The 69,005-nt window shown below is 57.2% G+C and overlaps 2 protein-coding genes across 9 annotated transcripts; both read right to left on the bottom strand.

Moving 5' to 3' along the window:
• Window positions 1-12,307: 12,307 nt before the first annotated feature.
• On the bottom strand, window positions 12,308-28,235 carry NPEPL1 (aminopeptidase like 1). Its single transcript, XM_028524608.2, has 12 exons — window positions 27,785-28,235; window positions 27,025-27,210; window positions 26,373-26,543; window positions 24,137-24,226; window positions 23,594-23,675; window positions 21,765-21,907; window positions 16,247-16,324; window positions 15,296-15,396; window positions 14,556-14,679; window positions 14,112-14,288; window positions 13,593-13,703; window positions 12,308-13,067 (listed from the first exon to the last, which is right to left on the bottom strand). Exons 1-12 carry the CDS (start codon window positions 27,932-27,934, stop codon window positions 12,909-12,911), a joined length of 1,572 nt encoding a protein of 523 aa, XP_028380409.1. The 5' UTR covers window positions 27,935-28,235; the 3' UTR covers window positions 12,308-12,908.
• Window positions 28,236-38,029: 9,794 nt separating this feature from the next.
• Window positions 38,030-60,609, bottom strand: STX16 (syntaxin 16). 8 transcript variants are annotated; one of them, XM_028524609.2, is made up of 9 exons: window positions 59,664-60,609; window positions 50,974-50,985; window positions 44,541-44,648; window positions 43,982-44,122; window positions 43,052-43,217; window positions 42,180-42,271; window positions 41,595-41,738; window positions 40,393-40,473; window positions 38,030-38,677 (listed from the first exon to the last, which is right to left on the bottom strand). In XM_028524609.2, the coding sequence occupies exons 1-9, from the start codon at window positions 59,793-59,795 to the stop codon at window positions 38,573-38,575; spliced, it is 981 nt and encodes a 326-aa protein (XP_028380410.1). In that variant the 5' UTR covers window positions 59,796-60,609; the 3' UTR covers window positions 38,030-38,572. The 8 variants fall into 8 exon arrangements, with proteins under 8 accessions (XP_028380410.1, XP_035865883.1, XP_028380413.1 ...); XM_036009990.1 differs by having other exon boundaries at window positions 44,530-44,648; window positions 59,715-60,609; XM_028524612.2 differs by having other exon boundaries at window positions 59,715-60,606.
• Window positions 60,610-69,005: the final 8,396 nt, after the last annotated feature.

Here is a 69,005-nt window from a genome sequence, read left to right as displayed (position 1 = left end):
TACACAACCATGCCATCTGTGAATAAAGATAACTTTATTCCTCCTTGCCAATACTATTTCTTTTTCATGCTGTATTACATTTGTTAGGAATTCCAGTAAGGTGTTGAATGGAAGTAGTGAGTAGATATCTTTACCCTGTTACTGATCTTAGGAGAAAATTTTTCAGTCTTTCTCCATTGAGCATGATGCTAACTGTAGTGTTTTGTTTTTTTTAAAAATATAGATGCCATTTACAAGATTAAGGAATCTTAATCTTGTACATGGTTGGCTGAAAATTTTTATCATAAACAGATGTTGGATTTGTCAAGTACTTCCCCCTCATCTATTGAAATATGATTTTTCTTCCTTAGTCTGTCAAAATGATGAATGACATTGATTTCTCTTTCAATGTTCACCCTGTCTTGTATTCGATGATAAACCCCATTTGGTAAAGATGTCTTTCCTTTACTTTGCTGGATTCGATTTACTAATATTTGGTAGAGGAGTTTGTGTTTATAATCATGAGGTACACTGATTGTTTCTTTTCTTTTCTTCAAATGCTTTGGGTTTGATATTTGGGTAATGTTGGCCTCATAAAATGAATTGCAAAGTATTCTCATCTTTTCTACTTCTGCAAGAGTTTGGGTAGAATTGGCATCATTACTTCATTAAATACTTGGTAGAACTGCCTTTAAAATAATCTGGGACTACAGTTTTCCTTGTGGAAGATTTTTTAAAGAATTCAATTTTAATAGTATACTCAGGTTATTGCTCTCTTCTTCAGTTTTGCTTTTTTTTTTTCAATTAATCTGTAAGTTTATCTCAATTGTTGAATTTGTCACATAGATTACCTTTATTTTCCTTTTAATATCTGTAACATCTATAGTGATATCCCATTTCTCATTTCTTTTCAAAAAAATTTTAGCCGGGCTGGTGTAGCTCAGTGGATTGAGAGCAGGCTGTGAACCAAAGGGTTGCTGGTTCAATTCCCAATCAGGAGACATACCTGGGTTGCAAGCCAGGTCCCCAGTGCGGCCCACATGAAAGGCAACCACACATTAATGTTTCTCTCCCTCTCTTTCTTCCTACCTTCCCCTCTCTTTAAAAATAAATAAAATATTTTAAAATTTTTACTTACTGATTTTAGAGAGAGGGAGGAGGAAGGGAAGGAAAGGAGGGAGAGTGAGAGCTTCATTGGTTGTTTTTGGTATGTGCCCTGACCAGGGATTGAACCTGCAACCTTGAGGTATCAGGATGATCCTCTAACCAACGAGCTACCTAATGAGGGCCTCCAGCTTTCATTTTTGACATTTATAATCTTTAACCTTTTTTAATTTTGGTCAGTCTGCCTGAAGAGCTATCAAATACATTGATCTTTACAAATAACTAACTTTTGGTTCACCTATTTTCTATTTGTTTTCAATTACACTAATTTCTGTTCTTATCTTTATTATTTCTTTCCTTCTGCTTCTTTGAGTTTTTCTTTAGTTTCTGAAGTGGAATGCTATATTATTTATTTGATACTTTGTTCCATAGATTAGAAGTGTGTTAATTTCAAAATATTTGAGGATTTTCCATCTTTCTGTTATTGATTTCTACTTTAAGTCCATTATGGTCCGAGAATATCCCTTATATAATTTCAATTCTTTTAAGGTTTTAATTTTTATTGTCCCAGAATATGATTTATTTTGGTGAATGTTCCCCTTGCACTTGGATAAGTATTTTGTTACTGTTGGCTAGAGTGGTCAATAACTAGGTCTAGTTGATAGTGTTGTTCAGGTCCTCTACAACTTTACTGATTTTTCGTCTACTTATTATTGTTGATTATCGAGAGAGAAGTGATGACGTCCCCAAATATAACTATGGATTTCTCAATTTTTTTTAGTTCAATCAGATTTTGTCTTGTGTCATTTGGTACTCCATCACGGGGGGCATCCATATTCAGTATTATTGTCTTCTTAGTGAATTAATGCTTTTACCATTACGTAATGTCCCAATTTATACCTGGCCATTTTCTTTGTTCTGAAGTCTTCTTTATCTGATATTAACATAGCCACTTCTACCTTACTTTCACTAGTATTAACCTGGTATATCTTTTTCAATCCTTTTAATTTTAATCTATCAATATGAGGAGAAAACATTTTTGTAAAAGGCCAGTAAGTTAAATATTTTAGACTCTGTGACCACATATTTCTCTCCTTTTCTTCATAACCCTTAGAAAAATACAGAAAAACATTCTTTAAAACAGGTCATGGGCTGGATTTGTCCTGTGGGCCAGTTCATTGGTCCCTATGCAATTTTATTTAGGGTGCATTTCTTACAGACAGCATCTAATTGGGTCATCTTTTTTTCCCCACTCTAATGTGGTAATATTTGTTTTTAATTGTTGTTTTTAGACCTTTCAGATTTATTGCAGTTATTGCTATAGTTAAATTTAGGTCTACCATTTTATTATTTTCCTATCATTCTCATTTTCTTCTTTCCATTTTTTTGCCTTCTTTGAATTGTTTGAACTTCTTTTTAGTATTCTAGTTACTTTGTCTATTGGCTTTTTGGCTGTATCTCTGTGTTACTTTTTAATTGTTGCTTTAGGGCTATACAAACCAAACTTTTCACTATCTATTTGGAATCAATATTTTACCACTGCATGTAAAAATAGAAGTCTTATAATCATATAATCATTTTTATCTTCTCTATGTGCCCTCCTATTAAAGTCTCCATATGTATTACATCTATACAAATCAAATCTGATGATGTTATGTTTGCTTTTTAAAGTGATACATATTTTAAAGTACTTTAAAATATTCTGTTATTTTTGCCCAGGTATGTACCTTTTCTGTTGTTCCTCCTTTATTTCTGATGGTCTGAGTTTATTCTGGTATCATTTTCCTTTTGTCTGGAGAACATTTGTTCATATTTCTTTTATAGCAGTTCTGCTGGTGATGAGTCATTTTAATTTTTTTCTTCTGAGTATGTCTTTATTTTGCCTTCATTCTTGAAAAATATTGTTTCTGTATTTAGAATTCTGAGTTGACATTTCATTGCATATTTCTGAAGATGTTGTTTTGTTTCCCTGCCTTTTGATCACCATTGTTTCTGATGAAAAATCTTCAGTCATTGTTCTCCTTCAAGTAAGGCATAATTTTTCTCTGGCTGCTTTCAATATTTTTCTTTATCTTTGGTTTTCAGTAATTTGATTCTGATGTGTCTGGGTGTGGTTTTCTTGAGTTTATCTTGTCTAGAGTTCTCTGTGTCTCTTAAACCTGTAAATTAATGTCTTTTGATATATTTGGGAAGGCTTAGCCATCATCCTTTCAAAAAATTGTTTTGGATTCTGGTGGAAATTACAAATGCTCGGGCTGTTAAAAACAAGTAAGTTCTGGAGATCTATGAAACATAACACCTATAATTAACAATATGGTAGTGCACACTTTCAAAAAAAACTTGCTAAGAGAATGGACCTTAGATTAAGTGCTCTTACCACAAAAAGAGAAAAACAAAGCCAACAAAGCCGGGGCAGGAGGCAACTTTTGGCGGCGATGAATAAGGTTATGGCACTGACAGTGACCGCAGCGGTATGGGTGTCCACTGAGCTCCAAACGCATCAACCATCTACAATTCACTACAATTTGTAGATTATAACTCAATAATTTAATGCACTAAATATCTAGAGCTGTTTTGTATGTCAATCATACCTCAATAAAGTGGTTAAATTTTTTTCTGCACAAATCTCCTCCTCCTCTCCTAGGGATGTCAATGATAAGGGTATTAGACCTTTTGATAATATCTAACAAGTCCCTGAAGTGCTCATTTTTTAAGTCCTTTTCTTCCCTGAATTCTCCAGAGTAGACAACTTCTGTTGTCTATTGGCGCCAGCGCCCCTTGATCAATTTTCAAGCTTATTGACACTTTCCTTCATCATCACTCAATGAAATTTTTCTATCAGATATTTTCTTTCTTGGTTCTACATTTTTTGCTTTCTAAATAAACTTTTTCTTTTATAAATTGTAGTTACAGGAAGGTTGCAAATATAGTTGAGTGTTTTTAAATACCCTCACCCAGTTTTCCTTAATGTTAACATCTTACATTATCACATAACATGGTATGTCTGCCAAGACTAAGATGGCAACACTGATCCCTACTATTAATTAAACTCTAGACTTTGTTCCAGCCTCACCAGTTTATACACTAATGTCTTTTTTTTTTCCACTAAGATTCAATCCAGGATACTACAACTCATTTAGTGACTATTACAGTTTGTTTCTTTGCCAAAACTTTTCAGGATTGCTCAGCTTTACTTCACAAAGGGTAACTAGAAGAGCTGCTTTTTAGGTGTTTGATACTTCCAGTGTGGGGGTCATCTCCAGGCTGTCGTCTTCTGATTGCCTTTTCCTGGAGATTTGGTCAGATTTTTCTGGTTCTTGGTATGCCAGGTAATGCTGGATTGTTATCCTAGACATTGTCATTGATTTTATTTTGTGAGGAGTCTGGATCTTGTTTTAAAATGCTACAGAGAATGTTGATTTTCTCCTTTTCCCCTTTCCTCCTCCCCCTCCCCTTCTCTCGCCCTCCTCCTTCTGCTTTAGCGGGCAGTGTGCCAGGTGAGGATCACACTACAAGTCCTTTCTCTCCTTCCACGGGCAGTGGTTTCTCTGTCTCCTCGGCCTTCCAAGCCGTGGCCGAGCTGTTTCCACAGGCCCAGCGCACTTCCTGTTCAGAGGCTGGTGTGGAGCTGAGTGGCAGTGGTCAATAAGGTGGCCCAACCCACCAAGTCTTTCTGTGCCCCTGCTTACGGGAACAGGGCCCACCCTGTGCCCAAGGAGTGCTCACTGTGCCCTCTGCTCCGAGGGCAGGCTTTCCTCGCACGGGTCATTTGCTTGAGTGCATGTGTTCAGCGCGTCTCAGCTGAAGACTCAGTGACCCCACTGCCTAGATTTCTTTCTCTCCGGGCAGCTCTCCTGGTTCTTGTTTTCTGTCCTGCAAACCCCGGCTGCCTGGGGCGTCCTGAATCCTCAGCTCAGCTCAGGAAGACCTCTGGGCTCTGAGTGGCTTCCTCCTTCCCGCACTGCAGCCTGGGAACCTCTCCAGGCAGTCAGCTCTCACACTTGGGGGGTGCCCCGCATCTGCCTCCTTTCTCTCACCGGGCCACTCTCTTGTGCTGCCTGTTTGCAGTGTCTGGAAACTGCTGCCTTCTGTATATTTACCTGCTTTTTAACTTGTTTAAGCCAACAGGGTAAATCCAGTGGGGTCTCTCCAAGTCACTGTGGCTGGAAATGCAGGTCAGACAGAGATTTAAGTGGTTGTTAAACAGACTTGGCTTCTCTCCCTGCAGAACATCCCCTCCCACCCCCATCGCTATGGTTTTCGCCTGCTCAGGCCCCTACGCTTTATTCTATCACACTCGTGCCAGTGAGACATGGCTTTCTGTTGGCACACTGGCTGCCCGCTGCTAGGGACTAGTCTGCATTCTCAGGGAAAAGTCATGTAAATGTGGGTCCCTCCCACACGCCTCCCTCCTCTCTGATTCCTTACCGTTTGTCACTCTCCAATACCCTCACATGGCTGTTTCCGTGTTTGTTACAAGTTTATACTTGACATCCATAGGTTTCCCCGTGACTGCTGGCCCCGTCCTGCCTCTTACAGCCTCTAGCGAGGCGGACAGTTGTGTGTTTTGTGCTTTGTTCCCTATCTGGCCCACGAAGCACCCGAACCCTAAGACGAGCAGGTCACTGGGTCAAGGTCACCTGGCCAGGAACTGGCAGAGCTCCGTGCGGGCAGGACTGCAAAGCCATGTCTCACCCTGGCACCGTGGGAGACAGAAATGTGGATTCTGCTACCCCAGAAGTGGAACTTGGCTTTGGGGGTCAGACGCCCACGACTCGTAGCCCCTCAGATGTTTGCTCTCGGCGGCCCCCAGAGCCGCGGGCCTTCCCTGGAACTTGAACGCTGCCCAGCTACAGCCAAGTGTAAAGGGGGTCCCCCCCCCCCCCCCGGGGCGGGGGCGGGCAGCGGGTAACTAACTGCAGTCAGAGGGCTCTGTTGACGCGGCGGATTCAACCTGCTTCTCGTCTGCGCAAAACCCCTCCTCGGCCCCCACTGCTCTCAGAATAAAAACTCAGCCCCCCGAGCACCGCCCACCACCCTCACCCCACCCCACCCCCCACCGCCACATCCCTTTCTCCCCGCCGGCCACGCCGGCCTCCTCTTCCGCTCGCTGGCTTGGCTTCACCCCCTGTCCCGCCCTGGGGCCGTGCGCTCGCCGCTCCCTCTGCCCGGAGTGGCTTCTTCCGTCTTCCGCACCGGTTACGGGTCCCCCATGCCTGCGATCTGGGCTCCGACGTCCCTCACTTCCCGGAGAACAGCGGCCCCCAGCTGGCCCGCTCCCCTGCTGCGCCCCCTCGGCCGGGGCCGCGGCGTGCGCGCTCTCCGTTCGCACACGGCGCGTGTCCTTACCGTGGAGGCAACGGCCTTCGTCCACGGGCGGACACGGCGTCGTCCACGGGCCCAAGCCGGCTGGCGGGGCCGCGCTAAGGCCCGCTGCAGGGGAGGGCGGCACGGCAGGGCCCCGGGAACCTTCTGGAGACGGCCGCGGCGCCGCCGCCGGACAGGAGACAGGGCGGGGCGTCGAGGCGGGCGGCGGGCCGCGGCCCCCGAGGACACCGGGCCCCGTGGGCGCCAGCCCCTTCCCTCCGGGTTGTTGAAGGAGAAACGGGGGCTCAAGGCTCAGAACGTGCCCCGGGTGTGACGACGCGCCGGGCGCCGACGGAGGCCTGTCGCCTGTCCCTCCCCGCACTGCCGCTGAGGGACCCCGCTAAGCCACAGGCGCCTACCTCGGCCTCTTCCCAGCAGCCTCAGCACGCAACCGGAAGCGGAAGCGGAAGGACATCCAGCCCCACCGCCGGCACCGCCCCTTCCGCTGCGAAAAGCGCCCCCTGGCGCCAGCGCCCCTGGTGAAGCACGTGCGTGGCCCGGCGACGGCTGGCCGGCTGGAGGGGGATCGGCGAGGGACGGGGCGCAGGCCGAGACCTTAACCTTCGGATGGCAGGTTGCCCTTCGCCTCCCTCTTCCGGCTCTGGGGCTGAGCTGCCTGGGACTGGAAACGGCGGGCGCACAGCTTTCCCTAGTGGTGGCCCGTGGCAGCTGGGCTGGGTGGGGACATCCTGGGGCGCGGGCGGGGACCGGGAGGGCAGCTGGCCCCCCACATGGCGGCCCACCTGTGTTCGTTTCTCAGCATCTGCCTTGGCTTTCCCTCCGCCCTTCAGACATGGACCTGGTGGAGCCTGTGGAAGCTTGTGCGAAGCACACGGTGTAGCACACAGACGCGGTCACGTGGGACCAGCTGGTCCCCAGGCTCGTGCGCGCCGGGAGAGAGCCGTGTAGGTGCCCCTCCTTGCTTGGGTGACCAGGTGCTGCTGGTGCAGACTGGCGCTCTGGTGTGTGGGCGAAGGAGTGTGTTTCCCCCTTTAGGTGGCACTTGCATAGGTACACTGTGTCTCCCAGTAAGGGGACTTGCTAAGTCGCCTCAGTCCTTGCAGCCACAAAACCGGCAGTTGGGGTTTGAACCCAGTTCTGCCGCCCCAAACCTGTGAGCAGCACACTCAGCTCCTCCACCTCTCCTGTCACAGGAGGCCGGAGGGGGCGGGGCCCATCCACTTTACTAGCGAGGAAACTGGGGGGCCCAGAGCCCAGGGCCATGCACAGAGCTCCCTGGGGCACTGAGCCGAGAGTGAGCCCCCGTGGAGCTGGCCACAACTTCCTGTCTGGCCATCCGTGGCTCTGTGTGTCCATTGACCCACCTCCCTCCTCTGCAGGTGTCGGGCTGCAAACGTCATGCAGAGAGAACACAGGTTGCCTGGGTTTGATGCGCCTCCCACCCCCGAAACACAGGGACACGAGCACAAACCAGCTTCTGCACCTCCTGGTTGGCAAGAAGATAATTTGCCTTGCACAAGGCAAATCACTTACGAAATGTCAGCCGTTCTAATGGTCGCTAATAACCATCCCCGTGGTTGGTACAAGAAAGTGAGATCAGCCTGGGGGGCCCTCATAGGGAACCGGTCTGCCTGGCAATGGCAAGTGTAGCCCAGCCCTGTCGGACAACCAGCAGGGGTGAGTCGGCACATGGGAGTCAAACCCATGGGTCCACTTTCCCCGTGGGAAACCAGGCCTGCATTGTACCTGGGCTGCTTTGAGGCTTGCTTTTGCTAAAACTCCCTCACCCTGAATTGAAGCAGCAAATGTTTACTGCGTATCTTTAAAATGACTTCCTAAAGGCTATGCTAATTCTCCCAAGGATGAAGTGTAACCAAACCAATCACTCTTATCGTTCCCTTGCATTTGCAACATTTTTTCCTTGTTAATTTGTAAGAAGTAATCACTAACATCCTTTCCTTGGTTATCTGTAAAAGGTAATCACCTAAAGCAAACACGAGCATAATGAATGAGAACCTTCTGTGATGGATGCTATTAGGAAGCAATGAAAGCCTGGCCAGGTGCTCTCCCACTCAGAGAGTGGCCGTGCCGTCCGTTTTTCTCCACAGGACTTCTGTAGTCCGTGTGAATTTGTTCGTCGCATCCACAGCACCGCGGACACCACTGGACGGAGTCTGCATCAGGCCCTTCCAGCACATGGGCCTCATTCAGAGCAGCCCCCTTGGGTGCCGGGGGCACGGTCCACCTCCAGCCTCCCCCAGGGTGGCTCCGGTTCCCCCTTTGGGGCTGCTGGAACCCACCTCTGTCAGAAGCTGACTTCTACCTGCCGCCATCTGGGAAGGTGTTCCCCAGTAGGGATTAACTTTCCAGGGATCACATCCAGGTGGTGGTTAATAAATATTGGAAGAGGAAGCTAGCTAGCTGTAGGCCATCACCACACCAGGCCAAGCATGCTTGTGATTGCTACAGAAAGCCACCTGACTCCTGGGTGGAAAAGGAAGAGAGAGTCCCAGGCGTTAAGAAGAGCTCTGTAGTTATGCGTCACCGGAAGCTTCCGGAATGGATTTAAGGGTGGGGGAGGGGATGCCAGCAGCAGGGAGTTTCTCACCACCCACAGGACTCCACAGCCCCAGCTGGAGGGCCCCTTTGGGTGCTAACTGTGCTAAACTCGAATGTGAACTGGGACTCAGAGCTTTTTAATTTGGGGGTTTTGTTTTTTTTGTTTTTTGTTGTTGTTGTTTTCTTGACTGAAGAACGCTCCCTGGACCCATCCCCCAAGCTCTCGGGACCACAGCCGAGACCGAAGTGAAAATAGCCCGGCAGGTGGAAGCTGGTGAGGACCCTTCCCACCCCTTGAGGGAGCACTGGCCTTCTGGATACCCCTCCCCGACACCCCCGGCCCCGGCCCCGAGACGGTGCCACAGGGAAGACACGGTGCTTCCTGGGCCATCAGCGCGGGGGACAGGCCTGCGTTTTGGAAGCCTGGCCGGCCGCCGGAGGGTGTGGCTTCCCCCCCCCCACCAGGTCCCCTCCTGCAGGACCCCCACCCAGGCCGGCGTGTGCTCGGTGAGCTGAGCCTGGCTGTGGTGCAGGGCCGAGCCGCCACTCCTGTGATGACGCATCTCGAGTGTGCGTGGGGCCTGGTACTTTTCCAAGGGCTTTTAAATGCATTATCTTGTTGGAGGCTCATTTGAGGCAAGGACTCGAAGCAGACTGGAAAACAGCTCATGTACTGACTCCTGAATGGGGAGGAAGCTGAATGCAGGGTATGTTTTTGCTGAATCTCAAACCAAAACAACCTTTTGTTACAGAACAAACAAATAAACAAAAATGCCGAACATCAATTCCCCCGGGAACAGTCTGAACGGAGGCTCCGGGCAGAGCGCCGCACAGCAAATTCATCCTCGACAAACACGCCGGGGGAGGGGGCTGCTGGGGTCACCGATGTGCTCCCGAGGGGCCAGGGAGTGACCATGAGAAGCCTCCCTCCCATTTACAGGGTAGTGGGGGGCACATCTCAGCCACCAGGGTGGCTGCCCGCCCCCAGGGCCCAGTGGCCTCCTCCTTTCCCTGAGAGCCAGGTGACAACCGTTTCCCTAAGCATGTGCCCAAGACATGACCACGTGGGGGGACCCTGTGTCTTCCCAGGCCCGCAGACCCTCCCAGGGACCTGACGCAGGCTCTCCCCTGGTATTGCCACCCCTGCTCACACAGACCTCACCTTTGGGGATGGGGCTCTCATCTCAGTGCTGGGGACCGGAGTTGCGGTCGCTCTCCCAGGGCACTGCGGACTGTCACCCTGGTTCCCACAGCCCACGCCCACAGGCTGCAGGACGGGGACAGCCGGCCTTCTTCTGAAAATGTCACAGTCCTGCTCCTGCAGCTGAGGCTCACTGACGTGCCTGCCACCAGCCAGCCCCGCGGCCCAGGGGCGGGTCCTCCGGGGCGATGGCTGGGCTGTGATGACGAAGTCAGCCCCCGAGCCTGGGCTTCCCGGCAGGACACAGGTCGGGCTCTCCCAGCTGTGGGCCCTTCTGAGCCTTCAGGCCCCTGCTCCCCCCTGCTCCCCAAAACTGCCCTGGGAGGGGAGCGCGGGCTCTGAAAACACGGGTAGTTTACCCCGTTCTGCAGGCTGCCAGCGCCGGCGTGCATGTGGGCTCCGCTCGGTAACTCAAAGGCTAGCGGGGTCCCCCGTCCTCTCTTCCCGAGCCCGGGGGGAGCCCACGTGCTCCAGCACAAAGCTGGGGATTCTTTCCACCCTGGTACCGCCTTCCCCAAAGAGCCGTTTTCCCTTCTCTCGCCCCTCGTTCCTGACTGCCGGGTACTGCGCTCTGCTGCTGGCTGCCCTCCAACCGCAGGTGGGTGCCGGGGTCCCAGACCCCCCCACAGGACATTGTGCAGGCCCGGGTGGCCGGCGTTCGCTCCCCTCCCCCACCTGGCTGAATGCAGGGCTGCGGCCTCCTCTCTCGGGACGGGGGTGCTGACACCCACCTGCCTCCCCCGTTACGTGGGGCTCTGCCTGGCGGCGGTGACGGTTGTGGCCAAGGCCCCCGGGAGCGCTCCCTCAGTGTGGCCCCCCCTCCGTCCAGTGTGACAGGCTTCACGACATGGACGGCGCGGTCAGGTTCTGCACAGATGTCTCCCCGTGTGGCCCACTGGAAACCACGATCAAGTGGGTCGGCCTGTGCCCACCTGCCCCCCACTGGCGGCCGCCCCCGACCCAGTTGCCGGGGCTCCAGTGGGGCCACGGGAAGCAGTCGTCTCGTCCTCAAGGCCTCTGGCCAACAGCCCCCTCACCCCCTGCCTGCAGTCCCCCTGGTGACGGGCACGCAGGCCAGGCCCTGAGTCTGCAGCTGGTCCCCAGCTGGGTCCCTGGCCCCAAGGACGCCCTTGTGCCCTCACAAGGGAGGCTCAGCTCTGCCCTGCTCCTTGCCCCTGCATCCGACAGCCCCCTGGCGGGGGGAGCGGGCAGTGCTGGCTGCCTGGAGAAGGAGCTAGACCCCCTCAGCGACCTCTGTCTCCTTCGGGCCCTCTCAGAGGGGTGCTGGTGAGAGCTGCTTATTGCGAGGCCATTAAGCAAGCTAATGACCCATGAAGGCTCCCGGCCTTTCCGGCCACCCCGGCCGTGTCTCCCCTGCGCTCACGGAGCCCGCTACCCACCGACCGCCTTGTGACCGCTATTATCGTCACTTAACATGTTGGGTCGCAGTTTTCCCAGCCGGGGCCCAGGTCTCGGAGCCGCTGCTTGCCTTTTCCGGCTGAGCCTGTGGCCGCGCACGCAGCGGGCAGTTAATAAATATTTATTTGGGATCAAGCCCAGAAGGAGTCACCTTGATTTCCAAGGCGGGGGAAGGAACTTAAGAGTCTGGGGACACTTGGGCAGGGGCGAGGTCGTCGGTGGGCCAGGGAGGGCGCAGCTGGTGACGTGCATCCCGCAGCCCTGTTCTCACCCCTCTGCCCAGCGGAGGGGGTCCAGAGGTCCGGGCAGCCGCCCCCGAGCCAGGTGGGGCCCGAGCGGCTGGCCTCCTCCTGGCCCAGGCGGCTGCTGTGACGGAGCACCGGAGGCGACAGCGGCCCTGCCTGTGCTCTCAGCCAAACTCCGGAGGAGCTGGCTCCCGGGTCCCCCGGGCCCCCTCACCTGGGCCCAGGTGGGAGGTCTCCCTGGATCCCGGCCAGGCCTGGCCCTTCCGCCCCAGGGTTGGGCCCTTCTGTGCGAAGGACCGAGGCCGGCCCAGCACAACGCCCGGCTTCCCGGTGCGCTGGGGGCTGGGACAGCCTTCCCCGCAGACCTGGGCTCTCCAACCCGAGGGTATCATTTGGGAGGAGGTGGCAGCAGCCCTCAGGGTGGATTTCCGACACCGGGCGGGGGAGAGAGAGAGACAGAGGCGAAGGTGCATGAGGGGCAGCCACATTTAATTCGACCACCGGGGGCCTGGAAGGGGCCGGAGCAGAGACTCCTTCTGCTCTGAAACGTCGATTCCCCGAAGCAAGTCACCTCCATCCTTTGGAAGGGGTCGGCTGCCCGGACACCGCAGCAGCCCCGGCCGGAAGCGTGGGCCCGGGCTCCCTGCGATACGGGCGCCACCTGCGAGGAGGCCTGGGGCTGGAAACAGGGCCACGAGTGCCTGTCTCGGGCACCAAGTGGATGCAGGACACGTGAGGGCCACCAGGCCAAAGGCACTGGGGCTGCCCGTGTGTCCCGGGGCCCAAGGTCACGCAGAGGCCCCGGGGGGGCGGGGAGCACAGTTCGCAGCAGCTGGCGGGATGCCTGCGGGCCGCCGGAACAGAAATGGCCCCCCAAGCTTCCCGCCCTTCCCCCAGGGCCCCGAGACCCCTACGCTGCCTTGGAAGACAGAAGGAGCCATTTCCATCGCCACGACCACTATACACAAAAACAAACCAGAGCCCCTCTTATGGTGTTACTTCCAATTGCTTCAAGTTAACGAGTGCAGAGTGAGGCAGAGCCGTCCGTCGCTGGGCCGGGAGGGCGGGCGGCCTCACACGAGTCTGCGCCGCTTGGAGTCCCTCTCCACGTCCCCCTCCTCGGCGTCCGCCTCGCAGCCGAGTGGGGACACCAGGTTCAGCAGAGGGTCCTCGGAGGCTCGCCCGAAGAGCGCCAGCAGCAGGGCCACCCCGAAGCCGGTGGCGCGCTCGCCCTGCGGGCAAAGGGCAGGTGGGCGTCCCATGCTGGCAGGGCCAGACCCAGACCCGCCCGGCCTCCGGAGCCCGCCTCTATGGGGGGGGGGGGGTGTTCCAGACCGGGGCGAGACGTCCACCTCCCTGCCTTCCCCCACAGACCCCTCGGCTGTCCCGCCGCACTCAGGGCGGAGGAGTGCGAGAGGGTGAGGCCCCGGCGCCCGGGCCCCTTGCGGAGGATGGACTGGCTGGGGAGGGGCCGCGCGCAGCGGCCACTCGGTTCCCAGAGGCGAGGAGATCAGAGGTGGGAGGGACCGCAGCGGGCAGGGAGGCTGGGCCGCGAGCGGTGTGACCCCCGACACAGAATGAGCTCCGATGAGCTCAGCCTGCAGCTCTGGGGCCAGGGAGGGGCTTGGGACATGCAGCACGGGAGGGTGGGAGCCATGCCGGCGGCGGGGAGCGGGCAGGGGGGAAAGTGGACTGGCCGGCCAGCTGAGGAGGCGTCCTGACGGGTGGGAAGGTACCCACGGGGGCCCCGGACTCACGGCGTGCACGGGCGCGGCGATGTCCAGGTGGACCCAGACCCCGGGCCAGTCGAAGCCGATGTGCGAGGCAATGAAGAGGCCGGCACAGGAGCTGGGGCTGTTGTCCCGGTCCTGGGGGGGCGGTGGAAGGACAGACAATGACCGCTCTTCCCCTCACAGCAGGGGCACGGCTGTGGACCCTCCCACGCCCCCTGGGCTCCCCCCACTGCCATCCTCAGCCACCACGTCCCCTGGTGCCTGAAAAAAGAGGCCGGGGGGGAGGGTTCAGCGCGGGGAGGCAGCTGAGAGGGCCCCAGGACCCCAAGGACGTCGCACGTGGGCTCAGGTCCGCCCTCACCGCACGGCAAGGAGGGGTCCCACAAAGGGACTGGCGGCGGGGACCACAGACCCCAGAGGGGGAGGCGACCCAGGACCAGACGTGGTGGACACGCTGGCGGGGAGCCCCGGGAGTGGTGCGCCCCTGCTCTGGACACCCTCCCCTGCCCCGCCCCCCCCAGCCCGGTGCCCCTCCGAGCCTACCGCCACGGAGTTCTTCATGTCGGCCACGGCCGAGGTGAACTCGCTGAAGTGTAGCTCGGGGCAGTAGACCAGCGGGTGCACCAGGTCCCCGCACTTCCTCCCGCACTTCACGCAGGCCGCCTCCCACTCGGCGCTGTTGGTGAGCACGGCGGCGTGGTACTTGCCCGTGGCGATGCCCTGGGAGGCGCGGCCCCACGGGGGACCAGGGAGAGGTGGATGGAGCCCCCGGGGAGAGGGGGGCACACACAAGGCAAGGGAGGGCAGAGAGGACACAAAGAAGCCACAAGAGACGTGGTGAGCGGCAGAGACAGCCAGCGGCAGGAAGATGTCCCGTCCTGTCCCGTCCCGGCACCCAGGCCCCTGGTCCCCAGCGCTGCCACGGACGAGCTCCCCGGTCCCCCGCCCAGGCGATGAAGATGCAGCGACAGCAGCTCAGACTCCCACCTGGGCCCCGGTCAGCGTGGCCATGTCCAGGATGATGTCGGCCCCCAGGTCCTTGCAGGCGTAGGACACGCCGTCCGCCAGCACCAGCCTGCCCTCGGCGTCCGTGTTGTTGATTTCCACAGTCCTGGGGGTGGCAGAGACACTGCTCAGCATGGTGCTCCCTGGGACCCCTGCAGTGAGTCCCTGGGGCACTGGAACGCTGGTCTCTGCAACCCCCCGGGGGTCAGAGCCACCACCGTGCCCTACAGCCATGCGGGGCTAGGCCAGGAGCAAAGGCCACCGGGTCGGAGCCACCCCGTCACTCTCAGCTGGGAGCTGGGGCAAGCCTGTGCCTTAGTCTCCTGGTCTGCAAGGTGGGAGAACGGGCTCGTGTGGGCGACATTTACACAGTTCCTGGCCCTGGGTCAAGGTGGAGGAGGACGCGCCACTCAGAGTAACGCTGGGGACGAGCACCCCTGTGTTGGGGGGCGGGGGGCTGTCCCACTAGAGCAGGCTGGATCCCAAGCTCCTGAGCCCTGACCACCTTCCCAGACAGCCCTGGGAGCAAGCAGCCTGCGGTCCAGGGCTACCGGTCGTAGGGCATCCTCCGGCAGATGTGCCCCCGGCTGGAGCAAGTGGGGTGAGATCTGCCCCCCAGCTGGGCACGACTCCAGCGGACCAGCCCGGCTCGGGAAGGAGGGGCAGCACGCCCAGAGGGAGCCGGGCTGACGCGCAGCGACCCGAGGGGCGGGCGGCCTTACTTTCCTGAGTACAGCAGGTGGATGTCATCGGGCCGCGTCGCGTTCGGCCCCACTGCGTTCTCGGCCAGGCAGAACACGGCATGAAGGTTGTCCTTGAAACCCTGGAGGGGGCGTGGGCAGAGGCTCCAGTTACCGGCTGGCGGTGCTCATCTGGGGAGGCCGAGGGGCCCTGGGGGGGCGGGGGCGGCGCCGGCCGGGCCAGGCGGCCGCCTCATCGCATGCGGGCCGCACTCCTCGTTAGTCTCCAGCCGGTGCGGGGACGAGAGAACAGGCGGCTCGTGCTCCTTCTGCAACGTCCCCCCGCAGGGCCCGCGGGCAGCCTGTGGCTTGCGGCTCTGCTTGAGAGAGACCCTAGAAAGGCCGGTTTCCAATGCGGCTGCGACGGGCAGAACCAAGAGCTGGCCTGGCTCTGGGCCTGGCTCTGGAGGGGCCGGCCCCTCAGCCCTCCTAGAAGCCCCTGCCCCCTGGGGACCCAGCCCCGCTTCCTCCTGGGGTCTCTGCCTCCCTCTCGGGAGCCGGGCTGGGCTCCTGACTGGCAATGGATGAGAAACTCTGCCCAGACCTTGGGTTCGAGCTTTGAGCTCACCCCCAGGGGCCAGGCCAGACGGGCAGGCCCTGTGGAGAGACGGAGCCTTGGGCTAAGTGACAGGAAGGGCCCAGCAGCTCAGACGCGTCACCCCCTGGTCAGGGCACACCACGCCTTTGTTGCACAAACACATCTCCTGGCACGGGGTCTTCCAAAGGACGCCCCCCAGCCTCACCCCTCACCCCAGGACATCTCGGCCTCAGGGCAGGGAGGGGCTGCACGGGAAGCTGTGCTTCCTCCCATTTTCAGAGCTTTGGGTCCCTGACGGGTGCAGATCCCCCGGGGAAGAACAGGGGAGGCCGCGGGGGAGGGGGTACACCCCGGGACTCCTCCCCACCGAACTGCAGAGGTGGGACCCCACTGACCTGCTTGATGGCGGCTCTGAAGGCCCCCAGGATGGCTGCGGCGCCCCCGCAATCCCTCTTCATCCCTGGCATGGTGGTCTGGGGGCGGGGCAAAACGGGGAGAGAGGGCTGAGAGGGTGCTGACTGGTCGGCCACAGTGCCCCGTCCGCCCTGTCCCACCCTGCCCGTGTGGCGCTGCCCAGGCCCGCAGGACCCAGAGGAGAGATGCCAGGAAACACCTTAGAAGCAATGGGAAGCAGAGGCTGGAGACTAGGGAACCGGGGGACCCTTTCTCAGCACAGCTTTGGGGGCTATCCAACAGAACTGCAGCCGGTCAGGGGTGGGGGAGGAGGACATGGGGGAGGAGGGCACCCCCAGAGCTGCCGTAGCCGCAGTAGCCAGGCCGCTACTCAGACAGGCAAAGACACGGCCACCTGGGCCCGGAGGCTGGGGTGTCGCCCGTGGCCGGGCTGCCCCGTGAGCAGGCCCCACTTCCCCGCCTGGCGTGGGACGGCGTCCCCACCGGGCCTTGCCGACACTTGTGTTCCCGGCTCTCTCTGCTCCTCCACGTCACCATCGTGAGTGATTTCCCCGGGTCAGTGGGAATGCTACAGATGTCACCGTCACATCGCACCCCCACCCCCACCGGTGGGGACCCCTGCTGTCCCGCCATCCTGCCCACCGTCCACTGGCATCTCCTGGGTAGAGCGGTTGTGTGAGAGGCCGCTACAGACGGAGGCGGCCGCCCGCCTGCCACCGAGGTACGCGTGATGTTCTGTCAACCGGCGGAGAGTGGTTACGTGTTTTTACATTTTATAGGCTCCCCACGCTAATTGACAAGTTCATATTTTAAATTAACAGCAGGTCACCACATGGAAGGATTCGGGTTTGCAATGTACCGAGCGGTGTTTTGAACCTTTATCGGATTACGTGGGCCTCCAGTTTTAATGGAAACTATTTTTAGATATAAACTGAGCTGCTTTTACAATTAAATCAGGGGAACATGACCCAGCTGGCACTCCTGAAAATAAGCTATCTCTTTTGACCCAAACTGCGAAAAAGCACAGGATTGTTTAAACGGGAAAACGGGGCCTCGGGTCTGCAATCAAACTACTTGCAAAACAGCCCGCAGGAAAACAGCTCGAGGCGGTCGGTCACCGGAATCACTGTCACTGGCGCGGCCTCCCTCCCAACCACGGGCGGACAAACGCCGCACTGTGGCGGCAGGTCTGTGGGTGCACGCTCCGCAGCGCCCCTGGGCCGTCTCTCCTTTTCTAAAGGGAACGACTCCCGGAGTGACACTAAGGTGGCCTTTGCCCTTTGCCCTGGGCTGACGCTCACACCCATGGACCACAGGCGACGAGTGGACGGCGGGCACAGCACAGCACGTGGCGTGGCACTGAGGCAGCCGGCCCCAGGAAAGCACAGCACGGCCGGTCCCCCTCGCCTCTCCTCGCTGAGGCAGGAAAGTTACTGACTTGTCACCAATCTCAGCCCTGGAGTACAGCCAGCGGAGCCCCATGGGGCTCCAGCGATGGCGGGCTGGGGAGGGCGGGGGGCAGGGAGCAGCCCCAGCTCCGACCTCCTCCAGCCTGTCCTCACCAGCACCCTTCTTGCTCGAAAGAACTTGGCAGCTCGTTCCTCAAAAATGAACAAATCGGGCCTCTCCCTTCCAGGAAAAGTTCCACTGTTGTTTGTTGCCAATGGTCAAATTTGAGCTTTTAAGCACACACACACACACACAAAAAAGGGTCAGAATTTTCGGAAAACTTACATCTGCCTCCAGCTTCCAAATACTCAATGGCTTTTCAAAATGAGATGGGGGGTGATACTAACAAATGGGACTTAAAAAATATTGTGTGACGAAATGTGTCAAACTTGAGGAGGTCTGCGTAACTCTGCTAACAATGTCTTCCAAAGGAACCCACGCGCGTTATGACAAAGTCGTGCGTTCACAGTTCACGCGACACCAGTCGGTTTTAACGTAGTGGCACAATCTCCACTGATACCGTTTCAGGGTCCACCTTGGAGCTGACCTTTCAGGGGCTACCACTTGTCAAGTTTTGGTGTGATAGCAAAGGGGAGTGTTCTCGGTTCTGCGACGTGCACTACAACTACTTCTCCTTTTCCACCTACAAAGTGAGGGAGGCCAGACTTTCCTCCCCCATCTCAGCAGGAACAGCCTATCATGGTGCACCAGAGGCCGAGGCGGCTACGTGAGCACGGCTGCCTTCCCTTAAGGCGGGCATGGCAGAGATTTGGAAACATGTAGAATGATGCCACTCGTCTCACTCATTTTTTTCACTTGGGAAAATATACTTATTTTCAGCCCTGGCTGGCGTAGCTCAGTGGATTGAGCTCGGGCTGTGAACCAAAGCGTCGCAGGTTCGATTCCCAGTCAGGGCACATGCCTGGGTTGCAGGCCACAGCCCTTAGCAACTGCACATTGATGTTTCTCTCTCTCTTTCTCCCTCCTTTCCCTCTCTAAAAATAGATAAAAATAAAATCCTAAAAAATAAATAAAATACAATAGAAATTTAAAAAAATAAAAGAATATACCTATTTTCATATTTACATTAGCATGCAGGTCAACAATGGGTCTGTGTTATTTTTAAATGAATCCATATATGTTTGAAACATCCCCGTTTTAATTTCCAGCACGGGAAATACTGACACACATCACTCTTATACACAAACCCTCTTTGGGTCCCTGCTTTAAGAGCACCAGGGGTCCCGAGACGGACATACTTGGTGCCCACTAGTTCTTGCTGACCCTGGTTTGCCTTCCAATCCTTTGGAAATGGGACTGAGACTGTTCCTCCTACGTGGGGGGCTGGTGCCACCCGCAAAATGACTCATTTCCAGAAAGCCCCGATTCCCACTCCGGCCCTCCCACAAGCCAGCATCCGCAACAAGCATCCGACCCCGGGGAAGCAAGCCCACGGTTCTGCCGGCCAGCTCTCAGCTGCCTCCAGCGCAAGGGCGGCAGGGAGGGGGTGCCCAGCCCCGGAGAAGCCTGAGGGGGCTCACCGTCTGGGGAGAACTGAAAAGCAGTAATAAACCGACTAAAAGTCAGCCCGCCTGTTGTCATCAGTGGTAAATCGCTCTGAAAAAAACCTGTTGTTGGTTGAAGTGAGTCCAAATCATATAAATAAAAGCTTCAAATTGCCCATTTTAATTACTAATCCTTTTAGAAACATTATTCTAATGGATGGTAATAACTGCCGGTTTCCCAGCCGGCCCCCACGCACAGCGCAGCGACATGCCTCGGGGCGGAGGGCGGCCCCGAGGGTCGGCGGGGTGCGGGCGAGCGCCGTGGACCGGCGCCCGGAGTGGGGGCTGCGAGTCTCAGGCTCCCGCCTGCAAACAGGGGGCTCCAGGGGCGCCGCGAACTCAGATTTCTTCGCTTCCCTCAATCTACGGGAGCACCTGGAGCGGTGTCTGAACGGTTTTCACTCCACAGGTGCTTGAAGGCCCCTGGAATCAATCTCAAAGAGCCGAACACGTGGGCAGTATCACAATTTCTGGGGTTTCTTGGGAAATGGAGGTTTTAGCAGTCCTTACCAAGCAATCCTGAGGCTGAAGACTTTTCCTGAGGGGTTGTGTTTTGGTGGCTTCAGCTCCCAGAAACCCCTCAAAATTAAAAGCAGTAGCATCGGCCACGAGTAAAGCCAAATGGGTGCACCTGGGACCTCTCTCTGTCTCGTGAGTGTGAGGCTGTGGAGGTCAGCTTTGATACAATCTCGGACAGGTCCGCAGGGGTAAGGCTGGAGGACACGGACCTGAATCAGGCCGGTACCCACTCCCACAGCCAATATGGGGGCATGAGCTTTTTCCATGAAAAAGATTACATTCATACTAGTTCAGTGTGTTAATCCATGACTGTCTTTTTCATTTGTATCATAATATTGATTTTAAGCTCTCTACTGGCATGGAAATATACATGGAATTCAATAAAGGAGAATTCACTGTCAGTTAATTCGATATCGGTGGGGTTTTTTTTAACCATTATTATTACTATTTCATTTCCTGACTAGTCCTGCAAATAATTTTGTTTGGAGAAGGAGGAAGGACGTTGAACAACAACAACAACAGGTCGCCTACTGCAGCACAATGTCTACCCTAAATAGCAAGGGATACTGGGGTTCCACGTCGAAGAGGTGACAGGGCGTGGTGGGGCCTGCGGCAAACTGCAGGGTGCATGCTGTGTCCCTGGGGCAGTGACCCTGGGCAGCCACCGCTGCGCTCAGCAGGATGCTGGGACCGGCAGGAACGCGGGACCGGCACTGCCAGATTCTCTGAGCCTACACCAGGTCCCAAATCCAGTCTTTTGGGAGACTTCTTGCCGCTTTTAAAAGTTGGTAACTAACTCAAATTTTGAAACACCGTTTGGGCCCTGGCTGGGTAGGTCGGTTGGTGAGGGCGTCATCTTGATGCACCGAGGCTGGGGGTTCGACCTCCAGTCGGGGCGCACACAAGAACCAACCAGTGAACACAGCCGTGAGTGGAGCAAGTTGGATGTTTCTCTGTCTCCCTCCCTCTCCCGTCCCCTCTCTCTCTCTAAAATCAGTAAATTAAAAAAAAACATGCCATCTGAGCCAACAGGACGCAGCTGTGAGCCACGCAGGCAGCCAGCGTTCACGCCTGCGCTCTTGGTATGAGCTCAGCCCGCTGTCTCCCTTCCAGAGCTTTCTCTCGGGGACGGTTGATTTTCTTCCCTTTGGATTTCCTAGGGCATCAGTTTCACATGCCTGCTCCTTCGGAGGCCCCCCACCTCACCCCCCAAGCCAGTCTTTGTCCCCTAGAGCCCAGCCCCGGCCTACCACACAGGTTGGGGTGGGGGACAGACGAAGGCCTCTGGCTGCCTCTGTTCCCTGCACAAAGGGGGCTCCTGGGCCCGGCAGGCCCCAAATGCGCTGGGTGCAGAGGAGGGTAGGCCGCTGAGCGGCTGACAGACTCGGGCACAGGCTGGTCCTCCTTCAGTACCTGCCCTCCCAAGACTGCGAACTTCAAAGGCCACCCACAGGAGTGATGGCTGAGACTTGAGCGTCACGGCCATGCTCCCCGGCAGCTGGCCTCCGTGTCCAAACCCCCCCGGCTGTACCCAGGGCGGCTGCTTTCTGAGCACTCTGCCCCAGGGAGACCGGGGACCATGGAGACCGTGGGTGTCCCCCCAGGGCCTTCTCACTGTCCCCCAGGGACACCTGGTTCCTTGAAGGCTGCCTCCTGGGTGCTGCTTTCCCGCCCTTGAATCATTTCTGCAGCTTTTTTCTGGCTTCTCTCCAGATTTTTTTGTTTGTTTGTTTCCAGACCCCTGTTCGCAGGGTGAGTCCGTAATCACGTCCCTCTCCGAAGGGGAACAGGGCCCACTAACTCTCTTCCTGAACGCAGCTCCCCAGAGGCACGCTCCACTCCAAGCTCCCAGACACCTGGCACCTTCCTCCAGCACCTGAGAGCCAGGAGCCCGCCTAGATGCCCTGCACCCTGGGACCCCCCCCCCCCCCCCCCCTGCCGAGCGCTGGCCCCAGCACCTTCTCACCTTCCCTTTGATGCTGAGACCCCCGGTGTCGTAGACGATCCCTTTGCCCACCCATGCGATGGTCTGGGTGGCTCCGTCTGGGGTGTGGCTGAGGACGGCCAGAGCCGGGGGGTGGAGGGCGGCTTTGCCAACGCCATAGATTCCTGCGGGAGGCACAGGGAGGGGTCGGTCAGGCTCGGGCTGAGCTGAGCAGAGGACTCCCCGCAGCCCCCCAGAAGCAGCAGCTCTCCCACCGGAAGTGTCCCCTGGTCCTGGGATCTCTCTCCTGGCGCGCGGCACGTCCCACCCAGCTCCCGGCCCTCTTTCCCATCCCCCGGCCGGCGGGGCTGAGGGGCGCAAATCAGCTCCAAGGCTCTGGGCTGCACACGGAGTCTCGGCAGAGCGCTGTTAGGCAAGAAGACCCGCTGAGAACAAAATATGGTGTGGTTCCCAGGAAGAAAGGAGCAGGATCGCAGGAGAAAATGATTTTTGGACGACACTCCGTGGTTCTCCAGCCCACACCCAGCCTCCCTTCCACGAACCCTCCATGCTCTCAGAACTCGGCGCTGCCCTTCCCGAGCTCACGCCTGCCACGCTGCCCCTCCGTGCAACACACGTCCCGTCTTTGCAAGGAAGCCGCGGCCCGCTGTGGGCAGAGTCCACGCCTCAGGTGCCCGGCAACAGAACTGAACAGTCACAGCAACCGGGACAGGAGCCAGTAATGGCTGCCTGGCAACCTCCTACTCATCCTGCAAGACCCACTGCAAAGGTCGCCTCCTCTGGGAAGCCTTCCCCGACGGGCACGGCCTCTCCCTCCACTTGCAGTTGGTTCACCCAGGGCAGGTGCTGCTGAGATGGCCGCCAGTGGCCCCTGCCCTGGGCACACGTGACCTCTCCCGCCCAGTGGGGGCGGGACCCCCTGTCCCACTTCTGCACACGGCAGAAGTGAGGAGATGCCACCTCGAAGGGGAGGTTACAGACACTGGGCCTGAATCTGGCCTGCTGGCTCTTTCTCGCTCTCTGACTCAGCACGTGCCTGGAGGGGAGCGGCTGCCGTGCCGTGAGCTACTCAAGGAGAGGCCTGTGTGACAAGGAACAGTGTGCCAGCCCGAGACCCCCTGGCAGAGCCTTGAGTGGGACCTGCTGGGGCCCACTCCCAGCCCCAGTCAAGCTTTCGAATTCAGGCAGCCTCGGGGGTGACCTCGGGCCCGAATTTCCGCCCATGGAGCTGTGAGATCGTGAATGTAGGTCCCTCTCAGCTGCTACCTTGTGGGGTCATTTGTTCTGTGGCCACAGAGGGCGAACACAGTGACCTGACCCTAGGCGGTCCGAAAGCACCAGGTCCCGGGCTCACTGCACCGCTGGTGCCCGGGCAGTGGGGGGGACAGGGCTGGTGGGCAGGGGACACCGTCTGCAGAGGCGGTTTGGAGCCGAGGCGGGCAGCCCCGTCCCGCGAGCATCTTGGAGGCATGTGCTCCCGATGGAGGGAGCCAGAGTACAAGGCCTGGTGTGGACGTGACTGTGTGCATTCGAGGAACAGAAAGGCCCTGCTGAGCTGGCCCTGGGAGCGGGACAGCAACTCGTGAGGAGGCCGGGAGGGGGTGGGGTGGGGGGAGGGGGGACTTGGATCCTCCGGCTTCCAGAGTCTGAATCAGAATCTGAACCGCTGCCTCCTCTCGCCCCGAGAGGCAGTCTGCTTCCCAGGGCCTGGCCCCAGCGCTGGCCTCAGGCCAGCTCCTTCTGGGATGAAGCTGTAACGACACCCCGGGCGGCCCCCTGCCACCCTGCCCGCCGGGGTGCCCGGGACCACTCCCCAAGGCCGAGACCTGCGAGGACCCGCCCCCACTCACCTCCAAATCCTCGGGTCTTCAGCTCCTCGTCCCGGATGACGGTCGGGGTGATCCCCAGTTCTTTTCCAACTTTCTTAATCTCCTGGATGCGTTTGTGGAAAAAACAACAACGCAAAGACACGTGAAGACGGCTTAGCCCGAGGCGAGGCCAAAGCTCCGGGCCAAGGAGGAGCGGATGGCCCTGTGGTGGGGGAGCAGGCAGGCTCGGAAGCCAGCGGCTCTGACTCCCTCGCTCGCAGTGTGATTAAACCCAGGAGAAAAGGCTCGCCCTCCAAACCCTGCAATTTCCTGCAGCTCGTGGCTGGAGTCCCGCAAAGAGGCCTTCGAAGGAGGCTCTGTCCCCCCTCCGCCCTCGGTGGGGAGAATGCCGGCCCCTTGGAGCCGGGTGGGGCGCAGAGCTTGGCCCGCAGCAGCGCCAGGGTTCCCCAGGCAGAGCGCCGAGACTGTGAACGTTGTCCCCCTCCGGCCCCCAGCTCCCCGCCGACCCTCCCCGGGGGCCACGAACACCCACCCCATCCCGGCCCCACGCTCTGGGCGACGCACCTCGAGGAAGGTGTCCGTGTTCATCTCATTGCAGGGCGTGTCCACGATGCGGGCTGCCAGCCGCACACTATCCGTGGTGTTCGTTAAGCACTGGGAGAAAACCACAGGCTGTCACGAGGGCCCCGGGGCCAGGTGGAAGGGGCTGTCCCTTTTTGTCCTTTCCCCTGGGGGCCGCAATGTGTCAGAGGCACATGTCATCCGGGGGAGGTTGTGGGGCTGCGGACGGGACGGCGAGGGGGCAGGTGGAGGGGGAAGCAAGAGTCACGGGGCCCCGGTTCCTGCCGCCCACCCAGCCACCCGGCCTGGCACAAGTGGGTCCACGAGCCTCCTGGCCTGCTGCTCGCTGCCTCCCAGCAGCGGGTGGCCCTGTGCTTGGCCCTGGGCACTGCCCACTCCCTCTCCCGGGGGGCCGGGAGGCGCTGCCCCTATTACAGACACATCCGATTGCCCGAGACCAGCACAATGAGGCCCGGCCCCCATGGTGATGGGGTCAGGAGGCCTTTGGGAGGTCAGGAGGGTGGGGCCCCACGATGGGGTTAGTGTCCCTACGAGAAGCAGAGGAGACCGGAGCTCTCCCCCGCTCTGCCCCAGAAGGACTCGGTGAGGAGCGGACAGCCGTCTGAAAGCCAGGGAAGGAGCCCTCCCCCGAGCCCACCTTGACCTCGGACCTCCAGCTTCCAGAGTGGCCAGGAGTGAACGTCCGCTGGCCAGGCCGCCGCAGCCGTGGGCTTTTCTTGTGGCGGCCTGAGCTGACCAACACCCCCTCCCTTCTCTTCTTGGGCGGGGGTGGGGGTGCCCAGCCATCCCATGGGACACTTCTCATAAGCCCCCTCCCCCAGAAGCTTCTCTGGGTGCTCCCGAAGGAGTAAGAGCGCTCTACGTCCTCAGCCTCTGGGTCGAGGGCAGCGGAGCACAGGCGGGGAGCCGGCGGAGGCTCCCCGGGCCCCAGCGCGCCGCCACCGCAGAGCCACGTGGCTTTGGGGAAGAGCCTACACCTCCTCACGCCTCAGTTTCCTCACCACAAAAAGCAGGACCATTCCTTCCTTCATTCATTCATCCCACCCATGCCGATGCAAGCACCTACTACGTGCCGGGCCCCATGCCAGACTCAGAATCTGAGGGTGACCGAGGGTGCAAGGCCAGCCGAGGCTGCAAAGTACCACTCCCCTCGGTGCTACAGAGAAGGAGGATGGGAGACGCCACGGGGACCCGGAGGGGACCAGGGGCCGGACGGGCCCTGAAGAGGTCTCCGTTAGGGAGCAAAAGGCCTCTTTGGGAGCCGGCCCCTCCTGAGCTCAATTTGGGACGGAGGGCAGCGTCAGTGCAAAGCCCCGCCCCTGCAAAGCCCCGCCCCTCGCAAAGCTCCGCCCCCTGCCGGCGTGGCCCCGTCAAGTCACTGCATGTCTCTGAGCCGCTGTCCACTCAACGCCAGGACGGGAATAACAACAGGACCCCCCTCAGAGGGCCCGCCTGACCCCTGAGGGCACGCACGTGTGCTAGAGCGGGGCCTGGCCCCTGACGGGTGCCCAGAGGGCCCTGGCTGTCACGTGACCAGCTTGGCCTTCCCGAGGCAGTGCGGAGGGGGAGCTGGGGGAGGGACCAGTTAAGGGACGGCTGCGGGGTCCGGAGCAGTGGGCGTGGGTGGGGGCGCCCTGAGCGACAGCATCAGGCCACGTGCTGCAAAAATCACGAGTGGGAGCAGGTCCCTCAGCTCAGGGGCTCGGGAGGTGGCAATGACAGAGGGTGACGTGGGAGAAAGGACCACCTGGGTCTGGCTGCTGGTGGGGGGCCCAGAGGTGGGGTACGGGGGAGCAGAGCGCTGGGATCTGGGAGGGTCACAGCACAGGGGAGGGCGCTTTGTGTGACATTCAGCCACACGAGGACCTCAGAGCTGGAAGACACTTTTCCAGCCTTGCCTGGGCCCAAAGGACTCTTCTGAGGGCCCAGTGAAACGGCGGAGGTGCGAGCCCACCGTGGAGGGGGACGTGGCAGATACGGGCACAGGATTATCAACACAAAGACGGGCAGGTGCCCAGGCTGCCCAGGCGCCCAGCACCCACTGGCTGCACACAGCCTCATCCTGGAGAGGAAGCCCCACCTGCGGGGGGGGCCTTCTCAGGGGTGATAGCAGCCCTCCCGGCCACCCCTCCCCCCCGAAGGAGGGGAAGCGTGCCCCCCAACACCCCTCCCTCCCCCCCACGGCCCAGGCACACTGTCTGCACATCCAGACACCCACTTGCAAAGTGGACACTTCCACCGGCCCGTTGTCTTGTCCCACCAGGAAAAACTCCACGGTGACCGTCTTCTTCTCCGTGCGCCGTGACGCGCCGGAGCGGTGGGTGAACAGCGGGAAGGCTCGGGCCAAGGCGCAGGCGGAGGCGAAGACGTCGGACCGCTCGCAGGCCATCTGCAGCACGGAGGGAACCGAGATGAGGGCGGGAAGCGGGGACCACGGGGGTCGGGGCCGCCCAGGGAGCCGCAGTCGGGGGTTCTGGGGCTCACAGCTGGGTCAGGGGCCACCCTACACACAGTCAGGACACAGGCATTGCAACGAGGCGCCCCCCCTCGGCCACTCGCTGTCTCGCTGCCCGGGAAAGGAAACCCCAGGGACCGGACGCCACTGCGGCCTTCCGAGACAGGAGAGCAGGACGTGAAGGGACTGAGGTACAGGCCTGTCTGGATCTGCACCTGGGAACTGTCTACAACACTGATCTGGGGGGAACGGCTTCGTGTCTCTGGCCTCAGTCTCCCTGTCTGTGCGGCGGGAGTGACCACATCAGGGTTGTGGCGGCCTCTGAGCTGCGGTGGGCCAGCGCTCCGCCAGGCCGGGCGAGCTAGGGCCCTGCGCTCCCTGCCCGTAACAGAAGCCGCTCCCCTCCAGCACTCACCACGATGCACCGGTGCGTTCCCGGCGGCAGGCAGGTCCGCACAAGCCGGGTGACGAAGTGGGCGGCCGAGGGGCTGTTGTGCCGGCTCACCCGGGAGGGCAGGGCGGCCACAGTGGCATAGTTCAGGTAGAGGGGACAGCTGTCCGTGGGGTTGGGGTTGAGCGTGCTTAGCGCGGCCTGCCAGAGCTGGGCGGGAGGGGAGAGACGGAGACAGACACAAAACCTCAAACAGTCCGCATGCCAGGTGGCCCTGGGAGGCATGTGGACGCTTGTGGTGCTAAGGGGCCCCTGTGCAGGGTCCCCGAAGCTCCCGCCGTCCGTCCCGGAGACGTGTGGCCTCTGCCTAGAGCTCAGTGTGTGTGTCTGACAGCACAGCTGCACCTGTGGGGCTCGGCAGTGGGGGTTTGAAGGCCGGTGTGGGGGCTGCTTTGCTTGGAACGCAGGAAACCCCCGCTGGGGACACCCAGCCAGGTGCCCCTGGAAGTGGGGACAAGTGGGCACAGCCACGGGGGTCTGGGAGGAAGCAGTTCCTTCGAGGTGGCCTGTGTGTGCGGGCTGGTGGTGTCGAGGCAGCGGCCCGGGCCTGCCTGGAGGCCGGCCTGGCCCTGCACGCCCCGGCAGCGAGCAGGCGGGCGGGCAGGCGGGCGGGGGGCTCGGGCGCGGGCCAGGCGGGGCCTCGGCGCCTCCCCGCCGCCCGACCCCGCCCGTCCCCCCGCTAGCCGGCGGGGCGGCGCAGGGCGGAGGCGCGCGGCCCGCTCACCTCCTCGGTGACCCGGGGCTGCAGCTTCCCGCGGACATGGCTCCAGGGCACGCGGTGCAGGTGGTGCAGCTGGCCGAGCAGCAGCAGCGGCCGGCTCTGCGGGTCCGCATCCCCGGCGCTCGCTTGGAACTGCAGCCCCACGCTCGCCATCTTCGCCGGCCCGCGCGCCCCACCCTGCCCGGCCGCCGCTCCCGCTCCGAACGGGCTCCCGCTCCAGCCCGGCCTCGGCGCCGCCCCGGCCCTGCCCGGCCGTCCGGCCCCGCCTCCCCCGCCGCTGCGGGCCGCTCGCGAGACGTGCTGGGCCCGCCCGGGGCGCGAGGGGGCGAGAGGGGGCGGAGGGCAGGCCCGGGCCGGGCTCTGGAGCAGGCCCCGAACTCCGTGCAGGCCCCAAACTCCCGGCCCCGAGCTCCAGGCGGGCAGGCAGCGACCCACAGGCCTCTACCGGAGTAGGCCCCAAACCCGGGCAGGCCCCCAAGTAGGTCCTGCCCTCAGAAGGAGGAAGCGCCGCTCTCCAGACAGCCCTCTGGCAGAGGGCCCTGGCCGGCGGCCCCAGCAGGCAGCCAGCGGACCCCACTGGCCTTGACCTGAGTAGACTCAGGCTCAACCTCAAGTCCACCGCAGCAGTTCCCACCCGTCCGGAGTGTATATGAGCCCTAAGCAGACCCAGCCCCGCAGTGAGGCAGGCCTGCAGGGCCCTCTGAGCACCCAGTGGTAGTTTGGGGGACCCCACACTGGCAGGCCTGCCCTTACACCTGCCCGGGAGTCAGGTTTGGCTGGGCGGCCTGCTCTTTGGACCCGTGCCAGCTCCGCGCTGTATCGGCCCCCAGTGGCTAGCACGCTGGGCACCGCCCAGTCTCTCCCTCCTCACTTAATGGGCTTCTCCGTGTCGCTAGGGCCCTCGCTATTTTCCAGGCACCGTCCTGGGTGTGACGGGGGTGGCAGAGAGGAGGGCGGCCACCCAGGTTGAGTTTCTGAGTTGGCCAGTTATAGTAAATCCAGGCATTGCCTTGTTGCATGGGGGACCCTCCCTCAGCCCACCCCTTTGCAAGACCCTCACCTGGCAAGAGCCTGGGTGAGCTGCAGCCGCCCCCTCGGCTTTGGGAGGGAGGACAGGATGGAAGGGCAGTCGGTGGGTGACTTACAAGAGCACCTGAGTCACCTGTCATTGAAGAGGGGGCCCTGGCAGGGTGTTGGGGGCACCTGGTGGAAGGGGGGTGTGCCATTGGTGAGGGTCCTGGCTCCTGCTGTGGCTCAGATGGCAAGGTCCAAGGACTGATGACCCAGTGGTGGAAGTGGTACTCGAGGGTCATGTAAAAATAAAAGTGCTACCCTATCCCGCCCACGGCTGGATATTCAAAGGCCTCTGGCTGGCACCCCTCTGTCACCCCCAGCTCCTTCCAAGTACCACTCCTCTTACTGAGTCTCCTCTTCAGCATCAACCTTCAAGGCAGCCGAGCCCACTCCCCAGTGTGCCACGAGGCTTCCAGCCCCTCCCTGGCTCAGCCCCACCCCTACTCTGAACCCAGCCACGAGCCACGCCTGCACCTCCCCTGCCACCTGCCCTGACTCTCCCACAGCTTCTGAGCTGAGGTCCTCGGGAACCTCCCGCTGGACCAGGAGCCCCGCATCCTGCAGGCGGGCCGTCTGGTCTTCCTCCTGCGGGGCCCAGCGCAGAGCGGGCGCCCGGAGCACAGCTGCGGAACGAGTGCGACAGACTCCTTCGACCCCCAGCTTTCCCCACATAAAAGTCCGTGCTAATTGGGTCTTATTTTCTTCAAAAGATTTTACAGCAGCTGAATGTTTTCACACATTTGTACGGGGTACGACGAGCACGCACGGAGATCTATCGCTCTGCTCTTCTGTTTGCAAACACACCGCAGACGGGTGCCGGGCGCTCTGGTGGGGGGCGAGGCTGGGGGGGACCGTCCTAGAGGGGCAGGGAGGTGAGCGGGGCCGGGTGGATGAAACGGGCCCTGCACAGGCGAACAGGACGGGGGCGGGGCCGGGGGGGGGCATCCAGGTGGGGAGCGGCCCGGCGGGAGGGCCCAGACCCAGACTGTCCACGGGGCTCGGGGCTCGGTGTGAGAGCAGGAGGCGCGGGTGGCGGTGGTGGGCCGGAGCGTCTGACTCATCGCATCGACTTTTGCAGGCCGTGGCCGGATCCAAGAGGCGCTTCAGAGAGCCAGACCCGGCCGTGGTGTGTACAGGGAGTTGGAGGGGGTGAGGAACTGTCAGTGCGGAGATGATTTTGGAGGCTCTTCCCTTGTAGATGGCCCCAGGACAGGATGGATGCGATGATTCAATCCAACCACGCTTATTGAACCTCCCTCCACAGAAAGGCAGGCAAAAAGAAAACAACACAGATGCTTGTTAGAAGCAGGTATTACTGATTCTGGTTTTGAGCCACCCCCGAATCCAAGACACCCAGATGAAACAGAGCGTTAAGGAATCCTTCCACCTCAGATGCCTGCCGGTCTCCGGGGACCAGGCCCCTCCCGCTGCCCTCCCCAGGGGTTCAGCCCTGTCAGACGGGCGGCGCTTTGCTGGGGTCCATTTGCAGGAAGCTGTCCACCTGCCGGGTAGTGAGTATTTCACCACCCATGAAAAGCTCACCTCCATGAAACTCCCTTTAAACAATGAAAACATGAAATCACTCACCAGATCTTGAAGGCACCCCAAGAAGAAACGTAATGCTCTGGGGGACCAGAGACCCCTTCCGAGCTCAACTGGGTGTTCGGGCCTAATTCAGGGGTTGGGGAACAGACAAAAACTTCTGGAAGAAGTCAGAATAAAGGTCCTGGGACTTACGTGGAAGTCGTGGGGTACGGTCCACATTCCGGACACACCCCTGACACCCCAGCATGGGAGATGGCTGTGGGGTGTTTGTTGCATTCCAGAATGCACCCCACCAGGTGCCCCGACACCCGCCCGGCCCCAACCCTCTGCCTCAATGCTCACAATCCCACCACAGCCTGAACGAGGGGACACCGGCCCCCTCTCCGGGGGCGCTCATTTCAACTTTCCGGTGTTTCTCTCGTTCGTTCAACACCTATTTCCTGACTGTCAGCCCGGGGAGGCTCCAGGCCCAGTCAGACCTCCCTGCCCCCTCTTTCCCCAGGGCCGGCTGTGCCATCTTCGGGGCTCGGAGCAAAGATGAGGACGCAGAACCTGTTCTTCAGAAAAGAAGGTCAAGATGGAGATGGTCTGAACTCTCAGCACGGAGCCCCGAGTGACAGCGGCAGCGGCGTGCCCAGCAGGCCACCCTGCCCCACCCCGTTGCATGTTCACGTGCACGTGCCTCTCAGAGCCGCCCCTGCCAGGGTCCCCACCGAGGCCACCGAGTCCCGGCGGCCAGCTCCTGCCTTTTCCACACGTTCCTGTCCATCCTTGAGTGCTCCTGTCCTGTCTGGGACAGTGAGATGGCCCCCAGACTCACGCTGGTCCTTCCTGGCCCCAAAACCTAGTGCCAGCCACTCCTTCAAGGAGCCTGTGTCCTGTCAGCGGGGGAACGGGGGTCGAGACACCCAGGCCCCAGTGTGAGGGGCCCCCACTGCTCCCACACCCACCATCTCCGGCCCTCTCGGAGGATGGGGTACGAGTTGTCTTCCTAACCCCACGAGGCCCAAGGGATTCCTCCAACCCACACCCCACACGGCTGGCCCCTGTGGCACCTGCCGCCTCCCTCATCTGCATCTGCGTCTCCCTGTCCCGAGGGGGAAGCCCCGTCCCCCAGTCACCCTCCTGGGGCACCCCCTCGCCCGCCCCTGCCACGCTCACCCAACAGCCCCCACTCCTGACCACAAACCCACTGCACCGAGCTCATGATGTCCTAACAGTGTTTCCTTTTTCTGCTCTTAGACCGTCTCCCACCGGCGTGCCACAGTCCATTGGTTTTCGGGTGCTGACACGTCCGACTGCTGCACTCCCGCCTGCCGGCCTGCGCTGGGCGTCGGGCGGGCCGTCCCCGTCTCCCGAGCCGATCCCGGTTTTGAGTGCACGCGACGCTGCTGCGGTCCGCGGCCAAGGGGGAGGAGGCGCCAAGGGGCCGCCGCTGCCTCCCGCCCCTTTGCTGCCCCTCCTTCGGCGGGGAAACACTTTTACTAGTTTCGGGCTTCTCCCTCCTGTTTTCTGTTGGGTCGAAAGGGCAGCACCCCACATACTCATGGCTGGGACACAACGGACGGCGTGGCGCGCGCCACCCTTTGCGGTCCGCTGTAACAAGGCACATCTGGTGGCGTCGCGTGGAACCTGGTGTTCTGACAGCAGTGGAAGGGGAGCAGGTGCCAGGAAAAACGTGTCGCGGGGAAGGAGGGGGAAGGGTTTGCAGGGGCAGGTATAAAGGACACGTGGACAATAACAAGGGGGTGCAAACAGGAGGGGGTTGGGGAGGGCTGGGGTGCTGGGGAAGGGTGTGGGGAAAAGGCAGAAAACTACTTGAACGACAATAAAAAATGTTAAAAAATACAGTAAAATAAATTTAGAAAAAGAAAGATGTGATCAGGGAACCGTTTCCCAATGACAAAGAGCACTCCTTCCACCGTCGGTGTGCAGGGCTTCTCCATCACGCGAGGGGCTGAGCCAGCGGTCGGCGGGCCCCCCGCCACTCACTCTAAGGGGCCTGGATCGCTCCTCCCGGGAGGGCGAGGACTCGGGGACTTAACTCCTATTTACTGCCCAGCACCGGTAACATTATTTCTGTAGCTGCAAAAGTTTTCAAGGGCACAGGGAAGGCCCGGGGCTGGGGGCACGGCAGGGAGGAGAAGAGAAATAATTAACAGGCCGAGTGGCCCCGCAGTCCTTGAAACACCCTCAGCATGCGAACAGGGAGCTGTCCGGGGGAGGTGAAGGGCAAACGCGCATTTTGATGGAGGAGCCTTTTCTCGGGAAAGCGTCCACCGGCAGAGCCCCCGGAGCAGTTCGTGTCTCTGGTGCACCCACAGTGACTCAGGCCTCAGACACCTGAGTCATATTTTTCCCAGAAACACCCCCGCACGCAGCGGCCCTCGGTGCTGTCTAAATGGGGATCTTTGAGCAAGTACAAGGGCCCTGGCAGCCGGGCTCTGAGAGGAGGGGGTGGGGGGAGGAACCACGAACTGGAACGGTTAGTTTTTCTCGAGGGCCGTGAGAGGGAACTGTGACGTGTATTTACATGTACAGGGTCCACAAGTAGGGCCTGCCTGCCCGTGGCTGGGGCGGGGGCACGTGACTGTCTCTCACGAGACGGACAGCAATGGGAACATTTCACCTAGAATGTCAGAGGGTGAGCTGGCGTGCGATATGGTCAGGTTACAGAATTACATGCTTATGGTTTTGTGATGAAACAGAGTTCGTAGTGAAAGAGGGGCATTGTCTGTGCCGGACCCAGTATAGTAATACACGTATATTTCTTCCTCACTAAATCTGGAAGGTACTGGATTTCAGGCCGGTTCACGGCTCCGGCTGCAAAGCCCCGAGACGGGGCTTCCTTGCTGACATCACAGCGCAGGCCAAAACGCTAGACTGGACCTAAGATCACTGACCCCTTCACAACGGTTTATAGAGCTGGAGGGACGTTACAACCTGTTATCTCAAAGAGTACAAAGAGCACTCCAATCGGGTTCTCGGGTCTCCTAAGAGCCTCACAAATCCGGCGATACTTACACAGTGCCTCCGAGAACCGTAAGAAGACATTCCGAAGCCTCTTCCCCAACACGCCGGGTGCGCAGGGAGTGAGCGCCGTGCAGCGCTGTCTTTGAGGCGCGGCCGGCCGCGCTGCGAGCTGCACATACCACGAGTCCCCTCTTCTCCTCTTTGAACGAGAAGCCACTTCCCCGGCCCCAGTCCTCTTGGGGGTCACGGGAAAGGGGGGAGGGGAGAGCGGTGGGGAGCAGCGCGCCCCAGCAGCGCTGGCCAGACCTTTTCCATCCCACCACGCACACGCACACGCATGCACACACACATGCACGCACACACACGCGCGTGCACAAACTAGTGACTAAAACGCTGCGGCACACCAAAACACAGATTTTTTGGCTGATCTGATCCCCCGAGCCAAACCGGGCTTAATTTTTGATTCCTTCACACTGGACATCCATTGGGTGGGCTCTTGTCATTTTTTTATTTGACCATCTAAGGGAAAAGAGGGCAGTGCCCCTGACTCAGCCGTCAGCACTGCACCTGGCCGAAACTCGCGTGGCGTGCCGGCTGGAAACCGCTCGGGCTGCAGAACTCGGAGGGGACGGGGGACGGCGGGGCAGGGACGGCAGCCAGCTCGAGGACTCTCACCAGGTCTGGGTTCGTGGTCTGCTGGTGGGCCCACACCGTGGCTGGGGGACGCGCGCAGCCTGCGAGTGGCACGGCGGCGGTGCTGAGGTTCTGCGTGCATTTAATTATTAGCGTGAACTGAAGGTACTGTCACTGTTTAACTCAGCCGACCTTTTAAATGGGTAACCAACCTTGAGGCTTAATTGGATTTCAAAAAAAAAAAATCAATTTCTAGTCATTGCACAGTGTGGGAACGAAGTGCTACACGCTCAGGCAACTGGAAGGTCGGTTTCGCCCGAGACCACGCCTTTGTTTTATTTACGAGGCTCAAACGCCACGACCGTCCCGTGGGTGCGGGACGCACACGCGGGCCTTTCTTAAACAAGCGCCCATGCCCACGGCTGCGCCCCAGGGCCCGTCACAAAGGAGCCGCCGCCGCCCGCCCGGCGGGAGGCTGAGTCACCGGCGGCCGCGTCTCTGTGCCGATCCCACGGACCGCCCGGCCGGGGAGAGTGACACGTCCCTGTCCGCACGTCCCCCCGGGCCTCGGTCGGCGCTCGCCTTCGTACCGGGAAGAGACTCCTTGAGGAAGCTTTTACCAAATCACGTCTTGACCATTAAATCTTTCTCGGAGAAGGTCATATAATTGCATGCAAAGAAATGAACAATTAAAATGACAAAAGCGGTGCTGGTCTGGAGGTGGGGAGGAGGGAGGGTGCTGGGTCCCGCCGGGCGTCGCTCCGGCCCCGGGGAGCTCGGCGAGCCTCCACGAGGGTCTCCGGCCCCCCATCTGGGAGGAGGGGAGGTTTGGGGGCACGCTCTCCGGAGTGGGTGCCACAGTGTCCCAAGTCAGAACACCGCGTTAAAGAAACATCTCCCCCCACCACTCCCCTACCCCGGGCTCTTCCTCTGAGAAGAGGCCGGACGAGGCGAACCAGGACCCTCTTGCCTCCATCACGACCTGTTTTTGTGAAATGAGAGCGACGGTGACCGCTAATGGCAGCATCTGGATGGTGAGCTAAAAGCAACTCTAGAGCAACAGTTGACAAGCAGAAAACGCCAAACCCAGGGGTCTGTTCTAACTAATCCTGGTGCCATGGATGCTGGGGGCAATGGACCCTCCTTGCAACGGTCCCTCTGACCCCAATGGGCTCACGTGCAGGCCCACGCAATCGCCCCCACTGGAGACAATCCAGGGAGCTCGCGAGGACGCGTGGACAGATGGTTGTGTTCTTTCCTCGGCTGGCCAGATAGCTGTGACTACGGCATGTCCCTCTGTTGTCAGGAGACAGACTTGGCCGCAGATTGGCTGAATGGTGTCCAGGGCGGTGTGGGGTGGGGACGGGACGGACGGGACGGACAGGACGCACAGCTGCCGCCCACGGACTCCGAGTCCTGACTCTGAGCTGCTTTCTGACCGGCTGGGCGTCTCCCTGCGCGGCCTTCGGGAGCCCTCCCTGGGCCTACTCTAATACCTGTCACACCGAAGGGGGTTGTTTTGCCCTCAATTTCGAACAGAACTAAACAACAGCAGCAGGCAACAAGGTGAGAGGGGCATCGGGGTGGTGAAGGGAGCTTGGGGAGAGAGGAATTAGCTTTCAGGGGTCTAGCACCCAGGAATCAACTCTGCGAGGCCCACAGTTCCAGGGACACGTGGTGTTGAGTTCCCAAACGCAGCTGCCATCCCATGACCCAGGGCTGCTGGACGGAATCCTGGGAGAAATGGAAACTCCGTCACTGCAGCGGCGCCGCGAACCCGGTCCCATCCCCCCACATGGAAGAACCTTGGAGGGTGGTCACAGCCTCCAGACAGACAGACGGACCTTCAGAGGGAGGCCAGGGCCTCATGCACGACACAGGGGCCCGGGTGCCACCCCCCACCCCCCGGGACCCCGGAGGCCTCTGAGGACAACGCCAACCCCGCGGCTACAATTAACGCGAGGACTGCAGGGTGCCGTTCCATCTCCACTGGTGCTTTATTGTACAGAAGTTTCCAGTAACAGTAAACCGGTTTTAAAAAGGACAGAACAGGCGTGTGGGACAGAAGCGCTTCACTAACTGCCTTACTCAAGCACACCAGGAAGAAGCCTTCTCTGACCGGCTTGGTCGGGAGGGTCCGCTGCCACCACGAGGCCACCAGTCGGGACAGGACACTGAGGCACACAAACGAGGCGACCCAGCGAGCAGAGCGTGGCTGACCCACTGGAAACCGACGTGGCTCCACGCCCACGGCAAGGCCACCCCCCGGCCCCGCCCGATGAGTAAAACCGCAGACAGTCGGCCCCAGCCACAATCTGGGGGGAGGGCAGGGGCTCTGGGGACCTGAGGTCATGCACCTGCCCAGGTCTCCTCTCACCAGGCGGGCAGTCCCTGGGACTCGGAGCAGCAGGGCCCCCGCTGCCCCTTGTCTCTGGGCGAAGCCCAGGGGGCTGGGGGAGCCCGACGGAGCCACCACTCCGGCCAGGGCCTTCCCGCGGGCAGTAGCTGTGGCAGGGCAAGGAGCCGTCCCCTTCGGGGGCAAGGAGTGGCCCTGCGGTTCCAGGACACCATGACCGCGTCACTCTCGCTGTCCCCAGTGCCGATCTGCCCCCGGTAAAGGCTCGGCAGGGACTACCGTGTCTGCAGGAGCCCAGCGGGCCGGCTCGCAGGCTCCGGGGCTTTGGCTGGCGCCGCCCTGGTTCCCGTCAGGATGGACGGTCCACCCACCGCAGCGAGAGCCTTAAAGCCACTTCAGATCCGTGATCCATCCCTATGGGCTGGGGGACAAAAACCAGCCCTAGTCGCCTTATTCACTGAAAATAAATACGAATAAATAGGGGTCCTTTCTTAAAGGGCCACTGTCCCTCAAGGGTCGTGAGGACAGCACTTCTAGAAGCCGTCCGGTGTCAGCGCTACAGGCCGTCCGGGAGGAAGGCCCTGGGTCCCGGCAGTCCCGGCCCAGGAGCAGCAGGGACGTCGGCCCCCACCGCCGGGGTCGGGCCGGCCGGGACGAGCCAGGGCGCCCGCGGCCCCTCTCAGCACCCGCGGAAGCCCCGCGCGGCCCGGGGACGACCGCGGCGAGGCTGGCTTCCCAGTCCCTGACTTCCCTTCCCCACGACTGTGCGTCAGCAACCTGACGCCACTTCCTGCCGTGCCAGGGACACCTGCGGTCACCCTACGGCCACATCGGTGGCGAGACCAGTGGCTCCCTGGTGCCGGCACCAACTTGGAAAGGGAGGGCGGGGGCCACTTGAATCTCTGGACTCAAGTTTAAATTCCCAGAAACAACTTCAAAGTCGAACTCCAGAGCAGCACCGCAGGGGACTGGTCCGGATGAGAGGTAACACGCAGAGGTGAGACACCGGGAAAGCCGTGGAGAGAGAGACAAGGGCACACAGCACACGCACGGCTTCCCTCCCCAAGCCGCCCCGCCCCCGCGCGCGCAGTGGCAGTGCCAGGAGGCGCTGGAGCAGCCCGGCGGCCGCGGGCCCAGGGCACGGCCGCGCTCGGGAGCCGCGCGCTCCCACGGCGGCAGGAAGGCGCCTGCCCTCGGGGCATGTGCAGCGGCTACGGGGGAGCCAGGGACGCACACCTCCGGGGGAGCACCCGACTTGGAACTGGAGTGACGCGGGGTTAATGATTGAGCCCCGAAGCGGGGGCCGCTCTAGAGTGGCCTCCGTGTGAACTCACAGCCCGTTCAGCGGCGGCCGGTCTGAACCGGTCGTTAGGTGGGCAGCGTGCGCGCGACGGACCGAGCGAGGACGGCTGGGGACGCGCACGGGGACGCGCACGCCGGCGCGGGCGACGTTCCGGCCCCGCCCCGCTTCCTTGCAGCGGGAGGCCGGTCCCGTCGCCCGCTCTCCCGCTCTCGGGCTCCCGGGCGCAGGCGAGTCCGCCCGGCCGCCGCCCTTCGGGCTTACAGCGGCCGCGCAGCGCGGGGGTTTCCCACGAGGGCTGCTCCACTCACAATTAATTTAAACTCACGGAGCTGCTTCAACCGGCCCGTCTAAATGTGTTAATTAACATCCATGATGGCTTCTCATTTTTCACACTTTGTTACTCTGATCGTTAACAGTGATGGAAAGGCGAAACTAAGGTAGCGGGGAACGGGCTGTAAATTCTTAGAGGACTTCTCCGTTTGTTTTCAGCGGGGAAACAAGCGGAGAAAGGCGAAGAGGCATTTTGCCTCTACCCGTAAACTTCTGGTGCCAAATCCTTAAAAACCACATGGTTTTCAAACATTCCTTTCCCCCAAAGAGAACTTCAGCACGCCGCTCGGACACGTCTGCTCGGACAGACAGCACACGCAACGATACCGCACAGCGGCGGGGTGGCGCCGCCCACGTCCCGCTCCTCTTCTCGGCGGCGGGCGACAGGGCTCCCTCTGCGGCCGGCCGCAGCGCCAAGGTCCTCCCATCGCCGCCAGCGCAGGAAGCCGGAGGCCGCCCCCGCGCTGGAGCGCCGTCCAGGAGTCCACGTGACGGCCCGGCGGCACCCCTCCGCGGGCAGCGGCGCTGCCCAGCTCGGCCCGAGCGCCCGATCCGCGTGACACACGGACCCGGCGGCTCAGCGAGACTTCACGCCGACGAGGACGACAATGAGGACGATAATGAGGACAAATAGTATTAAAATCACAAGCATCTTCCGATTCTTCTTTTGATACTGCTCTGCCTACAGAAAGAGGAGGGGGAAAAGGTGGTTATTTTCCCCAAAGTCAAGTGCCCCCCGTTTCCCGCCCTAGGCTCCCTTTGGGTCCCTCCGTGAAGCCGACACCTTGGCTACCAGCTCCCTCACTGCTCGCCCCCACCAGCCCACACCACGCGGCCGGCACCAACCAGCACCAAGGAGGGCCCCGACTTGCTGCCACTGGGCCGGCAGGAGCACCACGGCCTCCCGGGAGGCACTGACCCGGGGCTGGGACCTGCGGCCCAGGCGCGGGCTGGGCCGGAGAGGCCGCTGCCGGCGGGAGGTGACTCCCAAGGCTCCATCAGCCTTGGACCAGCTGTCCGCCAAGGGGCCGGGCGGCGGTCCCCGATGGCAGGGCGCCGTGCGAGAGGAGACAAGCGTGTGCTTCCCTTCCCGGGAAGTAGCCCCGGACACGGGGGAGGCCCACGCTGAATGATGGGCTTCACCACCTCTCCCAACAATTTACAAGGGAGAACCCCACACACAGTTTTAGTTCCCACTAGGTCTGCACACTCCCGCGCGCGGATGAGCTTCTCCCCTCATCTGCGTTCTGTCACAAAACACGCGCCGGCCGCCTTGAAGGAACTCCACGACCGACACGTACTCGGTCCCACGGCAGATCCCAGCCTGGGTGTCGGAGAGCGAGAAGCTCAAGGCAGTCTCGCTCCTGCAACGGGCCGGCCGTGGCCGCCGAACGCACCCAGATGCTTCCACAGCCCGTGGCCCACACCAGGCCTCTCCTTCTCCGTCCCAGGCTGGACCGGGACGCCCCACCGCAACGACACACCCCGAGAACCAGGGGTTCCGGGCAGACCCGTGCGGACCTGGACTGTGCGCCTGGGGCCGCTAGGGGAGGGCCCTGCCTGCTGGGGACGGGGACCGGCTTTGGACGAACGATGGGGCGGTTCGTGAGGGACCTGGACGACCGCTCGGGATGTGGCAGACACGCCAGCGGGTGCCAAAGACACAGGAGATGCACGGGATTTGTGTCATCTGTGAAGCATTACAGTGCTTTTAAAGTAAACAGGCCCCCAACTATACGCAGGGGCCCCTCGGCAGTGTACAGGTGGGTGTGTTTCTCACACGCGGTCACAAGAGTTAAGATGCTTCCCATTTATTTCTAATAAATATCGTGAAAAATAGTCCTCAAATAGCCACCTTACTAGCAAAGAACAAGAGAGCTGACGACACTCTCACTTCAACACACCGCTCTCTCGTGGGTGCGCGCACACACGCCCCTCGGCGACTAAAAGGGAAAGTCAGACTCTATGCTCGCAGGGTGCCGCTGCCGCGGCGGCCCGGCCACCGGAAACGCGCCACCGCGCGGGAGGCCACGTGGGCCTCCGCGTGCAGCCGGAACGCGCAGCGCGTGCCCCTCAACCGCTTCCCCAGGCCAAGAGGCCTCGGAGGGTGAAATGTTGTCTAGAAGCAGGGAACCCCCGTTCTTCTAGAATTCACTGTCGTGGAAGGGAGTTCGCAGCAATTTCAAATCTAAGTGCGAGGTGCCCCCGCAAGCACCAGTGACAGCCAAGTGGCAGCGGGCCCCACCGTCGGCCGCGGGCGGAACCCCGGCGCCCGCTGGTGCGCTCTGGCGCTGAGCCCTGGAGGCGGCCGTGGTGGAAGAACCCCCCCCCCAAAATTCCTGGCATTGGGTAACACCCCCCCCTCAGGCTCTCAGCTACCCAAGGACAGGGCGGTACCTTGTGGAGCTCCTTCAGGCCGTCCTCAGTTCTGACACACGCCTGCTCGACGTTATAATCGATTCTGTCGAGGACTGTGCCCTGGACACAAACGGCAGTGACAGGCAGTCAGCAACCACGCGTGGGGAAAGGGGACGCAGAAACACACGTCACCAGGCCCCGGGGCGCCTGCACACTCGGCCGAGCTGGCGTCAGGCCTCGGGGAAGTCTAGCTCAGGGGGAAGACAGACTGACAAGGCGAAGTTTCTGGTCTGGACGTCATCGCCATAGGATGTGCCATGTTCAGGCCTCTTGGTGCTTTAAAAAACGCACGCTTCGGTGGAAACCGGCCTCGAGCGGCCAAGGGCGCGCTCCGGCGCCCGCCTGCTGCTCAGGGCCGAGCAGGCAGAGGACTCCAGGGCCGCCAGACCCGGCACGGCCAGGCCCAGAAACGGACGGCCGTGTCTGCGGACGTGAGCACCGGCCATCACGGGTCGGAGCAAGGACGGTGCGCTCCCACCCACCCTGTGCCCCCTCACACCTGCCTCGAGGAGGCCCCCGTCCGTAACTGTTTAATCTCTCGGTTCGCACAGAGCGCAAGGCACACTGGGCCGCATGGCAGCGTGGGGCTCTGGACGGGAGCTGCAGGGATAATTAACGTAACCAATTAACGTAACCAGATCATCTGCAGCCCCGACCCTCCACTCTCCGCTGGTCCGAGGGGGATCAGGACCCAGATCCCCACCGGCAAGATAATAAAACACCCTAATCAGATTGTAGCAGCGAACAAACAATTTAATTCCACTTGAAAGCTAGTGGTTCCAGTCGCCGTCACGCAGTGACCTGCCAAAATTAGAAGAGAGGCCTTATCTGCTACCAGAGTCACTGCTGAGCGGGGGCAGAGCCGGCCGGGCCCCAGGGTGGGCGGGGTGCGCTCGCACCCGCACCCCGGGGCGGAGAACAGGCGCACGTCTGCCGTCTGTCTGCTCGTTTGTCTGAAAACAGGTTTACTGTCGTTTTCCATCTAGACAACGGAAGCGGGACGTGTATATACTTTGTGTGTGCGTACACGTGTGCACAGACACACACACACACACACACACACACACACTGGGGGCAGGTGCAAGGTCTTTCCCCGACAGGAGTGCACAGCACTCCTGGATAGAGAAGGCCCGGCTTTCACGGCGGGAGGACCCCGACCAGGGAGGGGTGGACTCGCGCACCTGCTCCACGATCATCGCTCCCAGGTCCCGGAATATCTCGTTCAGGTCAGAGATGGACTGCACGATCTGGCGGATCTCCCGCTCCCGCTCCTCCACCATCAGCGTGTTCTGCTCCACCAGCACCAGCTGCTCGTCCGTGAAACCCTGGCCGGACAAGAGCGGGAATCTTTATGTCAGACTTCTCCCCGCGAGGATGCTACGGTGCACCGTTTTAGACGTGATCGAAAGAAAATGATTTCTGGAAACTGTTCTGCAGAGCACAGAAAAAACATAAAACACTCCTTTTTCGCTAACAGGAACGAGCCAAAGCCCCTGAGCATGCGGGACCGAGGGCAGGAGTGGCTGAGGTGCGGCGCAGGGCGAGGACCCCCGGCTCGCAGCCACGCGGGCCGGGTGGCCAGACCAGCAGGGAGAACCCGAGCGTCTGCCCCGGGTTCTGGAGGGCGATCTCGGGGTCTCCCCGGAGGCTCTGGAAAGGAAGGAGGCTGCCCTTCAGCCCGCAGTGAAACTTCCAGTGGGCCCACCTGCCTCGCACACAGGTCACAGGGGAACGAGGAGTGAAAGCAGGACACAGCCCCCACGCACCCGGTCATAGAGAGTGTGGTCCTCGCCATCGTCCATGAGCGGCACTGACGTGTCGAAGAAATGCTGGGACCTCTCCTCTCGGTTCTTCATGCCTAGCAGGGAGGAGTTCCCTTTACTCCACCGTGCCAAACGTGCACACCGCCCCGGGGACTACGCCACCCGCAAAAAGGGGAATCCAGGTAGAAACTCAACAGCAACGTGGAGACACCCTCAGCGGCTTCAGACGTGGGCGTGGGCAGGAAAAGGTCGTGAACACGGCACCAGGCAAGCGCTCTGGGGCAGTCCCGGCACACGACACGTTAACGTGCGCAACCTGGCGCCGAGGAGGGACACAACGACCTCACGGGGCGTGTCCACGTGAAGCAGAATCTTTGCTCTAACTACTGTTGCAAAACACTGCTTAAAAGATCAGTATTTTTCTCTAGAAGCATCTCTAGTACAACTTTCACATGGATCTAAACCAAGTTTCAGAAGTAGCAACATTAAAACACAAGCCTGCAGCTGTCAGGGGAAGGACTAGTGTTCAGAGCGTGCGGGCAGTCACCGGTTCTAACGGTGACACAGGAGAAACAGTTTGTGGGGTACCCAGGGGAACGCAGCCGCACCGGCTGCGCTCTTTGGAATCCAGAGCCCACCCCCAGCCCTGGAGCCCCCAGGCTCCGAGGAAGTGTGGAACCCCCCCCTCCCAGGAAGGTTTCCGGGCACTCTCAGCTCCTGGGGTTGCCATGGAAATAGGGAGCTTTAGTGTGATTGTGACTGGTTTCACCTGTTAATTAGCAGGCCCCCCATTCCAACCCCCAGAGAGCTACTGGTCGTTCCATGGGCTAGGCTGAGGTCAAGCTCTTCAGGCCTGACGTGGAGGCCGGACTCACGTTTCAGGTAGCCGGCCTGCGCGTGCCGGAAGCCGCTGGAGAGCTCCTGCAGCACCTGCGCCAGCGAGGCCACCACGTTGCGCAGCAGCCGCTCCTCCTGCTCCGAGCAGGTCCGGCGTGCCCGGCTGGGCAGAGCCTGCACTGCGCGCTGGCACCTGTGGAAGAGCTGAGACGGGCCCCAAGGTTCGTGCCTGTCCCTGGGCGAGCACCCCTGAGCCTGAACGCTGCTCGGGCCGACCTTCGGGGGCAGGGGTGCACGGAGCACAGTTCACATGCCCAGCGCTGCACCAGATCCAACAGCAGCACCGGGTGCGCATGCGCCCCACGCAGCCGCCCGCCCTCCCAGGAGGCACGTGTTGTGACCCCTACTTTGCAGGCGAGGGCCCTGGAGTCGTGCGTAGAGGCGGCCCCCGTCCCACTGCCGAGGGCTGGGGTTCAGCAGGGCAGCAGCGGCAGCCCCCTCTGCACGCCCCTCCTCTCCTGAGCCCCCAGGAAGCGTCAACAAACAAAGCATGCAACCACTGCCATTTGAACTTGAAATTACTCAAATGTAACATTTTACAAGAGATTTTTTCCTAGGCTACTAATATACTCAGTCCAGGGCAGAAGCTCCCCATCTCCAATTACGAGGACCACTTGTAACCCAAATGTCTCAGCGCTGATACCCAGCTGAAGTGACACACACTTTTAGGTCAGATGACTGAACTCGGCAACGCTCTGGGTTTGTGTTTTAAAATCAACCCTCAGCAGTAGCTACTACAATGGAGAACAGTCCTCTCTGCCCCTGGATGCGGGCTCCTTCACTCGCACGCGGAGAGCCCAGCGCCTCTGCAGGTCCCCTCCCGAACCCCGGGCTGGGCAGTGACACCCCCGGACCGCAGGCGAGGCTCCCGGGCCCCCGAGAGCCGGGCGCCCACCCCCCAAGCTCACCTGTGTGACCTCCTGGGTGGCGATCTCGATGGCGTGCTCCTGCGCGCTGCTGTCGTCCAGGGTGGGTCTGTTCAGGTGCTGGTCGTGCAGGCTGGCCAGCTCCTTCATCTTCTGTCTGATGCGGCTGACGTCGTACTGGATCTAGGTACACGAGAGCACCAGGGCTCTGTCTCTGTCGGCGTGCGCCGGGGACCCGCACCCTTGGAGACAGCCGGGTGCACTTGGGTACACGCCGCTGACCCCGGCCGACAGGGAGGGAGGCTGCCGAGTGCACGAGCTACTCTTCACTCAAACAGCCGGAGTGCAAACACCACTCCCGCACGTCCTACAGCTCTTCAGCATTGGCCCGCAGTCCGGGCGGTCGCTGCCGAGCCAGGATCACCAGCACGCAGCCCCCCTTTCCGGTGCCGCGCACACGCAGCTCACCGACAGCTGAAGCTCTGCCAGGACGTGCATTCGGGCGTAGCCAGAGCCGCTTTTCATGGCAACGATCTTAAACTAGGTCAGGGTCACAGTGACTTACACACGTAAGACAGTGTGAAACTAACATTCCACTTACTTCGTCCACTCCGTCCACCCATTTGGGAGGTGACCGTTTCGTGACGCCGATCGCTGCTTCCGGGTCTAAGCTAAGGCCCGACACCAGGGCCATGCGGTCGTCGGCGAGCTACCGGGAGGTAAAGGAAGGAATTACGAGAGTTACTCAGACTCGGCTGAGCTCCGCACACGCTCCCTCCCTGCCGAGCGTCTCTCCCGGAGAAGATACGGAAACGGGGGAGTGAGCACACCCGCCCGACCAGACACGCGCTTTGAGACCGCTCACACCGCACTGCGTTTCTATCTTTTCACGCGCCCGGTTCCTAGTGTTCGCCAGTGCACTTGTGAACGTGAACTTGACAGGATCTGCCCGCAGAAATGTAATACACGAGTCAACAGAAGCGCCTTAAAAGAAAAACTTCTGGGAGCCGACAATTAATGCGATCAGACACAAGGTGTGGAACACACGCCCGGCTGGGCCGCGGAGTGGGCTCGGGGCCGCACCAGGGGGACCACCGTGCAGAAAGGACGTGACCGTGCGGCCGCTAGCGCTGCACACCTGAAACCGACACGGAACCATCTCAGACGTAAACTGAAATCGGGAATTGCTCGAAGAGGTGGTAAAAGAAAGACCAGGCCGTCAAGGGCGTGAGCACCAAGTTCAACGGCGGCACGTCTGCTCGCGCGCGTTCGGCTTCCCTTGGAAACGGGGCCGATGCGGTTAACGTGGCCACAGGGATCATCAGGCACCTGTTCAGGTGTGTGGCGGAAATGCTTAACCGGCTAGCAAACCGTCTACCATTCGGCAAACCCGACCCTTCAAGTCCCCACGCTGCCCCACGCGGTCATTTCCTTTCTCCGGTCAGATGTCCGCAGGCCACACTTTCGCTCCTTTTGGGACGACACCGACAGTCCTCGCTGACCTTACCCTCGGAACACACGGCGTCACACAGCCTCAGACGCTCCGAAGAAGATGGGGTGACCTGGGCTCCGGGGCTCCGGGGCTCCGGGCAGCGCTCCCCCCGCCCCGGGAGGCGGCGGGCGGGAGGAAGGGCTCCGGAGGGGCCTCTGGAGCGCAGGACTCACACACAACGCCCGTTTCCAAAGAGCCGAACGGGGATCGAAAGAGAACGGGGAAACGGCACACACGAGTCCCCTGCAGGAAGCACCGCGCCCGTTTTCTGGCCACACTGCAGAACCGGGCGGAGAACTTCCACTGCCGCTCCCCCTCCCCCTCCCCCTCCCATTCCCTCAGCAAACACCGGGCTTGTTTGCTTTCCTAACAATAAAGGAACAAGACAGAAATGTTAAATCCGCAGATGAAGGGGGGAAATATCACCTAAGAACACAACGAGATTAAAAGCATCCTTCAAGCCCTGAGCCCCGGACTCTGAACAGGGAGCTCACAGCAAAGCCCCTGAAAGCCCCCGGGGCCTCGCCTCGGCCCCCCTGCATTCTCAGCAGGGCCTGCCCCCATTTCTCAGAGCGCTCTGTGGCTTCAGGGAGGGTGCTGCAAGCAGAGACCCCTCGGGAGTGGCCAGAATACCCACTGCTGCCCCGGACGGGCTGCGGTGTGATTAGATTCCGGCCCCGTGTGCCCCGCAAGCTCAGCGCCCTTTCCGGTCTCAACACAACAAGGTGTGTCAGCCAGCCTGCACGTCCACGGCCCCCTTGTCTGTTTCTGAGAGCTCACTAACAGGAATTTTACATCACTTCTTATGACTGCAATCCTTGAAAAAGCTACGTGCGCCAAGAACCCGTGATTCCAATCTATAAAGGAGCAACTTGAAACTCAGTGAAGTAAGTACCTGGCCTAAGGTCACAAAGCTATTAGTGACAGAGTGCAGCCCGGGCTGGTGGACTCCAGAAGCGCCATCCACTCCACCAGCTGCCAATCACCTCGACAGGCCCGTGAAATAGAATTGCAACTTGCTGAGAAAACAAATCAGGACAACAGACCCTCAGATTAAAACTACAACACAAAACAGGCCTCTGATCCCTATCAGGCCCCCAGCAGCAGCACCAGAGCTCCAGGAAGCACCCCCCCCCCTCAATGCGCAAGCACATAAATGTCAACGAAAAGCAGCCTCTCTGGCTGACGTCTGTGGCCGCAGGGACAGGCCACAGAGCTCATCCCACACGGGGCAGGTGCTGTGTGAGGCGGGGCTGTCCACCCCTCAGGTCCTGCTGCGAAGCCACCAGGAGGTGTGGCTTTGTGGAGCGCACTGGCCGAGGCCCAGGGAGGACGCGCACACCAGCGCCCAGCGGCTGCCTGCTGCACGGCCACGGCCGGACACAGAGGAGTTGCCCGACTGGGGCCGAACTTGAACTTAAACCTCCAGCTGTTTATACAAAGTCAAACCTAAAGTGGCTAAGGCACCCTTCGTGGGTCCCGGCGGTTTACCATCTAACCCACCGCACTTTATCAGTGCAGCCTCCAGTGCCACATTTCAATAAAGCAGTAACAGTGACTGGTTTTATTTGTAGTTTTTAACTCAGGATCTAATTATTACTTTTTACAAATGCACATTAAACTAAAAAAGATCTAGAGATGTTGTTTATCTAAATCACATGCACAGCAATTAGTATCAATTTAGCTGAAACAAATGAGGGCTTTTCAATTAATGGCGCGCTGAAGCAGCTTCGACTCTTTCGAGCAGCGCCCGGTCCCACACAGCGAGTGTCTGTCTCCCTGGCCTCCTAGACGCTGGGAAACCGAAGCCGGGAAACACCCGCTCTGATGCGGGTCCCACTCTCGCACAGTGGGGTCGGGGACGGCGCCAGCCCGCCTCGCTGGCCCTCTCCGGCCCATAGGGCACACTGGGGGCATGCCGGTGGGGCAGACCAGGGCCTGTGGACGCGTACCGTGCCCCCCCGCCCACAGCCAAGTCCACAGCGACAGCCCCCGTGACGAAGACACGCAGCCCTACTCGGGAGGAATGTGTCCGTTATCTCACCGGCGCAGACTCGGAACATGCGTCACAGTTTGCACTGTTTTTCTTAAAAAAAGACTGAGTTTCGGGATGGAAAAACACAATAGAAATATAAACGTCAGTTATTTAAAACTGAAACAAATATGAGCATAAAAATATATTTTAAGTGTAAAATCACCCTTTCAACTTCAGAAAGCCCACCTGCCACTTAAAAACATGTTTTCTTATCTTTTTAAGATCCAGGACATACCAGTTTTCATAGCCATCTCAGTCAATACTAACTAGAGCTTTAAAAAGCTGCCCGATTTTTAAATCTCTCTACTTACTCTTGCTGAATTTCAAGTCAGTTCCCTCTCCAGATACATGCTATTGGTGATGGAAGCTTTTCTTAAAAGAACTTGTGCTTCTGAAGTTAAAAACATCCTTCCACATGTGTGAAACACTTTTTAAATAACAAGTTGTGCTGATGAGAATTAAGAATTTAAGAGCTCTCCTCTCTTGGCTGGTAGCTCTGTCCCCCAAGACGCTACCCTGAATCCACCTGTGCCTCTCACCCGGCACCCCGCTGCTCCAGGCCCCAAGCCTCCCTGCTCCAGAGCCCTGCCTGCCTTTGGGGGCTGATTGAGGGGGCTGTGAGATCCAGGAACTGGCGAGGCCTCTGTGCGGATTTAAGAAGCCAGGCACACGTCCCCCCTGTCTTAAAGAAACGAACCGGGTTCCACCATAACGTTCACCAGCAGCAAGGCTGACACTTCCGGGCTGGCCAAGTGGCAAGGACGGCTGGAGAGTCCAGCAGGGGCGCGGAAGGCGGCACACAGCCTGGCCGCTGGCGCCTCCACGTGAGCTGGCCCTGGAGCACGCGCGACGCTGTGGGGCCACGAGCCGAACCCCCGGGCCCGGCTGGTCGATGCTGCCCACGGACTAGGAGGCTGGGAGGGAGCGAGCACGTGGGTGAGAGAGAGTGAGGGTGTCAGCGCTGTGGTTTTATTTTTTTAATCTGTGACACTCTTAGAAGTGTTTACTTTTTTCATTATGAAACAATAAATGTTCAATATAGACACTTTTTTAAATGTGCAAAAAACGGAGAAATAAGAAAAACTGACAATCACAGCTCTCACACACAAACGTTGGTGTTTACTCGGGTTTCCTTTCCACTCGACAACTCCACACCCGCACGTCGGCGAGGAGGCCCGTGTCCCGCGGCGCGCTGCGCGTCCCCGGCTCCGCCTTCTTAGCGCCCCCCGCGCGCCCGCGGCCTCGCACCCAGCGAGCCCAGCCGCAGCCCCCAGCCCTCACGGGTACCCCAGGGGCTCCCCCAGGCGGTGTGGTTTGGGGGCTGGACCTTTGCTTCTTTAGATTTTTGAATGTTCCCATTTAGAACCTTAAAAACCCAACCACCAAAGAGACGCCTCTACGGAGACGGAGGAGCAGCCCGGACGCACCTCTGGGAGAGACCGCGGAGGCCGCGCTTCCTCCCCAGGGCCGTCTGACTCAGCACTTCTGCAGGGGGGCGAAGGCTGGTCTCCCCAGGGTGCGGGGGCCCAGCTGGTCTGCACAGAGTGACCGTGAGCGTAGACAGACCCCAGGAAGCCACCCAATGAGACGGCTTTGCTTGGGGAGGCCCCAGGGACGCAGCCTGCAAAGCGGGCTCAGGCCTCCCCGCAAGGGCGGGGGCTCGAGCTCCGCCTCCCGGAAGCCGTCCCCGCGAAGCCCCACCGCAGCCTCCGCGGAGCGGAGCGAGGCCCGGGTACCAGGCTCAGCACCTCCTCGCTCCCGGCTCAGCACCTGGCACTCAGCAGCAATAAACACACAAGTGTAATTAGCCGGGTGAGTCGACAACAAATGGGCGGGAGGGATGAGTGAAGTGAATGAACCCCTCAGCCTGCCCCCTGCAGCCGGCCCCACGGCCGGGCGTGGGGCTAGCACCCAGCGCTGCTTCAGCACGAGGCTGTTCCAGTGTGTGTTCCCCCGCCACGTGCTTCCTCTCGGGGGCCGCGAGTCCCCTCTTCCCTTCTCTCCGAGATGTTCAGCAAGGGGTAGCAACATCTGTCCTAACAGCCTACTCTCTGTGCCCCAAGCCTCAATGCTTTTGGGGTCCGGTCAGCAAACCCAGCGCCTCTGCCGGCCCCCAGGGATGCGCAAGCCCACCGTGCGTGGGCGGCACTGCCCCCGCTGTCCCCAGGGCCCTGCAGTGCTGGCGGGGAGGCTCCGTGGTCAGGCGTGGCCACAGCACCTGGCGCGGGGAGCTTCCAGCTGAGGGTCTGTTTTTAAGTATTAGCTGTTTCTTAATGATAAAGTACATGCATGGGGTTTAAAAATACATATATCCAACCTAAAGACAAAAGTTGGCAACACAAAGGAAGGTTCTCTTCTATCCCAGACTTTTCCTGGAAGGTATCCACTATTAACAGTTTCTTGTGTCTCTTTTCAGAAAGTTTCTAAGTATTCCCAGGCATAAACATCAGTTATTTTTCTTTAAAAAAAAAAAAGCGTGGGTACCAGGTTGCCCACACCACTCTGCACCAGACCCTCTGCACTGGGCACGGTGCTGGGAGCTCCCTGTGCTGCAGCCTCCCACGGGGACCATGGACCAGGTCCCGAGAGGTGGAGATGCTGGGTAACTGAACCAGTTCCCAGTGAAGGACACTCAGGTCGGCTGTCCCCTGTCCCTGTTTACTATCCCAACTCATTAAGGTTTTGAGAACCTACAGGTAGATCCCAATCTAGAAATCAGAATCCCAGTGGTTTTGAAGACCGTCACCCTAATGACACCTCACCGCTCATTCTTCGAAAACCAAAATAAACATGCTCCCCGCCCCAATTACTCTTCCTAAAAGGCCTGCCCTCGTGGACAAATAGTTTCCCCTTCATCGCCGAAGCAGGTAACAGAAACACACGAAATCAACAAGCACGGCTCCATCCCCTTTCCCTCGACCCTCTCAATGGCAGCCACAACAAAGGTCCGTGAGCATGTCCCCTCTCCATCTTCTGGCAAAGTCGCTCAGAAGTCTGGAAAAGGCCTGAAGCGTGCTGCTGGCCAGTGGGCAGGAAGGGGTGGCGGAGGGCCCGCCTAGTTGACGCAGCAGCAGCAGCAGCAGCAACAGCAGCAGCGACCGTGGAGACCCTAACAGGTGGTGGCTGTTCCCCCCCTTGTGGCTTTCCCCGGAAGCAGGTCCTCTCACCCTACTGAGCTGCCACGCAGAAATTGAGGCAGCTGCACACACAACCCTAAAAACAACCTGGCTGACCCTATTCATGGGAATGCCCCACCTGCCCAGCTCCCTAGGTTGGCCCCCTTTCCCATGAGCTATGAATTCTCTGAACCACCCATCTACCTGGTGGGAAAGTAGAGCCAATAAATCCCAAGCGTTAAACTGTTAAACACAGCAGTGATAAGCAATCAAAACAAATGTTAAACTATGTGTAAGCTCTGTTAGCATTTTATATATGACCAGAGACTACAGAAAAAAAAAGGGGCATAATTTCATGAACTGACACACAAAAATATTCAAAGCACAATACCTCATCCAGCTCCTGAAGAGATATGTCGATCCCACGAGCCCCGTCCAGTTAGGGACAGCAGAGAGAGAGCAGGATGGACAGACAGACAGACACAGACAGACAGGCAGATAAGGTATGGTCAGTTGAGAAAATACTAAGACTTTAAATAACTCTCAAGTTGACTGAAAAATAAAGATCCACTAACCGAGGCATTTAAACAATCTCCCCATGATGATTCTTCCTTTACTTTCTTTTTAAAAGCTACATCAGGATGTCTTTTTTATTTATGTTTACTGTGATTGTTGTTTTGGAAATGATAGGAAACAAACAGTGCACAGTCGTAAAAATTAAACCACAACAGAAGCAAATAAAACACATTTGCTTCAGTTCCCCTAAAATGCAACGCTCATCTGTTTCATAAATATCAAATATCACATACAATATTCTAAATTCCCCCTAGGAAGAGAAAATAGGAGAGCAGAGCTGAAATGTAATTTTACCATGTCAAGTACGTGTGTATTTTAACATGTAAACCAGCCCTGCAAGTGCAGCGAGATTAGAAAATGAACAACGTACAGAAACCGTCTATGGCTGCATTCGGATGATACGTGAGTGGCCGCACACCCGAGGTCCCCGCCAGTTCAATCCTGCAGACCCGGCTTCTCCGTGGGTATTATTAATGAGCCAGCCGGGAAACCACGCTTCCCCGGAGAAAGACACAGGTGGTAAAAGCAAAGAAAAACTCTTCCCATTTGCTTGGCATATGTTACTATTAGTCTAGAAAGCACCATTATTTATAAAGCCATTATAGAAGCAAATACACAAAACAAAAACAGGGAAGGAGAGGTTTTTTCTTTTTAAGGGGTAATAGGAAGGAAGAAGCTCCGGCAGCCAGAGGATTAAGTTTCAATTGAAACCTAAAGGTTCTTGTTTAGATCAACGTAGAACTCTATCTTCTGAACAGATATTTCCTAATGATAGATCATCTAAACAACTACGTCTTTTTTTTTACAGTATTGATCCCTGAAATAATTAGTGGTGAATTTCAATAATCAACTGTGTTGATTTCTTTATGCTTAGCAGTAAATTTACAAAAGAAAAACATAACTTCCTTATTTAAAAATTAATAGTGCAAATGAAACTGGTCTGTCAGGGCTAAAATATTATTAAACAATGAGAGCAATGAAAATGTAATTAAAGGTTCCTCTGTGTAAAAATTCAACTATCATAAACTAACATAAACTCAGCTAACATCAAAAGCTGCAAGTGCCCCCATCCCTTCTGCAATTTGCTGAGAGCAGGACAGAACTCGGCTCGCACCCACGCGGGGCCGTAATTGTAGCAGAGGAGGTATTAATAGAGAAGATAGTGTCAAAAGGAAATCTGATTGAATTATCTTCTACTATAAAGGGAAAAGAAAACAGTTGTATTTTTTAAACTTAACGTTTTCATCAGGAAAGCACTGAAGTGTTTTTATTGCTAAAACGAGACCCGGGCCAGGCGCCTGACTCCGGGGCTGGCGCGCAGGCTGCCGTCTGCAGCGGCCCCTGGCGTGGAGCTGCTAGCCGCGGAGGGCTGCGAGCCGCGAAGGGCTGCGAGCCCCGGTCACGCGTGCGCCTGTGCTCTCGGGCCGTCCGCCCAGTGCAGACCCCCATCTCTTGGTTTCAACAGTCACTAGTTGATAAGAGGTGAAATTAGAGTCACGGGCTACATACAACTCTATTTTTACTAGTAAGAAAACCACGCGCCAGAATGTGTGCATCTGCTTCCCAAGTCACAGAGCTGGTCACGGCCGGCTGGGGTGTGGAAGAACCCAGGTGCTCCGGCCTCTTTCCACCCCCCTTCCAGCCTCCCCGATTTTACAAGCAACTCCGGGAACTACACAGGTGGTAGGCAGTTACCATCACACTGCATCGGAAATTAAATTCAGAGGGGCATCTATTCCAAGGGACCCTATCCCCCATCCCAAAAAATTTTGCTACTTAAAAACAGAATGTTTTCAAAATCCCCCCACCAAATTCCAGAAAATGTTATCAAGACCTGAGTTAAAACATTTAGGATTGCCATCAGAAAAAACAAAACACAGCCAAATGAAAACACATTGCTGCCCATCATCACCTCCTAAATCTTTATGATGTCTAACTCCAGGTTTCTGACCTACCAATGGCATGCAATCAAGAAAATATTGAAAACTCCAAGTAGCATGTGGAATTTATAGTCTAAAGAACTTTCTACATAAAACTGAAAAATAAGTGGAAACCCATCTGTGTTTACTCAGGAAGTCTGGAAAAGTTGAGTAAAATGAGTTGGAAATACAGCTCTATGCTATAGTGATATTTACTTTATTTCCGTTCCTGCCAAAATAAAAGTTTGCTTCACTTTTATTCAACAAAGTACCCTTATTCTCGAGTAAGCCTCACCGCTCAAATGGACTCTTGAGAAGCAGAAAAGCAAACAGATCTAAAGAGAAATATACAATGATTTCATACTTGGATTCTCAAGGCAGAGAACTGATTTTCCAGCAGACCCGGCCTGCACTAAAACTCAGAACCCGCACTGTGCAGGCTGAAGGGGGCTCCGTGGCTGGGAGGTGGAGAGAGATGCAGCCCTACGCTCGGGGGGAAGTCAACAGTGGGCCTGGGCATTTCCCAGGACCTGCACGCACACGCCCGGTGCGCGGGCAGGTGAGCACAGCCCCGAGGCCGGGTCTGCCCGAGTCCCCTCCCCAGCTCCCGGACCTGCTGGGTGGGCGACAACGGACGGGGCTCCAGCGCCCCTGACCCTCGGTTGCCTTGTCTGGACCGTGGGAAAAGCTGCAGCACTCATTTGCCGGGGCTCTGGGGGGACCGGCTGGGGCTGCCCCTCGGAGGGCTGGGCCCAGGGCCAGGCAGCCGGCAAACTCTCAGCAGACCGTAGCCGGCTGCACAGTCCAGGCTGAAGAAGGCCCTCGGGTTTCCTCTAACCACGGCTAATCCTTCGTCTCTTTTCCCCTCCAAGCACACCGTGTTTTATTAAAAATAATGCGCTAGCCTCGGACTAATCCGAGACCGGTGCACTCCAGCTCCCGCGTGCTGCCTGCGCTCGAGCACAGCAGAGGATCGATCAGGCAGCGAGCACCGACAGGGAAGCTGCAGTCCCCCTGCCAGAGCATCCTGGGAGGTCAAAGGCACCCGCAGAGCCGACACGCGGGATCCGAACGGTAACCGGCTTCTACTTTTCATTCATTCATTCATTCATTCATTCATTCGAGACCATACCATGTGCTGAGAGGCTAGTTAACTCTGTGCATTCATTTCAGCTTCCTAAAGCCAAGCTGCCTGTAGCTGTCTGTCTGAGGGGCTGCCTTCAAACCTGCATCTGGCCGACACGACATCCCAATCACTTTTGCACGGTACTGGGGCTACTGCTAAGGGCATGTGCCGGTAACGTGGGGCTGACAGGCACTGGACTGTGGTCGGCTGAGAATTTCTCCTTTTCAGGTGGGAAGCCAAGGCCTGTGCCTTGGTCAGGAGAAATGATGTATATACAACAGGACTTGAGAAAGCCTTGTTGAATCCACAGGGCCACTAGGAATTACCTAACTCAAACCCCTCAATTTACAAATAAGGCCAAAGGTGGCCAGAGAGATTAAAAACTTGCCTAAAGACACTTCCTGGGCCGTGGCAGTGAGACTCAGGCCCTGAATTCCCAGACTCGAGTCCAATGCCCCCTCCCTTAGAGTTCATGCTGCCTGAGGCATGCATGACCGTGACGGGAAGCAAAAGCTAAGGCCAACAGAGAATGAATGAGAAATGCCAACAACTGTATTTTGCTGGTAGTCTCAAAATCAAACCCCAGCCTGCTTTTAACTATTTGTTTCACTAACATCAACACAACCAAGAACACAATTAAGTGGAATTTTGTTCCGTTCTGGGTGTTAAAGTTTAAAAAGGACACACAGAGAAAAAAAAACCTAGATTTCATTCATTGGCAAGAAACTTAAGCTCCCCTGCCCGAGCCGGGAAGGCTGAGCCAGAGAAAGCTCCAGGCCTCCTGGCTGTCATGCAGAAGGATGACGAGGCCCAGAGGGCCCGGGCCCCGGGCCCCAGGAGGCAAGGTAACAGGCAAAGTTGGGGTTCATGGAGGCAAGGATATTTTTTTCAAGTATGAGCAATGGGTGAGCAGCTGCTAGGCCATCACACACTGTGGTCAAGGAAGGCAGGCACAGGGGTGTGGGGTCAGGTGACCTCTGGGTCCCTCTGGCTCTCGGGGCTGTGCATGTTGTTGGGTCACTGCACAGCTCCTTCGTGCCTGGGGCTGACTCGCCCCAGTGCCGTACACACCTGTTTTAGTGTGCACGTGCGGGTGCACACAATAACCCCAGACCACCAACGACCAGCTTCGAGGTTTTTTTCTCCCTTCAACCGAGGATGCCAAAAAAAAAAAAAAAAAAAAAAAAAAAAAAGCACGTGTACATTTTTTTATTGCTAAGGCTTTCGGTGTGCTTTGTTTTTACGTGAGATGGATATACACACCACTTTATAACCAATTTCCACAGCTTTTTCCTTAAATAAGGATGTGGAAATTCAGGTTTAAAACTAAAAAACAAACAAAAAAAAACCCCTATTGCTTTAGATGTCATTTATTTTCAGTTGTGTAAGATAAACACACACATGAAAATAAACTTCCACAGCTTTTTCTTCTAACTAGAAAGCAGACAGTTCAGGTTATGATTTTTAAAATCAAGTTAAATTCTAGAGTTTTGTTACTTCCTTTTTAATTGCTTGAGTTTTAGATATTTACAGATTGTCTCCTTTTAATTGTTTTACTTGTGTTTTTAACATGATAGGTATGTATACATTTTAACTTATTTTATTATTTTCAAACATACAGAAAAGTACATAAAATGGTATAAAATCCAGCCCCCATTCATCACCACATTCAACAATTAGTAACACTTTGCCTCATTTGTTTCATTTGAGGGGGGTAAGACTATGAAGTGATATTTTGACATTTCACCACTAAAAATTTCAGTAGGCCTCCAACAAAATTAGAAATTAAATCAGTTAATTATTTTAATTAATAATTTCTTAATATCACCTAAAACCCAGCCCACATTCATATTTGACAGCTATAGTCTGATTTGCTACACGGTTTTGAAATGTACAAGTCAGAAAAGAGATCTAAACATTCTTACGAGCCAGGTCTGCAGCACAGAAACACTGCACAAGTTACTCCATAGCTGTTCAAAATTGTATCAGACGAGCATTTTTCCCAAAGGTGTTTGTAGCACTTTTCCAACTTCCAGAAAAGTTGAAAAACTGTACCCTCTACTTAGCCAATTAACATCTCGCCACACTGACTTTGTGTAGGAAGTTTCTGTAGAATCTGTGAGCAAGCTGCACGCAGAACCTTCAGCCCTAAGCACTTCGGAAACGGATGACATGCCATGTGTTTTTAAGGCACACAATTAAAATACATAAATGTGTTTTCTTTTTCATTTTAACTAGGCAAACCACTTTTGTTTAATTGCAAATTCTATTTTTTAGACTGTGTGGACTATGAAAATATTTTAAATGGTCTGATTGCTTATAATCTGAGATTTTAAATAGTCTAATGAATGTAACATTTTAACTGGTATAACATACAGAAAATATTTTTTAATGCTCCTAAGACATATATTTTTAGTTTGATTTAGAAATATGCTTTCAAGAGATTGTCTGCCTTAAATATCTGTATATTTTTGACACATCAATTTTTCCAAATTGTGTACTTTAGGTATCAATTTTTAATTGCTCGACTGAGCTGATATATTTTTTCATTTCAGTTGGATTTGGAAATCTATTTTCAAGAAATTGTATTACCCATCTGTACATTTTCTGACATATCTATTTTTCCAAATTGTGTACTTTAGGTATCAATTTTTAATTGCTTGACTTAGCTGATACATGTATTTTTTTTAATTTCAGTTGGATTTGGAAATCTATTTTCAAGAAATTGCATTGCCCATTTGTACATTTTCTGACATATCTATTTTTCCAAATTGTGTACTTTAGGTATCTATTTTTAATTGCTTGACTTAGCTGATATATATGTATATATTTTTAAAATTTCAGTTGGATTTGGAAATCTATTTTCAAGAAATTGCATTACCCATCTGTACATTTTCTGATATATCTAATTTTCCAAATTGTGTACTTTAGGTATCAAATTTTAATTGTTTCACTTAGTTTATATATGTGTTTTATATATTTAAATGTACAGGTATTTTATATCTGTACATTTCTGATATATCTAATTTTCCAAATTGTGTACTTTAGGTATCAAATTTTAATTGTTTCACTTAGCTTATATATATATATATATTTTTTTTTTTAAATTTTAGTTTTATCTGGAAATCTATTTTCAAGAAATTGTCTGCCTTACCTATATGTTCATTTTCTGACAGGTCTACTTTCCAAATTGTGTGCCTTAGGTATCAATTTTTAATTGTTTGGCTTAGCTTATAGATTTTTTTTTAATTTTAGCTGAACTTAGAAATCTATTTTAAAGAAATTGTCTGCATTACTTATCTGTACATTTTCTGACATATGTTTTTCCAAATTGTCCACTTTAGGTATCAATTTTTAATTGTTTGATTTAGTTTATATATATATACATTTTTTAAATTTTAGTTGGACTTGGAAATGTTTTTAAAAAATTGTCTGCATTACCTTTCTGTACTTTTTGACATATCTATTTTCCCAAATTATCCACTTCAGGTATCAATTTTTAATTATTTGACTTAGCTTATACACACACACACGTGTGTGTGTATATATATATGCTTATATATATATATATAAATGTATTTTTTTAATTGCCTTAGAAAACCATTTTAAAAACCAGCCTGACTTAGGGATGCACTTTTAAAAAGCTGCCAGTCTCAGAGCCCAGGTTTTCAAACTGTCTGATGTAATTACTGTCATAATTAATAATAAAAAAGTCTCATATCACCCAACATTTCATAGTGTTTTGAACCTTATAAAAATTTAAAAGCAAACAATATTTTTTCATTCAATTAAAACAGACACCTTAGAAATGGTGGTGATTTTTAGTTGTTTGTATTTTCCCCCCAGGGGATAGCATGAAATCAAGCCATTTAAGGGGCATGCAATTTTTATCATCTTCTTTAATAAAACTCAGGTTCCAATGTGGAATTTTTTCATTCAATTTCTACCCTCTAATTCTTGGCTTATTTCAGAATATTCTTTTCAAAATGAGCGCTGGAATTAGCCATTTCTATTTTACACTCATTTCAGTATAATACCATTTCAGTTTACAAATGCAAAAAGACCCCAATTCTTAAGTAAGTAAAAACATAAACACCCCCCACCCCCATTTTCTGTGATTTCTGATCTGAGTGGACGTGATCGCATCCCTCAGGCTGCTCGCACGGCTCGCACTGGCTTCTCTGCAGGAACAACAATGGCCAAAGACAGTTTCCACCTGTGATTTACGAAAAGGAAAATCTGTCTGGGTGGACAACCTGCCCATAATTAAGACACATGGCGTAATTTTTCTGAAGCATTTAGATAGTCATAAAGAAAAAAAATGATAAGGCAATACAGTCCCTAAGAGGTAAAGTGAGTGCGTGACTCCCAAAGCTGTATATTTCCAGTGCAATCCCCAAGAACCTGGTTTGGGGGCGGGGGGTGGGTGACTTGATTCCTTCTTCCTTCGAGGCTGCCCCTGGGCTGTCTACAGCCCGCAGCCCCCCTACAAATCAGTTTCAGGACCCCACTCTTCCATTTCAGATATTAGAAAGCTGCTCATCATTACTGTCTTTAGATCAGCCAGAGAGCCCCTCTCCCCCGCCCCTCATTGCACAGCAGAACACGGAGGCTCACAAAGGAAAGGAAGCCCCCGTCAGACACCAGCCCAGAAACATGTCATCGTGCAGGGCCCTGCCTACACGAGGCTCTGCTGCGGGGCTCGAGGAAGGACCAGGTTAATGAAATTAAAAACCCTGTGCTATTTGGGGGCTCCTTTTCACAAACACACTGCTTTGTTTTGTTTTTTAAATTCGAATGGAGGGGGAAGCTTCATTTCCTGTCGGGGAAATGGAAAAGGAAGATGCTAGCACCTTCCAGTCTCACACACAGGAGCCCCCAGGAAAAACAGCGAAGCAATTATTCACAGGGAACACGACCACACAGCGGGCTGCGAGGCCATTAAAAGAAAAAGGGCAAAAAAAAAATAATAACCTAACCCCCCCCAAACCCCACAACTCCCTCTTCGTCTGGGGGGAGGGCGTCATTCATTTGCAAGGCTCTGGACCTGCGATCCCTCAGAACCAAAGGGAGGCTCAGTACGGGGGGGTGGGGGAGGGGGTGAAAACAAAACGGAACACAAAGGCTTCAGAAAGCCTCCAAATCTTAGTGTTAAAACATATGTAAATTGGAGGCGGATTGTCGTGCCGTGACGACGGTCGCGGGAGGGGGGAAGTGGGGTGCGGGGGCGAGGAATTGGGAGGGTTGCGGAAGTGAGGAGGGAGAGAGGCAGAGGTGGAGCGGGGACCTAATCCCCCCCCCCCCCCCCAGGGTTACAGATGCCAAGAGACCTCGCATTACCGTATTACTCTTATCCTTTTTTTTTTTTTTTAAACAGAGAGACAGACAGAGACGACAGACAGACAGGCAGAGCCGCAGTGCACACGAGGCGTGTGTCGGAGAGGCCGCCCGGGGACTCACCGCAGCATTGCTACGTGAATGCAGAGGGCTGGAGGTGATGTGACTACTCACTTGCTCGGCTAACAGCTGCCGGTTTTGGATGGAATTATTCCGCAACAACAAGAAAGCGTCGGTTAAACGCCTGGTGGCCATGGCTCACCCTTTGTGAACCCCCGTTCAGGGGCCCCCCGCCCACTTATAGTCCAGATTCGTTCACTGTCTTGCTCTTGCCTGGCCTAGTCGGCCCGCCCTTCGCAGCAGCTTCTCTTGAGAAGGCCTCAGACCCCGAGCCAGACAGGAGCAGCGCTGAGCTTCCTCTGAGCACGAAGACCCCTCCCCAAATAGCCACCCAGGCTTTTCAATTGCCTGAGCCCCCCTCCTCAGGCCTGCCTTCGATCTCTAAGCACTTAAATACCCCCAATCCTTGCCTAGTTGGCCAACCTCCCAGAGACCCCTCCCCAATCCAACCTCGGATCTACAAGCGTCTCACTCGCCAATCCAGCTCTGGACTGGGAGGATCTGAAGCCCCCTACCCCCCTCAGTCTCGGAGACCCTCAAACGTCTCTGTCTCCTGCCCTTAGCTTGGCTCACACGCGCGCCTGGGCCGTGCCCTGATGCCTGGGTCTGACTCGGTTTCCCCACTAGAGGCCTAGCCTTGACCCTCTTTGGACAACCGGGCGAGGCCACGGCCCTGAACCCCAGGGCGCCTGGGGCTGCTTTCGTGGGCCTCGTCTGAGCCTGCTGAGGCCCGGGCCCGACCTCCTGACCCCTTCCCTTTCTGGACTGCCGGCTCCTCCACTGCCACAACAGGCCGCCGGCCTCCAGCAGGGCAGCGGGGCCTGCCTGCCGGCCTCCTCACTCCTCTTCTCCGGCTCCCTCCATCCCAGGATCTAAGTGCAGCTCAGCCCCGGGCCGTTTCCGTACTGTGGTCCCGGGTTCTGGCGTTCCCCCTGGCCCTCTTCCTGTCCGTCCCTCGCGAGTGCCCCCCTGCGACGTTCACAAGCCCTGCTCGCAACGTTCCGGGCGCGGGAGCTCCCTGCCCCCTGGCCCCAGGGCGCGGGAGCGCTCCGCCCTCTCCCTGGGCGCTCCCGGGGCGCCCGCTTTTCCCTTCCCCAACTGGGCCCAGGCGCGGGGAGCGGGCGAGCGGGCGCGCCTGGGCCTCGAGAGTGTGGCCCCCACGCTGCAAACCGCTGCCAGGGGCCTGGGCGCGCACATTAGAGTGGAGTTGAGCGGCAGGCAAATTTGGGCTCCAGAAGGGCAGAAGTTTGAGGCGCGCACGGGGCTGGGGCGGGAGAGGAAAAGTTGGAGACGACTGCCTCTGGAGGCCGAGCACGCTCCACTGCAGGCAGAGGCTCGCGCTCGCTTTTTTTTTTTTTTTTTTCCCCAATTCTAAAAAAAGATGTATCTGAAAAACAACAAGCTTTAAAAAAAATAAAAAAGGCAAAAGCAACAGCTAGAGCTCTAGGCCGCTTGGGCCGCGCCGCCGGCTGCAGTTGGGGGGTCGTGGGGGCGCCCACCCTCCCCGGCTGCCGCGTTCTGTAGGGGGCACTAGAGGGTTGTGGAATCTCAAGTGGAAAACATCCCCCAAACTTTGGCAGCCCCCCTCCCCCCAAATAACTTTTTCCTGCCGAGTGGGCCCGCGCACCCGCGTGCTGGTCCTGGCCTCGCGCCCCCCACTTTCCAGCCGCGCTTTCCCGCGGTCAGACAGGGTCAGGGGAGGCAGGGGGACCGGCCAGCGACCCCCAACACTCCACCGGGGACCCGGGTCGGCGGGATTCAGGCAGGGGCTCCGCGGATCCGTGTCGGTCTCGAGCCGCCCAGCCGGTGCTCGGCGAGCAGGGGGCAGGAGGCCGCCCCGCAAGCGAGGCACGCAGCCCGCCGAGGCCGCAGCCGGGAGAGGTCCGGGCCGAGGGGGTCCGGGTCTTGGAGCCCAGCGGCAGCGTCTCCCCGGGACCGGGCGCCCAGGCCGGCCGGCTTCCCCCAGGGCGAGCCGAGACCACCGCGGAGCCGCCGGGCAGGGCTCGGGAGTGAGGTCTTAACCAAGGAAAATCGCCCCGAAATCCGGGGCCGGGCCCTGATGCCTGTGTCTGTTCCTGCGTGACACAAACTTGACACACACGTGTGGCTCGGCGAGCTTCTCCCGTGTGCTGAGCACTGGGCTTTCGAAGAGCAGCCCGGCTCGGTGAGCCGCACAGAGCCGCTGCCGCCGCTCACAAAGGGGCCCGGCGGGCGGCGCGGGGACCGCGGGGTCCCAACCGCGGCCCCCCCGCAGCGCGGCGACCCCCCCGAGCATTTCTATGCACGGTTCTCTAAAGGAGAATGCTTCTGTGTGTCGGCTGTGACGCTACACATGTTAAGATACGTTCGGGCGATACATCGAAATGCATAACGTAGGAAGAACCAGAGAGGGAGAGCCAGAGAGCCGGGCTGGCGCGTTCCTTTCGAGGAAGGGGCTGCGGCTGCCGAGCCAGGGCGGCGGAGCGCGGCTCGCGGAGCGGGGGCGCTGGCTCCCACTCCCCGGGCCTGGGCCGCGCGCGGGCGCCCCAGAACCCCGCGGCGCGGAGCCGCAGACAGCGAGCAGCCCGCTTTCCCGAGCTGCAGGCTGTGGCGGCGCGAAGACGCCGCGGTCAAGGCAGAGACCCCGAGTTATCTCGTGCAGGGAAATTCGGGGAGCCTTGCGTGGACCCCCGGTTTAGCTGGGCACCCCGGGAAATATTTGCATATTTGCCGAAGGAGGGGGAGCTCTGTCCCCACACCGCCTGTGATCCCCACAGTGACAGCTGACCCCGGCACCTGACTGGGACCCCCTGCTCCCCGCTTGGGGAGGACAGGCCATTGTAAATAACAACCGAGCCCATCTTCGTGAGATCATCAGATTAGACAATGTCGCCCCCGCTCTGTTCCTTTCTCTTAAGCACTCTTCACCTTGCAAAGCGGGGACTTGTTTACTTCTCCTCGCTCTCTCCCGCAGGCTAGAACGTGACCTTCCTCCTCCGCAGGGGCCGTGTATTATTTATCCGTGTACCCACTGCCATTTCCTCTGCCTTGGAATAGGCTCCGGATAAACGTTTCTAAAATATGAGTATGAATGAATTAGAGACCCTCGGTTTAGTCCCCAAACTCTCCCACCTTCCTCAAATGACTTTAAGCCTTTATAACCCTTATCTGTCAAGAAAGCAAAAAAAAAAAATACATAAAAAAGTGGGGTTTTAATAATCCTTGTAATCCGTGCCCTGTCTACCTCCGGGAGGCTATTGTGTTGATCAAATGAGATAAGTGAAAACCTTTGTAAACTGTCAGGGGCTGAGCAAATATCACATAGGATGGTTATTCATTCATTCCTTTCCCTAGGAAAGGAATGATTCCTGGGCTGGTGTTTCAGGGGATGGTGGTCGGCCTTCCTGGTCAGTCTTAAATATTTATTCCAGGGCAATCTTGTTTTTTTTCTTTTACATTTAGGGGGTCCATCAGGCTTCTGTTTCTGGGAGAGAAATGACCAGTGGTGCTTGCCCACATAAAGGATGGAAGGAACGTTCTCCCATACCCCAAACAGCCACCCCAACCAAGCAGACGCGGAGCCCGAGCCCAGGGAAACGGTGAGGAGTCCCTGAGACTGGCATAGCAACCCCAAGGCAGCGAGCACCTGCCGCTCTGGCCGGCTGGGGACTGTGTGCGTGCAACGGTGTTAAGTGAAAAGCAGAGAGCCAGGAGCGGACAAGGACGCTGGCGGAGATGGCCGCTGTGTCCACCCTGACCCATATTGGGAGGGAGGGGAAGGGAGGGGGAGGATGTAAATCATTACATTTGAATGTTCCTTGGCTGTTTTATTTTCCTGTCAAGTGTCTTAAGCCTGTTTTTTTTTTTTTTTTAAGCGTTCCCTCATGGCCAAGTATGTGTTTCCTTGGAATTGAAATCTAGGTTGATGGTTTTATATTTTAAAAGCTTTCATTGTGACTCACTCTTGGCCTGGGCTGGGATTCTGTAATACTCCCCGAGCTCCAGAAGCCCGGGTGTCCTGTTTCTTGGGCCTCATACCCACTTTCTAACATTCTGCCAATGGATCCAAGAAGTCACTTTTGGAGACAAGTATTTCATTGTCTTCTTGTCCTCCTAATCCGTTTGGAAGGGAACCATACACATAGACGTTTCCAGCTTGGGCCAGACGATGGCCGGCATGCTTGGGCGGAGGTTTCTAGCGTTAACAGGTTCGTGGTTAGACAAAATGGGTCAGCAGGGTGAGACTCGCCCCCTCGGGTGAGGAAGTTTCCTTGAGGCAGGGTTCACGGAGCCCTCTGGGGCCCAGCGCGTAGTAAGAGTCCTACCAGTGGGCACCCTGGTGTATTACAGAGCCATTTCTGCTGGCACAGAGCACGCGTGGGCTCCACTCTCCCTGGAAGGCATCACAGCACACTCCAAAGGGGAGGGCACGGTGGTGGGAACCCGGCCCTCTCCCAGCACAGGGCCGCGATCCTGGTTCTGTGGCTCAGGAACCCAGACGTGTGTGCCGTGTGCTCTCGGGCAGACGATGGGTTTCAACAGCTGTCCCTGGACGCCTCTGAACTTTGGCTTTCCTAGCACCTCTTGTAAGACCCTTGATAAAAGGTCCCGCTTTTATCAAGATGAGCAGCAAAAGGCCCCTGAGCGTCATGAATGTCTCCTCTGCCTAGGTCCGGCGTATCGCACAGATTCTGGCCAGATTTAGGAGAGAGGAGCTTTGGGCCCCAAAACCTTGAGCATGTCTGGCCTCAAAACACCCCCCAGCTCCGTCTGCCTTCCGCCACGAGGCCTCTTCCCAGCGCAGGGACTCCCAGAGGCGGCAGTACCGTGTTGCCCGGATTCTGTTCATGTCGGGGTTCGTTTTCACCGGACGATTCAGTGCAGTGGGCGTTTCTAAGGATGTAGTAGTGGCTGAGCCCGGCCTGGCCGGTCTCCACCACCTCCGCCTGAATGCCGGTTCTCCTCACGAGGGTTTCTCCAACGGCCTCCTAACGGGCACCCTCTGTTCCCCTCCACCCAGCCTCTGCCCCTGCAGCTGAGGTGACCTTTCCAAAGCACCAGTCTCATCGTGTCCCTGCCTGACCGAGGCCCCGAAACAGCTCCCTCAGGCCCGCACCGGCGACAGGCAGCAGAGAACAGGTGCTCCCGAAGCCAGGCCACCACTGACAGTAACTGATGACGGTCTCTGCTTGGTTGGCAGGAAAAAAAATGTAGCTCATTGATGGAATAGTCTCCACGTTAAGTGTTCTTCCCCTCGCTCCTCCTTAAGCCTTTGGTTCCTGCTATCCCTTGGCTGTGTTAGAATATAGTACAAGGCTGTGTCAGACTTATCCCAGAATCATGTGTTAACCTTTTGTTTTTTTTTCACGTCTACATTTCCTGGTGCTCTGCGCTCCCAGCACGGTGGAGACGGAAGCCAGGCGTTCGAGGCCCTTCCCCGCGGGCCCCACCCAAGCGGGGAGCTTCTTCCTTCCGGGGCTTGGCTCCTGGTGCTGTTCTCTGCCTAGATCGAGGGTCCTGCCCCTCCTGCCTGGTGAACAGTTCCTTCAGGACGTAGCGCCCCCTACTGTCTGGGGTAATAAATGTTTGTGGGATAGATGACTGGGTGGATTGACAGATAGAAAGAGGAGATTAAATATATTCACTACCAGACTAGACCAGATGGTCAAGAGCCTAACCGGGTGGGACAGACAGACAGACAGACAGGACAGCGGTCCGTTCTCCTGCTCAGGCTCACCGGCCTTGTTACAATGCCTCAAGCCTGAGCACTCTCCTCCCCTCCCACCCAGCACCTTTGTGTGTCTGGCCCTTCTTTTGACTCGAGTCTCAGACATCGCCCCGGGGAGCAGTCCCCGCACCTTACCGGCGGCGTTGGGAAAAGACTGTCAGCTCCCCGGCCCCTAGGCCCACCCTACCACGGGCGCATGCTCCGTCAGCTGCAAGACTCAAACGACATCCAGCCTCAAGGCTCTGGGTCTTGGAGGCCACGAAAGAGACCCCTGGTGATAGCTCGTGCCAGCAGGGGTTTCTTCCCCTCCCCCTCCCCCTCCTCCTCCCCCTCCTCCTCGTCCCCCTTCTCCCCCTCCTCCTCCTTCTTCTCTCTTTCTCTCTCTTTCCAGGCTAAAGCTGACACATGCGTACTCACATAAATCAACCTTCCCATCTTAACCATCTCCCTTGACAGGAACAAGAACTGGATGTGCACAGCCGGGGCCGGCCTGTATGACTCAGCCCCTACGAAATATAAAGGAAATCTTTGTGTTTTCATGCTGACAGGTATTGAGACACAGCCAGCTCATCCGTTTCTAGTTTGTTTGTTTGTTTTTTTTTATTTCCCATGACCATCCCCACCGACCAATTCTGAGTGATGTGTACGTGCAGAACGGACTGGGGGCCCTTCCAGACGCCCCTCTTGTGACCGGCAGCCCCTCGACAGCCGTGCTGTGGCCTTGTATGGGTCAGGACCCCTTTAATTGCCAGTGGCAGGACCCAAATCAGATCGGCTTAAGCTTAAAAGCAAATGTGTTGGCCCAAATGACGTTTTAAAAATCTAGGCAGAGCTGGATGCGGAGGGTAAATGACACCCACAAGAGCCCCTGCGCCCCGGCGCCGCTCTGCCCGCGCCGGCTGCGTGTCCAGGCTCGCTCTCCCAGCGGGCGACAGATTGGGCTCCGGGCGCGCGGCGGCTGCGATCACACAGACCGGCAGCCCCACGGGAGGCACAAGTCTCCGTCCCGGCGATTTCAGCTCACGTCCTGGAGTGGACTCTCGTGACCTCTCTTGAGTCACAGTGTTATTCCTAAGCTGTAGCCAGAGAGTGGGGGTCACCTGGCTGGCCAAGCTGGGGTCCTGGGACCACCTGTGGACTTGGGAAAGTGCCGTTGGCACCCAGGGAAATGGCACCGCCAGTTTGCTCGTGTTGAAACCAGCGTGTGGGACCCAAGAAGAGGGAAGGGGGTGGGGGGTTCAAACACCACGGAGTCCTGCCTTGGGCCGGTTTTCAGTCTATATACGTTGCCACCCGCCTGCCTCTCCTGGAACCTCACCCCTCTGGCGTCTGGAACTTCAGCCGTGACCGGCTCCCCTCCCCAAACTCTCTGCGGCCCAGCCTCCACGCGGTGTTGGGCCTCCAATGCTCGGCCCTTGCATTTCTGTCCTACTCTTCACCTGCGCATGGTTTCAGGTGCCGCCTACCTAGGCTGTCTCCACGACCCCCACCCTCTGCCCCCACTGCTCGTTCTGAGCACTCCGTGTAGACTTCCAGCTCCCGACTGCACGGGGCTGCCTGGGTGCCCTGCAAGCCCCACCGTGAGCCCCCGGCGTCCCGTCGAGGTCCGTGCCTCCTCCTCGAGTCCTAATTAAATCACGGGCACCAGCAGTCACTCAGCGCACCTCCATGGGGCCTTTGGCGCCACCCGCCATCCTAGCCCCTCTGTGCCCGACCAGGACATGGAGAAGGATGGTGCTGCCCCCCGAGTCTCAGCTGTCCCTCCTCGTTTCTGGCCCCACCGCCACTCCTCCGGTCACGCCCCTTTGGCCTGGAAAGTAGCAACATTGGCCCGTCTACCTGGTCTCCACGCCTCCAGCCCTGGCCCCTGGTGCAGGATGGTCTCAAAACCATCCCCTTTCTAAAAAGATCAGTTTGTTCGTGTTCCTCTTCTCCTCAGATAGCTGCACTGTCACCCTGCTGCTTCCTGGGAAAAAAAATAATCAACTCCTGAACTTTGCCTCTAAAAGCCTGAGGAGCCATGCCCTCTCCAGCCACACCCACCTGGAAGCCTTGGCTTTCTGGAACATTCTCGGCACACTTCCTGCTTACCACTTCTGCCGCTTTCGACATCTGATATCCTTTACCTTGAGTACTTTCCTCCACTCCACCCCTTTCCCCTGGGAAGGAGATCTATTCCACGGGCTCTCTGCCGCCCTAGATCTTGACCTTTCGAGATCAAGGTCAGACATCACACTGAGCCCTTCCCATCCCCCTAGCCAACATCAGTCAGGGTTGCTTCTTTTTTTTTTTTTTTAAGATTTTATTTATTTATTTTTAGAGAGGGAAGGGTGGGAGAAAGAGAAAGACAGAGAGAAACATCAATGTGCAGTTGCTGGGGGTCATGGCCTGCAACCCAGGCATGTGCCCTGACTGGAATCGAACCTGCGACACTTTGGTTCGCAGACCGCGCTCAATCCACTGAGCTACGCCAGCCAGGGCCAGGGTTGCTTCTTGGAGCACAAAGTACCGAAGCATCCTATTCATTCTCCGCCTGCAGGATAGGCACCCTGGCCTGTGCCAATCTGTCTCCACGAGGGTCCCCTCCTCTAGGTGGGGGGGGTTGAGAGGGCAGGCACTGCCCGCTCCTCTCTGAGTCTGCAGTGCCTGCCGGCAGCGGCCTCCCTGGCACACGACCCAATGAAGACATCGCAGCCTCCCCGTTGCGTGGTGGAGGCGGAGTGATCCCACCAGCATCAGAGGGCTGGGGAGGCGTCTCTCGCTGGGCCCACAGTCCTTGTTCTATAACCAAAGCCAGGGTTAGAGATGCAAGTCGCCTGGGGAGATGTCTTTAGGGCCTGCTCCTTGTGGTCAGGAACAATCCATAAGCCCAGGAGCCTTGAGGGCTGTGTGGGCTAATGAGAAGCTTCTAGAAACCGAGAACAGAGAACAAAGCTGCCGTCACCGAACTCTGTACCTGCGGTCCGCACTGCGCCTCCGGGGGCCTCTGGGAGGCTGGCTTGCCCCTCGCCAGCGTCTCCATGGATTGGAGCCTCCAGGTGGGCCAGTCGGGATCATCACAGGTCTCTGCTCCCCTCCTTCTCCTTTTTGTTTTCCTTCCGGAGCTCACTTGCAAACCTAGTTATGTGTGTTTGTTTGGCTCTTATCAGATGTGACTTAACTATCCTATTCTGATGGGGTCGGCAGCCTGTTTCCTGTCCTTTTGATGGAAATGGGGGCTGATGGAGTCAGACTCCTGTCAAATTATCTCTGGAGATGGGACTGGACGTGGGGTCTGGGCGGAGCTTATTCCACTCTCTCTGGGGACTTCATTTCTCTCCTGGAGCCGGGGAGGCGGGACTCGGGGAGGGGGGGTCGTGCACCTTCCCCAGCAGTGATGCGCTCAGATCTTCGGGGCCAGCAGAGTGCTGGAACCCCACGCCACTCCTGCGCAAGGCCCAGTCTAAGAAGGGTGGGGCGCCAGAGAGCCAGTGCCCGCCCACCTCCGGCTGGGGTCTCCCGCCAGAAAAGGGTGTGAGGACCTCAATGCTTAGCACCTCCTTGGGCCCCTGAGGACAATTCCCAGCAATCGGGGTGAAGATCTGACTCGATCGAGGAAGAAACCAATCGTGTTACCGATACACAAACGCAGGCCGGCC

The sequence above is a fragment of the Phyllostomus discolor genome, chromosome 9 (assembly GCF_004126475.2).
Source record: "Phyllostomus discolor isolate MPI-MPIP mPhyDis1 chromosome 9, mPhyDis1.pri.v3, whole genome shotgun sequence".
NCBI classification, from domain to species: domain Eukaryota; kingdom Metazoa; phylum Chordata; class Mammalia; order Chiroptera; family Phyllostomidae; genus Phyllostomus; species Phyllostomus discolor.
The sequence above is the reverse complement of the archived record's forward strand: the minus strand, read 5'-3'. Positions and strand labels throughout refer to the sequence as shown.

What these genes read in the sequence shown, in the direction of transcription:
- NPEPL1 (XM_028524608.2), bottom strand. Translation starts at nt 27,934, where the DNA reads ATGGCGAGCGTGGGGCTGCAGTTCCAAGCGAGCGCCGGGGATGCGGAC. An exon ending in AGCCCCGGGTCACCGAGGAG is followed by an intron (nt 27,211 to 27,784) that starts GTGAGCGGGCCG and finishes CCTCCCGCCCAG; the next exon opens with CTCTGGCAGGCCGCGCTAAG. An exon ending in CCACGCTGACCGGGGCCCAG is followed by an intron (nt 14,289 to 14,555) that starts GTGGGAGTCTGA and finishes CGCGCCTCCCAG; the next exon opens with GGCATCGCCACGGGCAAGTA.
- STX16 (XM_028524609.2), bottom strand. Translation starts at nt 59,795, where the DNA reads ATGGCCACCAGGCGTTTAACCGACGCTTTCTTGTTGTTGCGGAATAAT. An exon ending in GCAGGCCGGCTACCTGAAAC is followed by an intron (nt 42,272 to 43,051) that starts GTGAGTCCGGCC and finishes CCTCCCTGCTAG; the next exon opens with GCATGAAGAACCGAGAGGAG. An exon ending in GCCTGAAGGAGCTCCACAAG is followed by an intron (nt 38,678 to 40,392) that starts GTACCGCCCTGT and finishes CTCTTTCTGTAG; the next exon opens with GCAGAGCAGTATCAAAAGAA.